Source organism: Triticum aestivum, chromosome 6A (genome assembly GCF_018294505.1).
Source record: "Triticum aestivum cultivar Chinese Spring chromosome 6A, IWGSC CS RefSeq v2.1, whole genome shotgun sequence".
NCBI lineage: Eukaryota > Viridiplantae > Streptophyta > Magnoliopsida > Poales > Poaceae > Triticum > Triticum aestivum.
The window spans coordinates 399807004-399879092 of record NC_057809.1 but is presented as its reverse complement, the minus strand read 5'-3'; the positions used below and the strand labels follow the sequence as shown (position 1 = coordinate 399879092).

The following is a 72089-nucleotide window of genomic DNA, read 5'->3' as shown; positions in this document are numbered from 1 at the left end:
TAAGGATAATTTTGACCAATGTCCAGTGATCTACTCCTAGATCACTATTGTACTCCTTTGCCAAACTCAGGGCAGGGTATACAATAGGTCTGGTACACACCATGGCATACTTTATAGAACCTATGGCTGAGGCATAGGGAATTACTTTCATTCTCTCTCTATCTTCTGCCGTGGTTGGGTTTTGAGTCTTACTCAACTTCACACCTTGTAACACAGGCAAGAACTCCTTCTTTGACTGTTCCATTTTGAACTACTTCAAAATCTTGTCAAGGTATGTACTCATTGAAAAACTTATCAAGCGTCTTGATCTATCTCTATAGATCTTGATGCTCAATATGTAAGCAGCTTCACCGAGGTCTTTCTTTGAAAAAACTCCTTTCAAACATTCCTTTATGCTTTGCAGAATAATTCTACATCATCTCTGATCAACAATATGTCATACATATACTTATCAGAAATGATGTAGTGCTCCCACTCACTTCCTTGTAAATGTTGGGGAACGTAGCAGAAATTCAAAATTTTCCTACGTGTCACCAAGATCTATCTATGGAGAAACCAGCTACGAGTAGAAGGAGAGTGCATCTACATACCCTTAGCAACCGAACCGGTATCTAATACCCTGGTGCTACTAGGAGTACTAGTAAAGTACACATTAACATAATGTATATCCAATATACTTCTATCGACCTTGCCAGCCTTCTCATCTACCAAGTATCTAGGGTAATTCTGCTCTAGTGGTTGTTCCCCTTATTACAGAAGCACTTAGTCTCGGGTTTGGGTTTTACCTTGGGTTTCTTCACTAGAGCAGCAGCTGATTTGCCGTTTCATGAAGTATCCCTTCATGCCCTTGCCCTTCTTGAAACTAGTGGTTTCACCAACCATCAACAATTGATGCTCCTTCTTGATTTCTACTTTCGCGGTGTCAAACATCGCGAATATCTCAAGGATCATCATATATGTCCCTGATATATTATAGTTCATCACGAAGCTCTAGCAGCTTGGTGGTAATGACTTTGGAGAAACATCACCATCTTATCTGGAAGATCAACTCCCACTCGATTCAAGTGATTGTTGCACTCAGACAATCTGAGCACAAGCTCAACGATTGAGCTTTTCTCCCTTAGTTTGCAGGCTAAGAAAATCGTCGGAGGTCTCATACCTCTTGACGTGGGCACGAGCCTGAAATCCCAATTTCAGCCCTCGAAACATCTCATATGTTCCGCGACGTTTCGAAAAACGTATTTGGTGCCTCTACTTAAACCATTTAACTGAACTATCACGTAGTTATCAAAACGTGTATGTTCGATGTTTGAAACATCCACAAACGACGTTTGGGGTTCAGCACACTAAGCAGTGCATTAAGGACATAAGCGTTCTAGTGTCCGCATAATCGCTACTGTCAACTTTCAACTATATTTTCTCTAGGAACATAACTAAACAGTAGAACTATAGCGTGAGCTACGACATAATTTGCAAAAACCTTTTGACTATGTTCAGGATAATTAAGTTCATCTTATGAACTCCCACTCAGATAGACATCCCTCTAGTCATCTAAGTGATTACATGATCCGAGTCAAACTAGGCCGTGTCCGATCATCACGTGAGACGGACTAGTCATCATCGGTGAACATCTTCATGTTGATCGTATCTTCTATACGACTCATGTTCGACCTTTCGGTCTCCGTGTTCCGAGGCCATGTCTGTACATGCTAGGCTCGTCAAGTTAACCCTAAGTGTTTTGCGTGTGTTCCGAGGCCATGTCTGTACATGCTAGGCTCGTCAACACCCGTTGTATTTGAACATCTGAATAAAACACCCGATCATCACGTGATGTTTTGAAACAGCGAACTGTCGCAACGGTGCACAGTTAGGGGAGAACACTTCTTGAAATTGTTGTAAGGGATCATCTTATTTACTACCGTCATTCTAAGCAAATAAGATGTATAAACATGATAAACATCACATGCAATCAAATAGTGACATGATATGGCCATCATCACTTTGCTCCTTTTGATCTCCATCTTCGGGGCTCCATGATCATCATCGTCACCGGCATGACACCATGATCTCCATCATCATGATCTCCATCATCGTGTCTTCATGAAGTTACCTCGCCAACTATTACTTCTACTACTATGTCTAACGGTTAGCAATAAAGTAAAGTAATTACATGACGTTTAAGTTGACACGCAGGTCACAAATAAATAAAGACAACTCCTATGGCTCCTGCCGGTTGTCATACTCATCGACATGCAAGTCGTGATTCCTATTACAAGAACATGATCAATCTCATACATCACATATATCATTCATCACATCCTTTTTGGCCATATCACATCACATAGCATACCCTGCAAAAACAAGTTAGACGTCCTCTAATTGTTGTTTGCATGTTTTACGTGGCTGCTATGGGTTTCTAGCAAGAACGTTTCTTACCTACGCATGAACCACAACGTGATATGCCAATTGCTATTTACCCTTCATAAGGACCCTTTTCATCGAATCCGATCCGACTAAAGTGGGAGAGACAGACACCCGCCAGCCACCTTATGCAACTAGTGCATGTTGTCGGTGGAACCGGTCTCACGTAAGCGTACGTGTAAGGTTGGTCCGGGCCGCTTCATCCCACGATGCCGCCGAATCAAGATAAGACTAGTAACGGCAAGCATATTGAACAATATCGACGCCCACAACTACTTTGTGTTCTACTCGTGCAAAGAATCTACGCAATAGACCTAGCTCATGATGCCACTGTTGGGGAACATAGCAGAAATTCAAAATTTTCCTACGTGTCACCAAGATCTATCTATGGAGAAACCAGCTACGAGTAGAAGGAGAGTGCATCTACATACCCTTGTAGATCGCTAAGCGGAAGCGTTCAAGTGAACGGGGTTGATGGAGTCGTACTCGTCGTGATTCAGATCACCGATGATCCTAGTGCCGAACGGACGGCACCTCCGCGTTCAACACACGTACAGCTCGACGATGTCTCCCACGCCTTGATCCAGCAAGGAGAGAGGGAGAGGTTGAGGAAGACTCCATCCAGCAGCAGCACAACGGCGTGGTGGTGATGGAGGAGCGTGGCAATCCTGCAGGGCTTCGCCAAGCACCTACGGGAGAGGAGGAGGTGTCACGGGAGGGAGGGAGGCACCAAGGGCTCAGCTGTGGATGCCCTCCCTCCCCTCCATTATATATAGGGGCAGGGGAGAGGGGGGAGGCGCAGCCTTGCCCCTTCCTCCAAGGTAGGGGTGCGGCTAAGAGGGGGGGAGGAGTCCATCCTCCCCAAGGCACCTCGGAGGTGCCTTCCCCCTTTAGGACTCTCCCCTTTTTCCTATATCTTGGCGCATGGGCCTCTAGGGGCTGGTGCCCTTGGCCCATGTAGGCCAAGGCGCACCCCCTACAGCCCATGTGGCCCCCCAGGGCAGGTGGCCCCACCCGGTGGGCCCCCGGGACCCTTCCGGTGGTCCCGGTACAATACCGATGACCCCGAAACTTGTCCCGATGGCCGAAACAGGACTTCCTATATATAAATCTTTACCTCCGGACCATTCCAGAACTCCTCGTGACGTCCGGGATCTCATCTGGGACTCCGAACAACATTCAGTAACCACATACAAACTTCCTTTATAACCCTAGCGTCATCGAACCTTAAGTGTGTAGACCCTACGGGTTCGGGAGACATGTAGACATGACCAAGACATTCTCCGGTCAATAACCAACAGCGGGATTTGGATACCCATGATGGCTCCCACATGTTCCACGATGATCTCATCGGATGAACCACGATGTCAAGGACTTAATCAATCCCGTATTCAATTCCCTTTGTCTATCGGCATGTTACTTGCCCGAGATTCGATCGTCGGTATCTAATACCTTGTTCAATATCGTTACCGGCAAGTCACTTTACTCGTTCCGTAACACATCATCCCGTGATCAACTCCTTGGTCACATTGCGCATATGATGATGTCCTACCGAGTGGGCCCAGAGATACCTCTCCGTTTACACGGTGTGACAAAATCCCAATCTCGATTCGTGCCAACCCAACAGACACTTTCAGAGATACCCGTAGTGTACCTTTATAGCCACCCAGTGACGTTGTGACGTTTGGCACACCCAAAGCACTCCTACGGTATCCGGGAGTTGCACAATCTCATGGTCTAAGGAAATGATACTTGACATTAGAAAAGCTTTAGCATACGAACTACATGATCTTGTGCTATGCTTAGGATTGGGTCTTGTCCATCTCATCATTCTCCTAATGATGTGATCCCGTTGTCAACGACATCCAATGTCCATAGCCAGGAAACCATGACTATCTGTTGATCACAACGAGCTAGTCAACTAGAGGCTTACTAGGGACATGGTGTTGTCTATGTATCCACACATGTATCTGAGTTTCCTATCAATACAATTCTAGCATGGATAATAAACGATTATCATGAACAAGGAAATATAATAATAATACTTTTATTATTGCCTCTAGGGCATATTTCCAACAGTCTCCCACTTGCACTAGAGTCAATAATCTAGTTCACATCGATATGTGATTAACACTCAAGGTCACATCCCCATGTGACTAACACCCAAAGAGTTTACTAGAGTCAATAATCAAGTTCACATTTACCATGTGATTAACACTCGATGAGTTCTGGGTTTGATCATGTTATGCTTGTGAGAGAGGTTATAGTCAACAGGTCTGAACCTTTCAGATCCGTGTGTGCTTTACAAATCTCTATGTCATCTCCTAGATGCAGCTACCACGTTCTATTTGGAGCTATTCCAAATAACTGTTCTACTTGGAGCTATTCTAAATTGTTGCTCCATTATACGTATCCGGTATCTCTACTCAGAGCTATCCGGATAGGTGTTAAGCTTGCATCGACGTAACCCTTTACGACGAACTCCTTTACCACCTCCATAATTGAGAAAATTCCTTAGTCCACTAGTTACTAAGGATAACTTTGACCGCTGTCCTGTGATCCATTATTGGATCACTCTTGTACCCCTTGACTGACTCATGGTAAAGCACACTTCAGGTGCGGTACACAGCATAGCATACTGTAGAGCCTATGTCTTAAGCATAGGGGACGACCTTCGTTCCTTTCTCTCTATTCTGCCATGGTCGAGCTTTAAGTCTTAACTTCATACCTTACAACTCAGGCAAGAACTCCTTCTTTGACTGATCCATCTTGAACACCTTCAAGATCACGTCAAGGCATGTGCTCATTTGAAAGTACTATTAAGCGTTTTGATCTATCCTTATAGATCTTGATGCTCAATGTTCAAGTAGCTTAATCCAGGCTTTCTATTGAAAAACACTTTTCAAATAACCCTATATGCTTTCTAGAAATTCTACATCATTTCCGATCCACAATATGTCAACAACATATATTCATCAGAAATTCTATAGTGCTCCCACTCACTTCTTTGGAAATACAAGTTTCTCATAAACTTTGTATACACCAAAAATCTTTGATCATCATCAAAGCATACATTCCAACTCCGAGATGCTCACTCCAGTCCTCAGAAGGATTGCTGGAGCTTTGCATACTTATTAGCATATTTTAGGATGGACAAAACCTTCCGGTTGTATCACATACAACCTTTCCTCAAAAAATCGTCGAGAAAACAATGTTTTGACATCCTATCTGCAAGATTTCATCAATCATGCAGTAATTGCTAATATAATTCCAACAGGCTCTTAGCATCGCTATGAGTGAGAAAGTCTCATCATAGTCAACTCTTTGAACTTGTCGAAAAACATCTTAACGACAAGTCGAGCTTTCTCAATGGTGACACTTACCATCATTGTCTGTCTTCCTTTCAAAATCCATATGTACCTAACAGCCTTACGACCATCAAGTAGTCCTTCCAAAAGTCATGGATCCGTTCTCGGATTTTATGGCCTCGAGCCATTTATCGGAATCCGGGCCCACCATCGCTTCTCCATAGCTCGTAGGTTCATTGTTGTCTAGCAACATGACCTTCAAGACAAGATTACGTACCACTCTAAAGTAGTATGTATCCTTGTCATCCCACGAGGTTTGGCAGTGACTTGATCCGAAGTTTCATGATCAATATCATAAGCTTCCACTTCAATTGGTGTAGGTGCCACGGGAACAACTTCCTGTGCCCTGCTACACACTGGTTGAAGTGATGGTTCAATAACCTCATCAAGTCTCCACCATCCTCCCACTCAACTCTTTTGAGAGAAACTTTTCCTCGAGAAAGGACCCGATTCTAGAAACAATCCATATTGCTTTCGGATCTGAATTAGGAGGTATACCCAACTGTTTTGGGTGTCCTATGAAGATGTATTTTATCCGCTTTGGGTTCGAGCTTATCAATCCTGAAACTTTTTCATATAAGCGTCGCAGCCCCAAACTTTTAAGAAACGACAACTTAGGTTTCTCTAAACCATAATTCATACGGTGTCATCTCAACGGAATTACGTGGTGCCCTATTTAAAGTGAATGTGGTTGTCTCTAATGCCTAACCCATGAACTATAGTGGTAATTCGATAAGAGACATCATGGTACGCACCATATCCAATAGGGTGCAACTATGATGTTCGGACACACCATTACACTATGGTGTTCCAGGCGGTATTAATTATGAAACAATTTCCACAATGTCTTAATTGTGTGCCAAAACTCGTAACTTAGATATTCATCTCTATGATCATATCATAGACATTTTATCCTCTTGTCACAATGATCTGCTACTTCACTCTGAAATTACTTGAACCATTCAATAATTCAGACTTGTGTTTCATCAAGTAAATATTCTCAACATCTACTCGAATCATCTGTGAAGTAAGAACATAACGATATTCACTGCATGCCTTAGCACTCATTGGACTGCACACATCAAAATGTGTTACTTCCTACAAGTTGCTATCTTGTTCCATCTTACTGAAAACGAGGCTTTTCAGTCATCTTGCCCATGTGGTATGATTTGCATATCTCAAGTGATTCAAAATCAAGTGAGTCCGAACGGTCCATTTGCATGGAGTTTCTTCATGCATATACACCAATAGACATGGTTCGCATGTCTCAAACTTTTCAAAACGAGTGAGTCCAAAGATCCATCAACATGGAGCTTCTTCATGCGTTTTATACCATTATGACTTACATGGCAGTGCCACAAGTAAGTGGTACTATCATTACTATCTTATATCTTTTGGCATGAAAATGTGTATCACTACGATCAAGATTCAATAAACCATCCAGGTTTAACACTAATCTTGATGGTAGAGGGAGCGTGCGATGTTTGATCATATCAAACTTGGAAACACTTCCAACACATATCGTCAGCTCACCTTTAGCTAGTCTCCGTTTCATTCCGTAGCTTTTATTTCGAGTTACTAACACTTAGCAACCGAACCGGTATCTAATACCCTGGTGCTACTAGGAGTACTAGTAAAGTACACATTAACATAATGTATATCCAATATACTTCTATCGACCTTGCCAGCCTTCTCATCTACCAAGTATCTAGGGTAATTCTGCTCTAGTGGTTGTTCCCCTTATTACAGAAGCACTTAGTCTCGGGTTTGGGTTTTACCTTGGGTTTCTTCACTAGAGCAGCAGCTGATTTGCCGTTTCATGAAGTATCCCTTCATGCCCTTGCCCTTCTTGAAACTAGTGGTTTCACCAACCATCAACAATTGATGCTCCTTCTTGATTTCTACTTTCGCGGTGTCAAACATCGCGAATATCTCAAGGATCATCATATATGTCCCTGATATATTATAGTTCATCACGAAGCTCTAGCAGCTTGGTGGTAATGACTTTGGAGAAACATCACCATCTTATCTGGAAGATCAACTCCCACTCGATTCAAGTGATTGTTGCACTCAGACAATCTGAGCACAAGCTCAACGATTGAGCTTTTCTCCCTTAGTTTGCAGGCTAAGAAAATCGTCGGAGGTCTCATACCTCTTGACGTGGGCACGAGCCTGAAATCCCAATTTCAGCCCTCGAAACATCTCATATGTTCCGCGACGTTTCGAAAAACGTATTTGGTGCCTCTACTTAAACCATTTAACTGAACTATCACGTAGTTATCAAAACGTGTATGTTCGATGTTTGAAACATCCACAAACGACGTTTGGGGTTCAGCACACTAAGCAGTGCATTAAGGACATAAGCGTTCTAGTGTCCGCATAATCGCTACTGTCAACTTTCAACTATATTTTCTCTAGGAACATAACTAAACAGTAGAACTATAGCGTGAGCTACGACATAATTTGCAAAAACCTTTTGACTATGTTCAGGATAATTAAGTTCATCTTATGAACTCCCACTCAGATAGACATCCCTCTAGTCATCTAAGTGATTACATGATCCGAGTCAAACTAGGCCGTGTCCGATCATCACGTGAGACGGACTAGTCATCATCGGTGAACATCTTCATGTTGATCGTATCTTCTATACGACTCATGTTCGACCTTTCGGTCTCCGTGTTCCGAGGCCATGTCTGTACATGCTAGGCTCGTCAAGTTAACCCTAAGTGTTTTGCGTGTGTTCCGAGGCCATGTCTGTACATGCTAGGCTCGTCAACACCCGTTGTATTTGAACATCTGAATAAAACACCCGATCATCACGTGATGTTTTGAAACAGCGAACTGTCGCAACGGTGCACAGTTAGGGGAGAACACTTCTTGAAATTGTTGTAAGGGATCATCTTATTTACTACCGTCATTCTAAGCAAATAAGATGTATAAACATGATAAACATCACATGCAATCAAATAGTGACATGATATGGCCATCATCACTTTGCTCCTTTTGATCTCCATCTTCGGGGCTCCATGATCATCATCGTCACCGGCATGACACCATGATCTCCATCATCATGATCTCCATCATCGTGTCTTCATGAAGTTGCCTCGCCAACTATTACTTCTACTACTATGTCTAACGGTTAGCAATAAAGTAAAGTAATTACATGACGTTTAAGTTGACACGCAGGTCACAAATAAATAAAGACAACTCCTATGGCTCCTGCCGGTTGTCATACTCATCGACATGCAAGTCGTGATTCCTATTACAAGAACATGATCAATCTCATACATCACATATATCATTCATCACATCCTTTTTGGCCATATCACATCACATAGCATACCCTGCAAAAACAAGTTAGACGTCCTCTAATTGTTGTTTGCATGTTTTACGTGGCTGCTATGGGTTTCTAGCAAGAACGTTTCTTACCTACGCATGAACCACAACGTGATATGCCAATTGCTATTTACCCTTCATAAGGACCCTTTTCATCGAATCCGATCCGACTAAAGTGGGAGAGACAGACACCCGCCAGCCACCTTATGCAACTAGTGCATGTTGTCGGTGGAACCGGTCTCACGTAAGCGTACGTGTAAGGTTGGTCCGGGCCGCTTCATCCCACGATGCCGCCGAATCAAGATAAGACTAGTAACGGCAAGCATATTGAACAATATCGACGCCCACAACTACTTTGTGTTCTACTCGTGCAAAGAATCTACGCAATAGACCTAGCTCATGATGCCACTGTTGGGGAACGTAGCAGAAATTCAAAATTTTCCTACGTGTCACCAAGATCTATCTATGGAGAAACCAGCTACGAGTAGAAGGAGAGTGCATCTACATACCCTTGTAGATCGCTAAGCGGAAGCGTTCAAGTGAACGGGGTTGATGGAGTCGTACTCGTCGTGATTCAGATCACCGATGATCCTAGTGCCGAACGGACGGCACCTCCGCGTTCAACACACGTACAGCTCGACGATGTCTCCCACGCCTTGATCCAGCAAGGAGAGAGGGAGAGGTTGAGGAAGACTCCATCCAGCAGCAGCACAACGGCGTGGTGGTGATGGAGGAGCGTGGCAATCCTGCAGGGCTTCGCCAAGCACCTACGGGAGAGGAGGAGGTGTCACGGGAGGGAGGGAGGCACCAAGGGCTCAGCTGTGGATGCCCTCCCTCCCCTCCATTATATATAGGGGCAGGGGAGAGGGGGGAGGCGCAGCCTTGCCCCTTCCTCCAAGGTAGGGGTGCGGCTAAGAGGGGGGAGGAGTCCATCCTCCCCAAGGCACCTCGGAGGTGCCTTCCCCCTTTAGGACTCTCCCCTTTTTCCTATATCTTGGCGCATGGGCCTCTAGGGGCTGGTGCCCTTGGCCCATGTAGGCCAAGGCGCACCCCCTACAGCCCATGTGGCCCCCCGGGGCAGGTGGCCCCACCCGGTGGGCCCCCGGGACCCTTCCGGTGGTCCCGGTACAATACCGATGACCCCGAAACTTGTCCCGATGGCCGAAACAGGACTTCCTATATATAAATCTTTACCTCCGGACCATTCCAGAACTCCTCGTGACGTCCGGGATCTCATCTGGGACTCCGAACAACATTCAGTAACCACATACAAACTTCCTTTATAACCCTAGCGTCATCGAACCTTAAGTGTGTAGACCCTACGGGTTCGGGAGACATGTAGACATGACCAAGACGTTCTCCGGTCAATAACCAACAGCGGGATTTGGATACCCATGATGGCTCCCACATGTTCCACGATGATCTCATCGGATGAACCACGATGTCAAGGACTTAATCAATCCCGTATTCAATTCCCTTTGTCTATCGGTATGTTACTTGCCCGAGATTCGATCGTCGGTATCTAATACCTTGTTCAATATCGTTACCGGCAAGTCACTTTACTCGTTCCGTAACACATCATCCCGTGATCAACTCCTTGGTCACATTGCGCATATGATGATGTCCTACCGAGTGGGCCCAGAGATACCTCTCCGTTTACACGGTGTGACAAAATCCCAATCTCGATTCGTGCCAACCCAACAGACACTTTCAGAGATACCCGTAGTGTACCTTTATAGCCACCCAGTTACGTTGTGACGTTTGGCACACCCAAAGCACTCCTACGGTATCCGGGAGTTGCACAATCTCATGGTCTAAGGAAATGATACTTGACATTAGAAAAGCTTTAGCATACGAACTACATGATCTTGTGCTATGCTTAGGATTGGGTCTTGTCCATCTCATCATTCTCCTAATGATGTGATCCCGTTATCAACGACATCCAATGTCCATAGCCAGGAAACCATGACTATCTGTTGATCACAACGAGCTAGTCAACTAGAGGCTTACTAGGGACATGGTGTTGTCTATGTATCCACACATGTATCTGAGTTTCCTATCAATACAATTCTAGCATGGATAATAAACGATTATCATGAACAAGGAAATATAATAATAATACTTTTATTATTGCCTCTAGGGCATATTTCCAACAGTCTCCCACTTGCACTAGAGTCAATAATCTAGTTCACATCGATATGTGATTAACACTCAAGGTCACATCCCCATGTGACTAACACCCAAAGAGTTTACTAGAGTCAATAATCAAGTTCACATTTACCATGTGATTAACACTCGATGAGTTCTGGGTTTGATCATGTTATGCTTGTGAGAGAGGTTATAGTCAACAGGTCTGAACCTTTCAGATCCGTGTGTGCTTTACAAATCTCTATGTCATCTCCTAGATGCAGCTACCACGTTCTATTTGGAGCTATTCCAAATAACTGTTCTACTTGGAGCTATTCTAAATTGTTGCTCCATTATACGTATCCGGTATCTCTACTCAGAGCTATCCGGATAGGTGTTAAGCTTGCATCGACGTAACCCTTTACGACGAACTCCTTTACCACCTCCATAATTGAGAAAATTCCTTAGTCCACTAGTTACTAAGGATAACTTTGACCGCTGTCCTGTGATCCATTCTTGGATCACTCTTGTACCCCTTGACTGACTCATGGTAAAGCACACTTCAGGTGCGGTACACAGCATAGCATACTGTAGAGCCTATGTCTTAAGCATAGGGGACGACCTTCGTTCCTTTCTCTCTATTCTGCCATGGTCGAGCTTTAAGTCTTAACTTCATACCTTACAACTCAGGCAAGAACTCCTTCTTTGACTGATCCATCTTGAACACCTTCAAGATCACGTCAAGGCATGTGCTCATTTGAAAGTACTATTAAGCGTTTTGATCTATCCTTATAGATCTTGATGCTCAATGTTCAAGTAGCTTAATCCAGGCTTTCTATTGAAAAACACTTTTCAAATAACCCTATATGCTTTCTAGAAATTCTACATCATTTCCGATCCACAATATGTCAACAACATATATTCATCAGAAATTCTATAGTGCTCCCACTCACTTCTTTGGAAATACAAGTTTCTCATAAACTTTGTATACACCAAAAATCTTTGATCATCATCAAAGCATACATTCCAACTCCGAGATGCTCACTCCAGTCCTCAGAAGGATTGCTGGAGCTTTGCATACTTATTAGCATATTTCAGGATGGACAAAACCTTCCGGTTGTATCACATACAACCTTTCCTCAAAAAATCGTCGAGAAAACAATGTTTTGACATCCTATCTGCAAGATTTCATCAATCATGCAGTAATTGCTAATATAATTCCAACAGGCTCTTAGCATCGCTACGAGTGAGAAAGTCTCATCGTAGTCAACTCTTTGAACTTGTCGAAAAACATCTTAACGACAAGTCGAGCTTTCTCAATGGTGACACTTACCATCATTGTCTGTCTTCCTTTCAAAATCCATATGTACCTAACAGCCTTACGACCATCAAGTAGTCCTTCCAAAAGTCATGGATCCGTTCTCGGATTTTATGGCCTCGAGCCATTTATCGGAATCCGGGCCCACCATCGCTTCTCCATAGCTCGTAGGTTCATTGTTGTCTAGCAACATGACCTTCAAGACAAGATTACGTACCACTCTAAAGTAGTATGTATCCTTGTCATCCCACGAGGTTTGGCAGTGACTTGATCCGAAGTTTCATGATCAATATCATAAGCTTCCACTTCAATTGGTGTAGGTGCCACGGGAACAACTTCCTGTGCCCTGCTACACACTGGTTGAAGTGATGGTTCAATAACCTCATCAAGTCTCCACCATCCTCCCACTCAACTCTTTTGAGAGAAACTTTTCCTCGAGAAAGGACCCGATTCTAGAAACAATCCATATTGCTTTCGGATCTGAATTAGGAGGTATACCCAACTGTTTTGGGTGTCCTATGAAGATGTATTTTATCCGCTTTGGGTTCGAGCTTATCAATCCTGAAACTTTTTCATATAAGCGTCGCAGCCCCAAACTTTTAAGAAACGACAACTTAGGTTTCTCTAAACCATAATTCATACGGTGTCATCTCAACGGAATTACGTGGTGCCCTATTTAAAGTGAATGTGGTTGTCTCTAATGCCTAACCCATGAACGATAGTGGTAATTCGATAAGAGACATCATGGTACGCACCATATCCAATAGGGTGCAACTATGATGTTCGGACACACCATTACACTATGGTGTTCCAGGCGGTATTAATTATGAAACAATTTCCACAATGTCTTAATTGTGTGCCAAAACTCGTAACTTAGATATTCATCTCTATGATCATATCATAGACATTTTATCCTCTTGTCACAATGATCTGCTACTTCACTCTGAAATTACTTGAACCATTCAATAATTCAGACTTGTGTTTCATCAAGTAAATATTCTCAACATCTACTCGAATCATCTGTGAAGTAAGAACATAACGATATTCACTGCATGCCTTAGCACTCATTGGACTGGACACATCAAAATGTGTTACTTCCTACAAGTTGCTATCTTGTTCCATCTTACTGAAAACGAGGCTTTTCAGTCATCTTGCCCATGTGGTATGATTTGCATATCTCAAGTGATTCAAAATCAAGTGAGTCCGAACGGTCCATTTGCATGGAGTTTCTTCATGCATATACACCAATAGACATGGTTCGCATGTCTCAAACTTTTCAAAACGAGTGAGTCCAAAGATCCATCAACATGGAGCTTCTTCATGCGTTTTATACCATTATGACTTACATGGCAGTGCCACAAGTAAGTGGTACTATCATTACTATCTTATATCTTTTGGCATGAAAATGTGTATCACTACGATCAAGATTCAATAAACCATTCCAGGTTTAACACTAATCTTGATGGTAGAGGGAGCGTGCGATGTTTGATCATATCAAACTTGGAAACACTTCCAACACATATCGTCAGCTCACCTTTAGCTAGTCTCCGTTTCATTCCGTAGCTTTTATTTCGAGTTACTAACACTTAGCAACCGAACCGGTATCTAATACCCTGGTGCTACTAGGAGTACTAGTAAAGTACACATTAACATAATGTATATCCAATATACTTCTATCGACCTTGCCAGCCTTCTCATCTACCAAGTATCTAGGGTAATTCTGCTCTAGTGGTTGTTCCCCTTATTACAGAAGCACTTAGTCTCGGGTTTGGGTTTAACCTTGGGTTTCTTCACTAGAGCAGCAGCTGATTTGCCGTTTCATGAAGTATCCCTTCATGCCCTTGCCCTTCTTGAAACTAGTGGTTTCACCAACCATCAACAATTGATGCTCCTTCTTGATTTCTACTTTCGCGGTGTCAAACATCGCGAATATCTCAAGGATCATCATATATGTCCCTGATATATTATAGTTCATCACGAAGCTCTAGCAGCTTGGTGGTAATGACTTTGGAGAAACATCACTATCTTATCTGGAAGATCAACTCCCACTCGATTCAAGTGATTGTTGCACTCAGACAATCTGAGCACAAGCTCAACGATTGAGCTTTTCTCCCTTAGTTTGCAGGCTAAGAAAATCGTCGGAGGTCTCATACCTCTTGACGTGGGCACGAGCCTGAAATCCCAATTTCAGCCCTCGAAACATCTCATATGTTCCGCGACGTTTCGAAAACGTATTTGGTGCCTCTACTTAAACCATTTAACTGAACTATCACGTAGTTATCAAAACGTGTATGTTCGATGTTCGAAACATCCACAAACGACGTTTGGGGTTCAGCACACTAAGCAGTGCATTAAGGACATAAGCGTTCTACTGTCCGCATAATCGCTACTGTCAACTTTCAACTATATTTTCTCTAGGAACATAACTAAACAGTAGAACTATAGCGTGAGCTACGACATAATTTGCAAAAACCTTTTGACTATGTTCAGGATAATTAAGTTCATCTTATGAACTCCCACTCAGATAGACATCCCTCTAGTCATCTAAGTGATTACATGATCCGAGTCAAACTAGGCCGTGTCCGATCATCACGTGAGACGGACTAGTCATCATCGGTGAACATCTTCATGTTGATCGTATCTTCTATACGACTCATGTTCGACCTTTCGGTCTCCGTGTTCCGAGGCCATGTCTGTACATGCTAGGCTCGTCAAGTTAACCCTAAGTGTTTTGCGTGTGTTCCGAGGCCATGTCTGTACATGCTAGGCTCGTCAACACCCGTTGTATTTGAACGTCTGAATAAAACACCCGATCATCACGTGATGTTTTGAAACAGCGAACTGTCGCAACGGTGCACAGTTAGGGGAGAACACTTCTTGAAATTGTTGTAAGGGATCATCTTATTTACTACCGTCATTCTAAGCAAATAAGATGTATAAACATGATAAACATCACATGCAATCAAATAGTGACATGATATGGCCATCATCACTTTGCTCCTTTTGATCTCCATCTTCGGGGCTCCATGATCATCATCGTCACCGGCATGACACCATGATCTCCATCATCATGATCTCCATCATCGTGTCTTCATGAAGTTGCCTCGCCAACTATTACTTCTACTACTATGTCTAACGGTTAGCAATAAAGTAAAGTAATTACATGACGTTTAAGTTGACACGCAGGTCACAAATAAATAAAGACAACTCCTATGGCTCCTGCCGGTTGTCATACTCATCGACATGCAAGTCGTGATTCCTATTACAAGAACATGATCAATCTCATACATCACATATATCATTCATCACATCCTTTTTGGCCATATCACATCACATAGCATACCCTGCAAAAACAAGTTAGACGTCCTCTAATTGTTGTTTGCATGTTTTACGTGGCTGCTATGGGTTTCTAGCAAGAACGTTTCTTACCTACGCATGAACCACAACGTGATATGCCAATTGCTATTTACCCTTCATAAGGACCCTTTTCATCGAATCCGATCCGACTAAAGTGGGAGAGACAGACACCCGCCAGCCACCTTATGCAACTAGTGCATGTTGTCGGTGGAACCGGTCTCACGTAAGCGTACGTGTAAGGTTGGTCCGGGCCGCTTCATCCCACGATGCCGCCGAATCAAGATAAGACTAGTAACGGCAAGCATATTGAACAATATCGACGCCCACAACTACTTTGTGTTCTACTCGTGCAAAGAATCTACGCAATAGACCTAGCTCATGATGCCACTGTTGGGGAACGTAGCAGAAATTCAAAATTTTCCTACGTGTCACCAAGATCTATCTATGGAGAGACCAGCAACGAGTAGAAGGAGAGTGCATCTACATACCCTTGTAGATCGCTAAGCGGAAGCGTTCAAGTGAACGGGGTTGATGGAGTCGTACTCGTCGTGATTCAGATCACCGATGATCCTAGTGCCGAACGGACGGCACCTCCGCGTTCAACACACGTACAGCTCGACGATGTCTCCCACGCCTTGATCCAGCAAGGAGAGAGGGAGAGGTTGAGGAAGACTCCATCCAGCAGCAGCACAACGGCGTGGTGGTGATGGAGGAGCGTGGCAATCCTGCAGGGCTTCGCCAAGCACCTACGGGAGAGGAGGAGGTGTCACGGGAGGGAGGGAGGCGCCAAGGGCTCAGGTATGGATGCCCTCCCTCCCCTCCACTATATATAGGGGCAGGGGAGAGGGGGGAGGCGCAGCCTTGCCCCTTCCTCCAAGGAAGGGGTGCGGCTAAGAGGGGGGAGGAGTCCATCCTCCCCAAGGCACCTCGGAGGTGCCTTCCCCCTTTAGGACTCTCCCCTTTTTCCTATATCTTGGCGCATGGGCCTCTAGGGGCTGGTGCCCTTGGCCCATGTAGGCCAAGGCGCACCCCCTACAGCCCATGTGGCCCCCCGGGGCAGGTGGCCCCACCCGGTGGGCCCCCGGGACCCTTCCGGTGGTCCCGGTACAATACCGATGACCCCGAAACTTGTCCCGATGGCCGAAACAGGACTTCCTATATATAAATCTTTACCTCCGGACCATTCCGGAACTCCTCGTGACGTCCGGGATCTCATCCGGGACTCCGAACAACATTCGGTAACCACATACAAACTTCCTTTATAACCCTAGCGTCATCGAACCTTAAGTGTGTAGACCCTACGGGTTCGGGAGACATGTAGACATGACCGAGACGTTCTCCGGTCAATAACCAACAGCGGGATCTGGATACCCATGTTGGCTCCCACATGTTCCACGATGATCTCATCGGATGAACCACGATGTCAAGGACTTAATCAATCCCGTATACAATTCCCTTTGTCTAGCGGTATGTTACTTGCCCGAGATTCGATCGTCGGTATCTAATACCTTGTTCAATCTCGTTACCGGCAAGTCTCTTTACTCGTTCCGTAACACATCATCCCGTGATCAACTCCTTGGTCACATTGCGCATATGATGATGTCCTACCGAGTGGGCCCAGAGATACCTCTCCGTTTACACGGAGTGACAAAATCCCAATCTCGATTCGTGCCAACCCAACAGACACTTTCAGAGATACCCGTAGTGTACCTTTATAGCCACCCAGTTACGTTGTGACGTTTGGCACACCCAAAGCACTCCTACGGTATCCGGGAGTTGCACAATCTCATGGTCTAAGGAAATGATACTTGACATTAGAAAAGCTTTAGCATACGAACTACATGATCTTGTGCTAGGCTTAGGATTGGGTCTTGTCCATCACATCATTCTCCTAATGATGTGATCCCGTTATCAACGACATCCAATGTCCATAGCCAGGAAACCATGACTATCTGTTGATCACAACGAGCTAGTCAACTAGAGGCTTACTAGGGACATGGTGTTGTCTATGTATCCACACATGTATCTGAGTTTCCTATCAATACAATTCTAGCATGGATAATAAACGATTATCATGAACAAGGAAATATAATAATAATACTTTTATTATTGCCTCTAGGGCATATTTCCAACAGTCTCCCACTTGCACTAGAGTCAATAATCTAGTTCACATCGATATGTGATTAACACTCAAGGTCACATCCCCATGTGACTAACACCCAAAGAGTTTACTAGAGTCAATAATCAAGTTCACATTTACCATGTGATTAACACTCGATGAGTTCTGGGTTTGATCATGTTATGCTTGTGAGAGAGGGTATAGTCAACGGGTCTGAACCTTTCAGATCCGTGTGTGCTTTACAAATCTCTATGTCATCTCCTAGATGCAGCTACCACGTTCTATTTGGAGCTATTCCAAATAACTGTTCTACTTGGAGCTATTCTAAATTGTTGCTCCATTATACGTATCCGGTATCTCTACTCAGAGCTATCCGGATAGGTGTTAAGCTTGCATCGACGTAACCCTTTACGACGAACTCCTTTACCACCTCCATAATTGAGAAAATTCCTTAGTCCACTAGTTACTAAGGATAACTTTGACCGCTGTCCTGTGATCCATTCTTGGATCACTCTTGTACCCCTTGACTGACTCATGGTAAAGCACACTTCAGGTGCGGTACACAGCATAGCATACTGTAGAGCCTATGTCTTAAGCATAGGGGACGACCTTCGTTCCTTTCTCTCTATTCTGCCATGGTCGAGCTTTAAGTCTTAACTTCATACCTTACAACTCAGGCAAGAACTCCTTCTTTGACTGATCCATCTTGAACACCTTCAAGATCACGTCAAGGCATGTGCTCATTTGAAAGTACTATTAAGCGTTTTGATCTATCCTTATAGATCTTGATGCTCAATGTTCAAGTAGCTTAATCCAGGCTTTCTATTGAAAAACACTTTTCAAATAACCCTATATGCTTTCTAGAAATTCTACATCATTTCCGATCCACAATATGTCAACAACATATATTCATCAGAAATTCTATAGTGCTCCCACTCACTTCTTTGGAAATACAAGTTTCTCATAAACTTTGTATACACCCAAAATCTTTGATCATCATCAAAGCATACATTCCAACTCCGAGATGCTCACTCCAGTCCTCAGAAGGATTGCTGGAGCTTTGCATACTTATTAGCATATTTCAGGATGGACAAAACCTTCCGGTTGTATCACATACAACCTTTCCTCAAAAAATCGTCGAGAAACAATGTTTTGACATCCTATCTGCAAGATTTCATCAATCATGCAGTAATTGCTAATATAATTCCAACAGGCTCTTAGCATCGCTACGAGTGAGAAAGTCTCATCGTAGTCAACTCTTTGAACTTGTCGAAAAACATCTTAACGACAAGTCGAGCTTTCTCAATGGTGACACTTACCATCATTGTCTGTCTTCCTTTCAAAATCCATATGTACCTAACAGCCTTACGACCATCAAGTAGTCCTTCCAAAAGTCATGGATCCGTTCTCGGATTTTATGGCCTCGAGCCATTTATCGGAATCCGGGCCCACCATCGCTTCTCCATAGCTCGTAGGTTCATTGTTGTCTAGCAACATGACCTTCAAGACAAGATTACGTACCACTCTAAAGTAGTATGTATCCTTGTCATCCCACGAGGTTTGGCAGTGACTTGATCCGAAGTTTCATGATCAATATCATAAGCTTCCACTTCAATTGGTGTAGGTGCCACGGGAACAACTTCCTGTGCCCTGCTACACACTGGTTGAAGTGATGGTTCAATAACCTCATCAAGTCTCCACCATCCTCCCACTCAACTCTTTTGAGAGAAACTTTTCCTCGAGAAAGGACCCGATTCTAGAAACAATCCATATTGCTTTCGGATCTGAATTAGGAGGTATACCCAACTGTTTTGGGTGTCCTATGAAGATGTATTTTATCCGCTTTGGGTTCGAGCTTATCAATCCTGAAACTTTTTCATATAAGCGTCGCAGCCCCAAACTTTTAAGAAACGACAACTTAGGTTTCTCTAAACCATAATTCATACGGTGTCATCTCAACGGAATTACGTGGTGCCCTATTTAAAGTGAATGTGGTTGTCTCTAATGCCTAACCCATGAACTATAGTGGTAATTCGATAAGAGACATCATGGTACGCACCATATCCAATAGGGTGCAACTATGATGTTCGGACACACCATTACACTATGGTGTTCCAGGCGGTATTAATTATGAAACAATTTCCACAATGTCTTAATTGTGTGCCAAAACTCGTAACTTAGATATTCATCTCTATGATCATATCATAGACATTTTATCCTCTTGTCACAATGATCTGCTACTTCACTCTGAAATTACTTGAACCATTCAATAATTCAGACTTGTGTTTCATCAAGTAAATATTCTCAACATCTACTCGAATCATCTGTGAAGTAAGAACATAACGATATTCACTGCATGCCTTAGCACTCATTGGACTGCACACATCAAAATGTGTTACTTCCTACAAGTTGCTATCTTGTTCCATCTTACTGAAAACGAGGCTTTTCAGTCATCTTGCCCATGTGGTATGATTTGCATATCTCAAGTGATTCAAAATCAAGTGAGTCCGAACGGTCCATTTGCATGGAGTTTCTTCATGCATATACACCAATAGACATGGTTCGCATGTCTCAAACTTTTCAAAACGAGTGAGTCCAAAGATCCATCAACATGGAGCTTCTTCATGCGTTTTATACCATTATGACTTACATGGCAGTGCCACAAGTAAGTGGTACTATCACTACTATCTTATATCTTTTGGCATGAAAATGTGTATCACTACGATCAAGATTCAATAAACCATCCAGGTTTAACACTAATCTTGATGGTAGAGGGAGCGTGCGATGTTTGATCATATCAAACTTGGAAACACTTCCAACACATATCGTCAGCTCACCTTTAGCTAGTCTCCGTTTCATTCCGTAGCTTTTATTTCGAGTTACTAACACTTAGCAACCGAACCGGTATCTAATACCCTGGTGCTACTAGGAGTACTAGTAAAGTACACATTAACATAATGTATATCCAATATACTTCTATCGACCTTGCCAGCCTTCTCATCTACCAAGTATCTAGGGTAATTCTGCTCTAGTGGTTGTTCCCCTTATTACAGAAGCACTTAGTCTCGGGTTTGGGTTTTACCTTGGGTTTCTTCACTAGAGCAGCAGCTGATTTGCCGTTTCATGAAGTATCCCTTCATGCCCTTGCCCTTCTTGAAACTAGTGGTTTCACCAACCATCAACAATTGATGCTCCTTCTTGATTTCTACTTTCGCGGTGTCAAACATCGCGAATATCTCAAGGATCATCATATATGTCCCTGATATATTATAGTTCATCACGAAGCTCTAGCAGCTTGGTGGTAATGACTTTGGAGAAACATCACCATCTTATCTGGAAGATCAACTCCCACTCGATTCAAGTGATTGTTGCACTCAGACAATCTGAGCACAAGCTCAACGATTGAGCTTTTCTCCCTTAGTTTGCAGGCTAAGAAAATCGTCGGAGGTCTCATACCTCTTGACGTGGGCACGAGCCTGAAATCCCAATTTCAGCCCTCGAAACATCTCATATGTTCCGCGACGTTTCGAAAAACGTATTTGGTGCCTCTACTTAAACCATTTAACTGAACTATCACGTAGTTATCAAAACGTGTATGTTCGATGTTTGAAACATCCACAAACGACGTTTGGGGTTCAGCACACTAAGTAGTGCATTAAGGACATAAGCGTTCTAGTGTCCGCATAATCGCTACTGTCAACTTTCAACTATATTTTCTCTAGGAACATAACTAAACAGTAGAACTATAGCGTGAGCTACGACATAATTTGCAAAAACCTTTTGACTATGTTCAGGATAATTAAGTTCATCTTATGAACTCCCACTCAGATAGACATCCCTCTAGTCATCTAAGTGATTACATGATCCGAGTCAAACTAGGCCGTGTCCGATCATCACGTGAGACGGACTAGTCATCATCGGTGAACATCTTCATGTTGATCGTATCTTCTATACGACTCATGTTCGACCTTTCGGTCTCCGTGTTCCAAGGCCATGTCTGTACATGCTAGGCTCGTCAAGTTAACCCTAAGTGTTTTGCGTGTGTTCCGAGGCCATGTCTGTACATGCTAGGCTCGTCAACACCCGTTGTATTTGAACGTCTGAATAAAACACCCGATCATCACGTGATGTTTTGAAACAGCGAACTGTCGCAACGGTGCACAGTTAGGGGAGAACACTTCTTGAAATTGTTTTAAGGGATCATCTTATTTACTACCGTCGTTCTAAGCAAATAAGATGTATAAACATGATAAACATCACATGCAATCAAATAGTGACATGATATGGCCATCATCACTTTGCTCCTTTTGATCTCCATCTTCGGGGCTCCATGATCATCATCGTCACCGGCATGACACCATGATCTCCATCATCATGATCTCCATCATCGTGTCTTCATGAAGTTGCCTCGCCAACTATTACTTCTACTACTATGTCTAACGGTTAGCAATAAAGTAAAGTAATTACATGACGTTTAAGTTGACACGCAGGTCACAAATAAATAAAGACAACTCCTATGGCTCCTGCCGGTTGTCATACTCATCGACATGCAAGTCGTGATTCCTATTACAAGAACATGATCAATCTCATACATCACATATATCATTCATCACATCCTTTTGGGCCATATCACATCACATAGCATACCCTGCAAAAACAAGTTAGACGTCCTCTAATTGTTGTTTGCATGTTTTACGTGGCTGCTATGGGTTTCTAGCAAGAACGTTTCTTACCTACGCATGAACCACAACGTGATATGCCAATTGCTATTTACCCTTCATAAGGACCCTTTTCATCGAATCCGATCCGACTAAAGTGGGAGAGACAGACACCCGCCAGCCACCTTATGCAACTAGTGCATGTTGTCGGTGGAACCGGTCTCACGTAAGCGTACGTGTAAGGTTGGTCCGGGCCGCTTCATCCCACGATGCCGCCGAATCAAGATAAGACTAGTAACGGCAAGAATATTGAACAATATCGACGCCCACAACTACTTTGTGTTCTACTCGTGCAAAGAATCTACGCAATAGACCTAGCTCATGATGCCACTGTTGGGGAACGTAGCAGAAATTCAAAATTTTCCTACGTGTCACCAAGATCTATCTATGGAGAAACCAGCTACGAGTAGAAGGAGAGTGCATCTACATACCCTTGTAGATCGCTAAGCGGAAGCGTTCAAGTGAACGGGGTTGATGGAGTCATACTCGTCGTGATTCAGATCACCGATGATCCTAGTGCCGAACGGACGGCACCTCCGCGTTCAACACACGTACAGCTCGACGATGTCTCCCACGCCTTGATCCAGCAAGGAGAGAGGGAGAGGTTGAGGAAGACTCCATCCAGCAGCAGCACAACGGCGTGGTGGTGATGGAGGAGCGTGGCAATCCTGCAGGGCTTCGCCAAGCACCTACGGGAGAGGAGGAGGTGTCACGGGAGGGAGGGAGGCACCAAGGGCTCAGCTGTGGATGCCCTCCCTCCCCTCCATTATATATAGGGGCAGGGGAGAGGGGGGAGGCGCAGCCTTTCCCCTTCCTCCAAGGAAGGGGTGCGGCTAAGAGGGGGGGAGGAGTCCATCCTCCCCAAGGCACCTCGGAGGTGCCTTCCCCCTTTAGGACTCTCCCCTTTTTCCTATATCTTGGCGCATGGGCCTCTAGGGGCTGGTGCCCTTGGCCCATGTAGGCCAAGGCGCACCCCCTACAGCCCATGTGGCCCCCCCGGGGCAGGTGGCCCCACCCGGTGGGCCCCCGGGACCCTTCCGGTGGTCCCGGTACAATACCGATGACCCCGAAACTTGTCCCGATGGCCGAAACAGGACTTCCTATATATAAATCTTTACCTCCGGACCATTCCGGAACTCCTCGTGACGTCCGGGATCTCATCCGGGACTCCGAACAACATTCAGTAACCACATACAAACTTCCTTTATAACCCTAGCATCATCGAACCTTAAGTGTGTAGACCCTACGGGTTCGGGAGACATGTAGACATGACCAAGACGTTCTCCGGTCAATAACCAACAGCGGGATCTGGATACCCATGATGGCTCCCACATGTTCCACGATGATCTCATCGGATGAACCACGATGTCAAGGGCTTAATCAATCCCGTATTCAATTCCCTTTGTCTATCGGTATGTTACTTGCCCGAGATTCGATCGTCGGTATCTAATACCTTGTTCAATCTCGTTACCGGCAAGTCACTTTACTCGTTCCGTAACACATCATCCCGTGATCAACTCCTTGGTCACATTGCGCATATGATGATGTCCTACCGAGTGGGCCCAGAGATACCTCTCCGTTTACACGGAGTGACAAAATCCCAATCTCGATTCGTGCCAACCCAACAGACACTTTCAGAGATACCCGTAGTGTACCTTTATAGCCACCCAGTTACGTTGTGACGTTTGGCACACCCAAAGCACTCCTACGGTATCCGGGAGTTGCACAATCTCATGGTCTAAGGAAATGATACTTGACATTAGAAAAGCTTTAGCATACGAACTACATGATCTTGTGCTATGCTTAGGATTGGGTCTTGTCCATCTCATCATTCTCCTAATGATGTGATCCCGTTATCAACGACATCCAATGTCCATAGCCAGGAAACCATGACTATCTGTTGATCACAACGAGCTAGTCAACTAGAGGCTTACTAGGGACATGGTGTTGTCTATGTATCCACACATGTATCTGAGTTTCCTATCAATACAATTCTAGCATGGATAATAAACGATTATCATGAACAAGGAAATATAATAATAATACTTTTATTATTGCCTCTAGGGCATATTTCCAACAGTAAATACAAGCTTCACCGCAAGTCTGTATAAAACGATATGCTTTGATCAACTTATCAAAGCGTATATTCCAACTCCGAGATGCTTGCACCAGTCCATAGATGGATCGCTGGAGCTTGCATATTTTGTTAGTACCTTTAGGATCGACAAAACCTTCTGGTTGCATCATATACAACTCTTCTTTAATAAATCCTATTAAGGAATGCATTTTTGTTTATCCATTTGCCAGATTTCATAAAATGTGGCAATAGCTAACATGATTCGGACAGACTTAAGCATAGATACGAGTGAGAAATTCTCATCATGGTCAACACCTTGAACTTGTCGAAAACCTTTTTGCGACAATTCTAGCTTTGTAGATAGTAACACTACTATCAGCGTCCGTCTTCCTCTTGAAGATCCATTTAATCTCAATGGCTTGCCGATCTTTGGGCAAGTCAATCAAAGTCCATACTTTGTTCTTATACATGGATCTCATCTTAGATTTCATGGCCTCAAGCCATTTCGCGGAATCTGGGCTCATCATCGCTTCCTCATAGTTCGTAGGTTCGTCATGGTCAAGTAACATGACCTCCAGAACAGGATTACCGTACCACTCTGGTGAGGATCTCACTCTGGTTTACATACGAGGTTTGGTAGTAACTTGATCTGAAGTTACATGATCATCATCATTAGTTTCCTCACTAATTGATGTAGTAGTCACAAGAACAGATTTCTGTGATGAACTACTTTCCAATAAGGGAGCAGGTATAGTTACCTCATCAAGTTCTACTTTTCTCCCACTCACTTCTTTCGAGAGAAACTCCTTCTCTAGAAAGGATCCATTCTCAGCAATGAATATCTTGCCTTCGGGTCTGTGATAGAAGGTGTACCCAACATTTTCTTTTGGGTATCCTATGAAGACACACTTCTCCGGTTTGGGTTTGAGCTTATGAGGTTGAAACTTTTTCACATAAGCATTGCATCCTCAAACTTTAAGAAATGACAACTTAGGTTTCTTGCCAAACCATAGTTCATACGGTGTCGTCTCAATGGATTTAGATGATGCCCTATTTAACGTGAATGTAGTTGTCTCTAATGCATAACCCCAAAACGATAGTGGTAAATCAGTAAGAGACGTCATAGATCGCACCATATCTAATAAAGCACGGTTACGACGTTCGGACACACCATTACACTGTGGTGTTCCAGGTGGCGTGAGTAGTGAAACTATTTCACATTGTTTTAACTGAAGGCCAAACTCATAACTCAAATATTTTACTTCTGCGATCATATCGTAGAAACTTTTATTTTTGTTACGATGATTCTCCACTTCACTCTGAAATTCTTTGAACTTTTCAAATGTTTCAGACTCGTGTTTCATCAAGTAGATATACTCATATCTTCTCAAATCATTTGTGAAGATTAGAAAATAATGATACCTGCCACGAGCTTCAATATTCATCGGACCACATACATCAGTATGCATGATTTGCAACAAATTTGTTGCTTGCTGCATTGTTCCGGAGAACGGAGTCTTAGTCATCTTGCCCATGAGGCATTGTTCGCAAGCATCAACTGATTCATAATCAGGTGATTCCAAAAGTCCATCAGCATGGAGTTTCTTCATGCGCTTTACACCAATATGATCTAAACGGCAGTGCCACAAATAAGTTGCACTATCATTATTAACCTTGCATCTTTTGGCTTCAATATTATGAGAATGTGTATCACCACAATTGAGATCCAACAAACCATTTTCATTGGGTGTATGACCATAGAAGGTTTTATTCATGTAAATAGAACAACAATTTATTCTCCTCATTAAATGAATAACCGTATTGCAATAAACATGATCAAATCATATTCATGCTCAACGCAAACACCAAATAACACTTATTTAGGTTCAACACTAATCCCGAAAGTATAGGGAGTGTGCGATGATGATCATATCAATCTTGGAACCACTTCCAACACACATCATCACTTCACCCTTAACTAGTCTCTGTTCATTCTGCAACTCCCGTTTCGAGTTACTGCTCTTAGCAACTGAACCAGTATCAAATACCGAGGGGTTGCTACGAACACTAGTAAAATATACATCAATAATCTGTATATCAAATATACCTTTGTTCACTTTGCCATCCTTCTTATCCGCCAAATACTTGGGGCAGTTCCGCTTCCAGTGACCAGTCCCTTTGCAGTAGAAGCACTTAGTCTCAGGCTTAGGACCAGACTTGGGCTTCTTCACTTGAGCAGCAACTTGCTTGCCGTTCTTCTTGAAGTTCCCTTTCTTTCCATTTGCCTTTTTCTTGAAACTAGTGGTCTTGTTAATCATCAACACTTGATGCTCTTTCTTGATTTCTACCTTCATCAATTTCATCATCATGAAAAGCTCGGGAATCGTTTTCATCATCCCTTGCATACTATAGTTCATCACGAAGTTCTACTAACTTGGTGATGGTGACTAGAGAATTCTGTCAATCACTATTTTATCTGGAAGATTAACTCCCACTTGATTCAAGCGATTGTAGTACCCAGACAATCTGAACACATGCTCACTGCTTGAGCTATTCTCCTCCATCTTTTAGCTATAGAACTTGTTGGAGACTTCATATCTCTCAACTCGGGTATTTGCTTGAAATATTAACTTCAACTCCTGGAACATCCATATGATCCATGACGTTCAAAACGTCTTTGAAGTCCCGATTCTAAGCTGTTAAGCATGGTGCACTAAACTATCAAGTAGTCATCATATTGAGCTAGCCAAACGTTCATGACGTCTGCATCTGCTCCTGCAATAGGTCTGTCACCTAGCGGTGCATTAAGGACATAATTCTTCTGTGCAGCAATGAGGATAAACCTCAGATCACGGATCCAATCCGCATCATTGCTACTAACATCTTTCAACTTAGTTTTCTCTAGGAACATATCAAAAATAAAATAGGGGAGCTAAACGCGAGCTATTGATCTACAACATAGATATGCTAATACTACCAGGACTAAGTTCATGATAAATTTAAGTTCAATTAATCATATTACTTAAGAACTCCCACTTAGAAAGACATCCCTCTAATCTTCTAAGTGATCACGTGATCCAAATCAACTAAACCATAACCGATCATCACGTGAAATGGAGTAGTTTTCAATGGTGAACATCACTATGTTGATCATATCTACTATATGATTCACGCTCGACCTTTCAGTCTCAGTGTTCCGAGGCCATATCTGCATATGCTAGGCTCGTCAAGTTTAACCTGAGTATTTTGCGTGTGCAAAACTGGCTTGCACCCGTTGTAGATGGACGTAGAGCTTATCACACCCGATCATCACGTGGTGCCTGGGCACGACGAACTTTGGCAATGGTGCATACTCAGGGAGAACACTTTTATCTTGAAATTTAGTGAGAGATCATCTTATAATGCTACCGCCGAACTAAGCAAAATAAGATGTATAAAAGATAAACATCACATGCAATCAAAATATGTGACATGATATGGCCATCATCATCTTGTGCCTTTGATTTCCATCTCCAAAGCATCGTCATGATTTTCATCGTCACTGGCATGACACCATGATCTCCATCATCTTGATCTATATCAATGTGTCGTCACATGGTCGTCTCGCCAACTATTGCTCTTGCAACTATTGCTATCGCATAGCGATAAAGTAAAGCAATTATTTGGCGCTTGCATCTTATGCAATAAAGTGACAAACATAAGGCTTCTGCTAGTTGCCGATAACTTCAACAAAACATGATCATCTTATACAACAACTTATATCTCATCACGTCTTGACCATATCACATCACAACATGCCCTGCAAAAACAAGTTAGACGTCCTCTACTTTGTTGTTGCAAGTTTTACGTGGCTGCTACGGGCTGAGCAAGAACCGTTCTTACATACGCATCAAAACCACAACGATAGTTTGTCAAGTTGGTGCTGTTTTAACCCTCTCAAGGACCGGGCGTAGCCACACTCAGTTCAACTAAAGTTGGAGAAACTGACACCCGCTAGTCACCTATGTGCATAGCACGGCAGTAAAACCAGTCTCGCGTAAGCGTAAGCGTAATGTCGGCCCGGGCCACTTCATCCAACAATACCGCCGAACCAAAGTGTGACATGCTGGTAAGCAGTATGACTTATATCGCCCCCAACTCACTCGTGTTCTACTCGTGCATATGACATCTACGCATAAAACCTGGCTCGGATGCCACTGTTGGGGAACATAGCAATTTCAAAAATTTCCTACACACACGCAAGATCATGGTGATGCATAGCAACGAGAGGGGAGAGTGTTGTCCACGTACCCTCGTAGACCGAAAGCGGAAGCGTTAGCACAACGCGGTTGATGTAGTCGTACGTCTTCACGATCCGACCGATCCAAGTACCAAACGCATAGCACCTCCGAGTTCAGCACACGTTCAGCTCGATGACGTCCCTCGAACTCCGATCCAGCAGAGCTTCACGGGAGAGTTCCGTCAGCACGACGGCATGGTGACGGTGATGATGTTGCTACCGACGCAGGGCTTCGCCTAAGCACCGCTACGATATGACCGAGGTGGAATATGGTGGAGGGGGGCACCGCACACGGCTGGGAAAGATCAACTGATCAACTTGTGTGTCTTTGGGGTTCCCCCTACCCCCGTATATAAAGGAGTGGAGGAGGGCGGGGGCAGCCCTCTCTATGGTGCGCCCTAGGGGAGTCCTACTCCCACCGGGAGTAGGATTCCCCCTTTCCTAGTAGAACTAGGAGCCCTTCCAAGTAGTAGGAGTAGGAGGGAAGGAAATGGAAGGGAAAAGGAGAAGGAAGGAAGGGGGCGCCCCCCTCCCTAGTCCAATTCGGACCAGCCCATGGGGAGGGGTGCGGCCACCCTTTGAGGCATTTCTCTCCTTTCCCGTATGGCCCATTAAGGCCCAATATGAATTCCCGTAACTCCCCGGTACTCCCGAAAATACCCTAATCACTCGAAACCTTTCCGATGTCCGAATATAGTCGTCCAATATATCGATCTTTACGTCTCGACCATTTAGAGACTCCTCGTCATGTCCCCGATCTCATCCGGGACTCCGAACTCCTTCGGTACATCAAAACACATAAACTCATAATATAACTGTCATCAAACTTTAAGCGTGCGGACCCTACGGGTTCAAGAACTATGTAGACATGACCGAGACACGTCTCCGGTCAATAACCAATAGCGGAACCTGGATGCTCATATTGGCTCCTACATATTCTACGAAGATCTTTATCGGTCAAACCGCATAACAACATACGTTGTTCCCTTTGTCATCGGTATGTTACTTGCCCGAGATTCGATCGTCGATATCTCAATACCTAGTTCAATCTCGTTACCGGCAAGTCTCTTTACTCGTTCCGTAATACATCATCCTGCAACTAACTCATTAGTTGCAATGCTTGCAAGGCTTATAGTGATGTGCATTACCGAGTGGGCCCAGAGATACCTCTCCGACAATCGGAGTGACAAATCATAATCTCGAAATACGCAACCCAACAAGTACCTTCGGAGACACCTGTAGAGCACCTTTATAATCACCCAGTTATGTTGTGACGTTTGGTAGCACACAAAGTGTTCCTCCGGTAAACGGGAGTTGCATAATCTCATAGTCATAGGAACATGTATAAGTCATGAAGAAAGCAATAGCAATAAACTAAACGATCAAGTGCTATGCTAACGGAATGGGTCAAGTCAATCACATCATTCTCCTAATGATGTGATCCCGTTAATCAAATGACAACTCTTTGTCTATGGCTAGGGAAACATAACCATCTTTGATCAACAAGCTAGTCAAGTAGAGGCATACAAGTGACACTCTGTTTGTCTATGTATTCACACATGTATCATGTTTCCGGTTAATACAATTCTAGCATGAATAATAAACATTTATCATGATATAAGGAAATAAATAACAACTTTATTATTGCCTCTAGGGCATATTTCCTTCAGTTTGACCGATAAAGATCTTCGTAGAATATGTAGGAACCAATATGAGCATCCAGGTTCCGCTATTGGTTACTGACCGGAGACGAGTCTCGGTCATGTCTACATAGTTCTCGAACCCGTAGGGTCCGCACGCTTAATGTTCGGTGACGATCGATATTATGAGTTTATGTGTTTTGATGTACCGAAGGTAGTTCGGAGTCCCGGATGTGATCACGGAAATGATGAGGAGTCTCGAAATGGTCGAGACATAAAGATTGATATATTGGACGGCTATGTTCGGACACCGGAAGTGTTCCGGGAGGTTTCGGATAAAACCGGAGTGCCGGAGGGTTACCAAAACCCCCCTGGGAAGTTATTGGGCCCTTAGTGGGCTTTAGAGGAGAAAGAGGGCAGCAGCCAGGAGCTGCCCCCCCCCAAGTGAGTCTGAATTGGACTAGGGGAGGGGGCGCGGCCCCTCTGTCCTTCTCCCCCCTCTCCTTCCTTTCCCCTCCTAGTAGGACTAGGAAAGGAGGAATCCTACTCCTACTAGGAGGAGGATTCCTCCCCCCTTGGCGCGCCCTCTAGGGTCGTCTGGCCTCCTCCTCTCCTCCTTTGTATACGGGGGAGGGGGCACCCCATAGACACACAAGTTGATTGTTTAGCCGTGTGCGGTGACCCCCTCCACATATTTCCACCTCGGTCATATCGTTGTAGTGCTTAGGCGAAGCCCTGCACCGGTAACTTCATCATCACCGTCATCACGCCATTGTGCTAACGAAACTCTCCCTCGACCTCAGCTGGATCTAGAGTTCGTGGGACGTCACCGAGCTGAATGTGTGCAGATCGCGGAGGTGTCGTACCTTCGGTGCTAGGATCGGTAGGATCATGAAGACGTACGACTACATCAACCGCGTTGTTATAACGCTTCCGCTTACGGTCTATGAGGGTACGTGGACAATACTCTTCCCTCTTGTTGCTATGCATCACCTAGATGGATCTTGCGTGTGCGTAGGATTTTTTTGGAAATTACTGCGTTCCCCAATAAAACCAACACTGAAAATTCTTATAAATAGGGAAACCCATCTAGAACTCCCATGCCGCCGCCGTAAGCCTCTGTACTGAAGTGATCTCATCTAGAGGGAGAAACCATCACCGGAGGCCATCTTCATCATCCCGGGAGTCTCCATGACGAGGAGGGAGTAGTTCACCATCAGGGCCGAGGGTATGTACCAATAGCTATGTGTTTGATCTCTCTCTCTCTCTCTCTCTCTATATATATATATATATATATATATATATATATATGGAAAATCCATCATACCACCTGGTGGTAGTTACCCCACATGTCTCATATACTATCATGTGGTACTACATATACTATTTTATTATTTCAAATATATTCATATACTATATCTAAGATATTTCAAAGCAAGTTCCATGAAAAAATTGCATATGAGTCCATAGTTTTTGTTATATTTGTGAAATACGTACATATTTGTACGTAAAAAAAGCATACTCAAAAAAGGTATATACTACCTTAAAATTAGTATATATACTACCTAATCATTGTTATATACTATATACTACACGTACATATTCTCGGTTTTGACAGATACTACATACAACATACACAATGCAAGTGGTGGTAACTACCACTGCTTGTAGGAAACATTTGTCCTATATATATATATATATATATATATATATATATATATATATATATATATATATATATATCGTGTTCTTGATTTGGCACGATCTTGATGTACCATGAGCTTTGTTAATATAGTTGGATCATATGGTGTTCTTCCTTCTCTATCTTGTTGTGATGTATTGAGTCTTTCCCTTTGAGGTTTCATTATTATCAGATTGAATATTGGTTTTGAGATCACTTGATGTATGTCCTACATGTGGATACCCTTGGTGACAATGGGGTATTCTACTGAGTCACTTGATACATGTTTTGTAATCAACTTGCGGATTTCCGTGGTGACATTGGGGTAATCTAGGCACGTAGGTTGACACACCTTTTCATCCTACTTTTTTTGATAGAAACTTTGGGGTACTCTTTAAAGTTCTTTTGTGTTGAATTGAATATTATGAATCAGAACTCATGTTCTCCGCTATTGATAAGAACTTTGGAGTGATTCTTTATCCATGTTGAGGGATTATTATATGATTCAATTATGTTAGCACTGTTAAGAGATTGCACCAGTGAAAGTATGAACCCTAGGCCTTGTTTCTAAGCATTGCAATACCATCTGTGCTCACTTTTGTTACTTGCTATCTTGTTGTTTTTATTATTTCAGGTTACAAAAACCTATATCTACTATCCATACTACACTTGTATCACTATCTCTTCGCCAAAATAGTGCATGCACCTATATAATTTACCATTGTATTGGGTGTGTCGAGGACACAAAAGATTTCTTGTATCTGATTGCAGGGCTATATAAGAGAGATCATCTTCATCCTACACCTTCCACGGATTGATAAATCATAGGTCATCCGCTTGAGGGAAATTTGTTGTTGTCCTACAAAACTCTGCGCTTGGAGGCCCAACAGAGTCTACAAGAAGAAAATTTGCGTGGTAGACATCATATGTATTCTCTCTGACATTTCATTCATTATCACACATTTATTACACTTGTCTGTGTTCATCATTTTCTTTGTATATCCATGTTTCGTGATTATTCGCTTTCTTATGTGAGTTTATAGAACTTTGAAAAATCCAAAAATATTTCTCGCTTTTGGTTTTCTCTCTTTTGTTTGCAAGTTTGTTAAAGAAAATCCAAAAATATTCTTGTTTCTTCTTTCGTCATTTGTTGGGAGTTTTCGATGTAAATATTTTCCCCGCTTTTCATTTTTCTTTCTTTATTTGCTTTCTTCATAAAAAACAAAAACTCCAAAAATATTTCACTGTGTTTTTCTATATTTCTTTTCTTGAGTCATAGTAAGGAGAAGACATTAAAAGAATTTTCGAATGGGTCTTATGTGCTTTATTGTTGTTCTAAAGACCAAATATTTCCTTGTCTTCTCCTTGTAGATAGTGTTTGCAGATTTCAGCGTAGTCCACGACACACTTGCACTATCTTATACTTTCCACATTATTCAGTTGTGTAAGTGAAAGACAATAATAACAATTATTTGATGAAGTGATTGTGGTTAAGAAAAGTTGGAATGGAATCTACTTGTTTTTGTTTATGGAAATTCGTTTACCTTAGTAGTCCCAATTCAACCTATTATGGATAAAATGTGTATGATGATAATTAGAGTTTGTAGTTGCTCATGCCATGCTTAAGTAGCTAGGAGTGGATAATATGTTATCTTGGGTGTCGATATGCATTAAATTGCAGACAAACTTTGGCATAACCTCAATCATCTCAAATATTCATTCCTCTAAACAACTCTATCAATAGGTACCATCAAGTCAATCAAATCCAATTATATGGATTTGAATTATATAAGTTTTATTTCTCTTGAAAAATCTGAACCCCCTGAGTTTCTTTCAAAACCTTTTATTTTCAAATCAAACCAAGCTTTACATCAAAGTTTCACTAGCAAGATTCGTGGGAATAATAGCCAAATGATATTCAATCTTGTGGGGAATGAACTTAAGTGCAACTAGCCAAATACAAGCATTAGCTTAATTAAACTTGCGAGAAAAGTGAGTATGTATATATTATACCTTCTCGCGCTGGCTTGCTCTTTTCCCAAGTCACTTCTCCATTTTGTTCTTTTTATTTCCAACTTTCTAGCGATATCCAAACTTGTAGGTTCATGAAAACAAAAACACCAACAAAGAGCATTCCAAGAAACAAAAACCAAAATCTTCTCTAAAAATTTTATTATGCAAAACTAGAAAATAAACATGATAACATAAGAAGAAAATAAACAAGAATAAGAAAACAAAATATGAATGCAAGGGTAACTCGGGGAATGAGATCCCCCAAGCTTAGGCCCTTGCCTAGCTCTATCTAGTCCATGTCCCCGTCATCGTGGTCACCAGGTGCGATTATAGGCCACTGAAAGTGTGCTGGACCACTAGAGGATGATGGTCCAACATTGGGCTGCTCGGTAGGAGGCTAGAGGGATATGCGGATCTTCATGTTTTGAGAGAGGAGCCATATGTTGTCATTGGTGAGTTGGAGGTCAGTCCGGATACCCCCCGCCACACTGGACGAGCTGCCGGTACTCACCCCTAGGTATATACTCACCACCATAGCCATAAGGCTGCTAAGGTGGATGCCCCACTCGGCCTCTCCTCCACGGGCACCCCAACCATGCCCGGGTCCTGCGCCAATACCAGTGTCGATGCCCTCTGCTACGGCATCCCACTCAGGAGCTGGATCGGCATGGGAATCGCCCCCGAAACCTTCCTTGTTCCTAAACGCGTTAATCTCAGCAAGGGTGACTACCCACTCATTACGAGTGCTCACCGAAAAATCTTGCACAAGGGGCAATCGAATTGTCCTAGCTGCACCCGGCAAAAGACACTTGTAAGAATGATCCCCTCCATGTCCAGGATCAGGCCCAATAAACTTACAGTTAATCACAATCTTTCTATTGAGTGTAGTAATTCTAGGAACTTTTTTGAGCTTTTCCAAATCGGTATGGAAACGCTTAGCGATACGAGTAACCAACCAACCAATATGAATAGCACCTGAGGACGGCCTAGTGATAACCCACAAGTGTAGGGGGTTAGTTGCAGCCTTTTTGATAAGTAAGAATGTCGAATCCAATGAGGAGTTAAAGGTAGATTAATATTCTCTCAAGGTCTATCAACCACTGATACAACTTTATGCACACTAAAAATTTGCTTTACCTAGAAACAAGAAATAATACCACTTTGCGGGTATAATGGGATAGGTTTGCAAGATACTCCCTCTGTTTTTCTTTTCTCTGCGCATAACTTGAAGCCCGCATACCAAGGGGCGTACCGCTGGTTGTTTCTTGGACCGTCTTACCCTTCCTCTCATGTTAATTGCATGTTGGGAACTGGCGCGCTTTAAGTAACTACATGCACCTAATTGGCCCGTGCGCCTTGGCTTCCCTGCATGCAGCTAGCCTGCTCATGCATGCGCACTGACTGCTCCACTAATTGCTCTGCCATGCAACGGATTGGCTAGCTGGAAGGGGCAAAGTTGGAAGGAAACGGAGAAATAGGCTAGCGCGCAGAACAATTAGGAAAAAAGAGAAAAACTTAGACGCAAAGTAATAAGAAACAAAGGGAGTAATAAAGAACGTGAAAATAAAATTTACGTGTTGTTTTAATAAAAGAATAATAAAGTAAATATAGCGAGTGTGGGAAAGTGGTGGTACGATGTGTGGAATTATCCCTATGCAATTGATAACTATACCGATAATCGTCATTGTAGTTTTATATGTGGGAGAGGCCTCTGCTAGCATGTCATCCCTTACTTGAAATTTTATGCACCTATGATTAGAACTATTAGCAAGCATCCGCAAATACTAGCAAGTTCATTAAGGTAAACTCAACCATAGCATTAAGACAAATTGCCCCCTTCATCCCATATGCACGACTCACAAACTAGGGTTTAGATTTATATCACTCCCGCAACCCGCCATAAGCAAATCATTACATATTGCAACACCCTATAGTGTAATCCATTTACGTGTGCGCTATGGCAACCAAATGATAACAATAAAATAAAACATACAACTTAAACCAATCATGATCACCAATTAACCTATATGACAAAAGTAAACTACTAAGACATAACAGCAATGAGACAAATCATTAGATAACAATTTATAGCATCAAAAAAACATGTTCAAGTAGGGGGTTACAGCGGGTTGCGGGAGAGTGGACCGCTGAATATAGAGGGAGGAAGGTGATGGACGTGTTGATGAAGACGATGAAGTTGATGGAGATGGGCGCTGTGACGATGGTTCCCTCGCTGACGCTCCGGCACCACTGGAGGAGAGGGGGGAGAGCCCCCTCCTTCTTCTTCCTTGGCCTCTTCCCTATATGGGGAGAGGATTCCCTCTTTGGTCCTTGGCTGCCATGGCTCCCAGAGGGAGGGAGCCCCTCCGAGACTGAATATCTCTCTCTCTCTCTCTCTCCCTCTCTCTCTTCGCTACTGTTTTCTGTCCGAACATTGTTTTTTAAATATCCAGAGATCCGTAACTCTGATCAGGTTGAAATTTTGAGGGCTTTTTCTTCCATAAAATTAGCTTTCTTGCCCCTTGCTTCTCCACTAAGTTGCTCTACCAGGCTATTGCCACCTCTCCTGGTCCGGAGCCCCTTGCGAAAATTTGGTCCATTAGACTCTCGCTTAAGATTAAGATATTTGTATGGCAACAGATTCGTGGTTGGGTACTTTCAGGGGTGGAGGTACTCAAACACAATGGTCCCGGGGATAGAATTTGTCCGTTGTGCAAGATCGTGGAAGATTCCAACCACATCTTCTTCGTTTGCATGACAACACAATTCCTTTGGAGATGTTTCAGAGAAGTGGTTGGTGGGAGATGGTGTAACACCAACTTCCCAGACCTTTTCGAGGAACTTCGTAAATCCGCACGTGGGACCCTCCACGTGGTTGGGCATTACGGTTCTTGTGTGGACTCTATGGTCGATTCATAATAAGCTTGTGATTAAGTGTGCCCCTCTTCGTCAACTGACTGATGCTATCTACAAAATGTGCGGCTACTTGCAGCTATGGAAGCCACTTAGCCGTGGTCCGGAGAGGGATGCCATCGGCATATTCACTGCAGATCTGCAGGCGTTGGCTCTTCGTTTGGCACCGCCGCTACCAGCACCACCTCATGAGCCGCATTAGTCCCTGGGACTCACAGCGGCCGCGGCCGCTGCTTATTTATTGTGTACTTTTCAGGGCTTGTTGAACTGTGCCCTCGGCAAAACCCTTTCATACTATGTCCGTGTGCTACTTTGTGTTGTGTGGTGTGGTGTTTCTATATGAACTTATTTGGCTCTAGTGGTTTGCTTTATATATAAAGCGGGTCAAAAGCCTTTTTTAGTAAGAATCCACCCGCCACATAGAGCTTGGAGGGAAAAATGACGACTTTGGTTTCGCTCATGAGTTAAAGGGGGTTAAATATGGTGACCGATTCGGCAAGAGGTGACCCAATTCCTCCCACCGCTTTTACGAAAACACACGCGAGTTTGCGCCATCCCTCTGCTAGCATGAGCTCGACGCCGCGTTTCCCTCCCCTACACACGACGAGCCTAACTGAGAGGAAACGGCTGATTCTACCGTTCCTCCTAACGAGCCTGCTTGGGAGATGTTGTAAAGGTTCATATCAGCCTAAATTTCAATGCAATTCAACAACCAAACAGACCCAAATTACATCACATGCACCATACACGCCACAATTCTCACACCTGGAACGGCACACGTACCACACCGCATCGCGCAGCACGACACGACATTCCCTCTGTGCCCCACCATAGGGAGTCCCAACTCCCAACCTCCACCTGCATCAATCATCGCTCGTCCATCACCACCGTGCCGCCTGTGCCTCTCCACTCCACTCCACTCTGCTCAGCTCACCTCCATAAGGTTTGGCATGGAACTGGGACTGGGAGCTCCAACTTCTCCGCCGCCATGGCGTGGCCATCTCCTCTTGCGCGCGCTCGTCATCTTCCTCTGCCTCTGGTCAGTGCGGCTCCCATCTCGTCCGGTAACCTGGATGCGTCAGAACGATGCGCTTTTCGTGGCGTTTCTTGCGTGTTTTACTAATTTATTTCGCCGCATCTGAGTGACACTCCCGCACAACTAGCATCTTTTTAGGCGGAATGCTTTCTCTTCTGTTTGGGTCCCAAATATTTCCAGAGCTCTCTAGTGTACGCCCCCTTCGGTTATTATTGGGTTGATTCGAGATTTCCTACTGCGCATCTGATTGTCGACAAGATTGTGTTGTTCTTAGATTATTATAGGCTTCAAATCTCTCTTCCTCCTTTTTAACGAAAAACAGTAGGGAAATACATCTCTCGGTTTTGTGTTGTGCCATGATATGGAATAATTTAGCACAACATGTGGGACACCAATTCCGGCTCAAAAACAAAATTGGGAAAAAGCAGATCCTAAATGATCCTAAGCCACATACCACTTTGGTTATAAAGCTCCTGCAGTTTTCTTTTAGGAGATTATGGAGAAAAGGAGGATGGCTGCATCACTGATATGTGAATGTTTCTTCTTCTCTGACACAGTCTGTTTGCTCCTGTTGATCAAGATTTCACCTCTGTTTATTTATGTCGCATTATTCCTCCTTGCATTTATTAATGACTTTCTAGAAGATTATTCAAATAAATTAACGCCATATACATTTCTCCGTTGTTGTCTACTCATTTCTGTTCCAGTCTAAAGTAACATAATTGTATGAATGTGAAACAAGTACTCCCTCTGTAAACTAATACTATAAGACCGTTTACAAGATAAGTGTTGAGAAGAAAATATTCTCTTTGGACAATACTTTTTAATCGTGTGACAGCCAAACAGACTATAAACTGAAGAGAAATGACTCCAGTTAGTTCATACTGAACATTTTCAGGGTTACATCTGAGGCAAATGAACAACATGTGGAACTACCACCAAGAGGATGGAATTCCTATGATTCTTTTTCTTGGACGGTTGATGAAAATGCATACTTGCAAAATGCAAAGATTTTGGCAGAAAAGTTACTACCACATGGATATCAGGTTGTCTACCAGTTTTTTTTTTTTTTTGCGAAACCAGAATTCTTTTACTTGGTACTTAATGGCATAAGAGAATATGAACACCGATAATTCTGATTAACTTTCTGTTTGTTATCTACTGGTAGTATGCAGTTATTGATTACCTGTGGTACCGGAGGTATGTTGATGGGGCATATACAGATTCGTATGGGTTTGACAACATTGATGAGTGGGGTCGACCGTTTCCTGACCTCCAAAGATTTCCATCATCCAAATATGATAAAGGGTTCAGTCAAATTGCCAATAAGGTTCATGAGATGGGCTTGAAATTCGGCATCCATTTAATGAAAGGAATAAGTACACAGGCTGTTAATGCGAACACACCCATCTTGGATATTGAGACGGTATGCCTCCTTTGAATTGCTATTATACTACAAATATTGTTGTTTCAGAATTATCTGTTACTGTAACAGAAGACAAATGACAATTCTTGACCATGCGTTGCAATCTACAAATTTATTTGTGAAATGAAATGAAGAGATATGATACCTCCATGGATTTCAAGGGTCTATCATACTGTATCTACCATACTGTTATAGACATATTATTAAAAGGAGGCACTAATGTGCTTTGTCAAATGATGCTGTCCTTAGGAGAGCATTTATTGTTGTCCATAAATCATTTTCTGCGTACTTCAAAGAATGCCATAGAACTTCATTTATTATTGTTAAGTGTCTTCTTATCCTTTTCAGGGAAAACCCTATGTAGAGAACGGTCGGCAATGGGCAGCTCGTGACATTGGCCTGACCCATAAAACATGTGCATGGATGCCACATGGATTTATGAGTGTAAATACGAATATTGGAGCTGGACGGGCCTTCTTAAGATCTCTTTACCGACAGTATGCGGATTGGGGTGTTGATTTTGGTATGCTATTTCTAAATCTGTACTTTTCGCTAGTTAGATTATCCTTGTGACAATATGGTATGGTAGAGAGCTCCCACCTTGGGAGTAGTTGACATTTCTTAAGCGTTGACATAACTTGAGTTTGACGAGATTATTCCATATGTACCATTCCTGCAGTGAAGGTTGATTGTATCTTCGGTACTGATTATAGCCCGGAAGAAGTAATAACTATTTCGCAGGTAAATAACTTCGCATCCTAGAGTTAATTACACAAGTCCCGTTGAAATTGGTGCACCTTCAGAATCAGTTGATTCTCCCATTGCAGCTCCTGCAAGAGCTTGACCGCCCAATAGTACTGTCCATCTCACCAGGAACTGAAGTCACTGTACCATTAGCTGAAAACATCAGTGAACATGTTAATATGTATAGGATAACAGGAGATGATTGGGACAACTGGAAAGATGTTAGTTCACATTTTACTGTGTCAAGGTAAATCAAAACAGATATTCTCTGTATATCCATTATATACTCCTTATTTCTGTATTCAGTTTTTTTTAATATTCTCTGGTAAATAAGAACTTATTTGTTTGCATATTGCGCACAGTGCCTTCGCTGCTGCGAATAAGATCGGGGCCACTGGATTACGAGGAAAATCTTGGCCAGATTTAGACATGCTTCCATTTGGCTGGCTAACTGATCCGGGTAACGATTTGTATCTTTACTTTACTATCATAATAATTGTGATTCCCCTTGCCCCCTGTGGCTGCTAATCAAGATGCTAAGTCACTTACCTTGCCAAAAGAAGAAGCTGTAAATAATTGTCTTAGTACGCTAGATAAGAACTGTACAATGCAGCATTACTCATGCTGCTTTTTTGTTCTACACCAACTCAATATTTAGTTGCGTCTATTGGATCGGTACTGTAGATTATGTGTATCTCTGCTTGCTAGTTTTCATCGATTGGGACCAGGATGACAAATCATGTCTTAAAACTTCATAAATATACCTGGAATATGACATGTCTCATTCAATATACTTAGTTTTGAAAAATTTCAACTAACTTTATCTTAATTCCTGAACTATAACTTATAACTTATGCACTAGTTTTCGTTGAAAAAGGAAAATTAGCTTGTAGCATCACAAAATTGTGTAAACTCGAAAATATCCAGTGTGAGGCTTATATGTAGGGCCTGATGCCACATCTCAGTGACACATCGATGCTGTTTTCCAACTCATGTGATGTTCTGATATTTTCTGTGGTACTGAACAAATTGCTGGTTCCATGAAGTGGTTTTATAACTATTAACATACCTTTTTTCCCTTTAATAAGACAGGTGTCAATCAGGGCCCTCATAGGCCGTGTAACCTTACATTTGATGAACAGAAAGCACAGGTTTGCACTTGGTGATTTTCATGCCTGTTTTTCATTTTGTTTTATCCACTGAAATCTTTTTTTCATATGACCTTGCAGATGACACTTTGGTCAATGGCTAAGTCGCCTCTCATATATGGAGGAGATCTGAGACATCTCGACAATAGTACATTCAGCATTATGACGAATCCTACTCTATTGAAGATAAATTACTACAGTAAAAATAACATGGAGGTACCTGCATTTTAGGATTCTTATTACAACAATATGTACACTTACATGGTCAATAAGCCGAGCTGTTTTTTTTTCAGTTCCATTATGTGTATGGTGAGACGACTTCTAATACCAGACATTCTGGTCACTTGAGTCCTCAATATACTGTAAACCCGACAAAACATGATGGCATGGTCGTGGGTCTCACTTCCTGCACCAATGACCAAGCTAATGGATGGTTTGTATTTCCACAAGATGGGAAGTCAGATCATATATGCAGGATCTATGAAACAGAGAATGGCAAAAATGTCTCATTTTGCTTGGGGAAAACAAAACCTCTTCTTGCCTCGTAAGTGCAACCCAATTATGAATGGAGAAGTAATCGTGTTTTAATTTGTATGATCACACACTATATGTTCTAGGGATGATGATATCAATGAAAAGGAAGAAGACCAAACAAAGTTCCATCTGGCAGTTGCAGACATTAATGATTCTTGTTTGGATGCATCTGCTAGTCGGCGGCGGACTGCCTCAGAGGTTAAGCTTCTCATGTTCTCCAGGTGCAAATGGCATGCAAGGCAGGTACACATCAAATAGATTTGCCCCAATACTAACTAGTCCTGTTCTCATTAGGACTGATGAAATTCTTTTTAGATTTTCAGAGGTTCTTATAGTACTTGAACAAACTACTCACGAAACCCCATTTTCTGTTGGCTGATGTGTTAAATACGTAATGTTCCTTAGTATATTATGCTGTCATGGCAGCTTTGGTAACATATTGGTTTCACAACGCCAACACATAACCATGCAACTATGTAAATTAGCACTAAATGTTGTATTGAAACAAGTTCATGGAGATCAATACACTTTTCAGCTTTCTTTTTCTATAGTTAATATTGTGTCCTGGTTACACTACTAAATGAATGGCAACTAGCTCATCATGTCTTGCGTCAAATTTCTCTAGATGTGGGAGCTGAATGACAAGGGTAACCTTGTGAGCAGCTATTCAAGATTATGTGCCACGGTGGAATCCAGCAAGGAAGCAGGTAATCATGACATCATTCTTTTTTGTGAGTTGGTTAGTAAAAATATTACATGGTTGGCACAATTCTCTATGCAGTAGGTATTACTGGAGCTCGTGCATGGATTGCAACTGGAAGTAAAGGTTAGTGATCATGTACATCCTACAGTCTCAGAAGATCCTGAATCCAATCCTTTAAAATTGTGATAGGAGTGAACGTTTTTGCTAGATCTGTTTCTAGAAGACTAAGCTTCATTGATACACAGTGTCTTGTTTATGCACTAAAAATAATGAAATTGAGTTATTTTTCCCAGGAAATATAAATTAGTGAAAAACTGAAGAGAACTGAAATGTTTGCAGAAATTTTATGTTATAAGATTCATGTTCTGTAATCTTTTGTAAGCTGAAAACAGAACAAAATAACCGAATAATTGTGTTGTAATATTAATAGTGGTAACTCATTCTCGTAACATTTATATGCGGAATTTAAGAAAAAGAGTAGAGTGGAATTTTATGTGGGCTCAGAGAGCAGTGATGCAAAAACATGGACATATTACCTTCCCTAAGCTGGCGTTTACGAAAATGGCACTCCCTCCGATCCATAATACTATTTTCGTTAACGAATATGCAACCCGTCTCACTGATTATGTGATATTCTAGTTATTCTAGTACTATGTTAGGAGTGTTCCAGTCTCCAAATGTTTATTTGCACATTTCTTTGCGTTGAGACCTGATTGGGGTGCTGGTACTTCTGGCTTCTTCGTTACGCGCGCGTCTTTCAGAATGAACCTCCATGATAATACACAAGTAGTTCATGATGTTTAATATTTTATTTATGTCGCAGGGGAAATCTACCTCGCATTCTTCAACCTTGACTCAGTAAGCCGGAAGATAACCGCGAGAATATCGGACCTGGAAAAGGTTCTTGGGACAGCCTTCGTACGAAAACACTCGTGCAGCTGCAGTGATGTTTGGAGTGGGAGGAATCTTGGTCTCGTCGAGGAAGAGATCTCAGCGGCGGTGAATCCACACGGTTGCGTGGTGTTCGAACTCATGTGTTGAGGACTTGAGGTTTGCCAGACTAGTCACGGTGGGAATAATTTTGGGAGCCTACCGCAATCCCATGATATGATATGATGTAAGCCTACCCTGAACAGCGTGAACCTTGAACAATATTGGGTAGTTCGTTTCCAGGTCAGTGCTTGAAGCATCGCCCAGAGGCCGGGGGTACATCCTCCTTTTCAAAAGAAAAAGGTCGGTGCTTGAAAGCGGTCGAGTTGACCTTCGTCAAACCGTACCCGTGCTAGAACGGGATGGGTTTGAGTAATTATGCATCAACTCAGGATGATGAAACACTCAAATGCGCTGATATAGAAGGGCCGCAGAAAATGAGGAGAGGGCAACAGAGGAGCCGGACTGTCTGGTCTCTTCTGGTGCATCTCGCAAACATAATTCAAAAAATCCTGAATTTTTTGTTGTGCAAACTTCAACAAATGTTTTGAGTGCCTGCAAATTTTCATAATGAAAATGACATTCGTGGAAGTCATAAAAAAATCAGTACTCCAAAATGCTTTTGTAAATAGCATTTTTGCAACATCGATTTTGTTTTCTTGCCACGATTTCCATGAATGTTACTTCATAATAAACTTTGCAAGTACAAAAATCATTTGTCAAAGTTTGGCAAAAAAATCAGAATTCTTTGAATTTATTTACCCTTTTTTCCTTTTGATTTTACTGTTCATCAAGGGCATTTGAGCTCCGGAGTAGATACAAATTCTCTAATATAGAAGGGACGCATAAAATGGCTCACATGAGCCCCGAACACTTCGGTATGCCATTTACTAGAAAGGTTGGGCGTGTTTTGTTGTTTCTCTGATATAGAGGGCCGCATAAAATGGCTCACGTGAGCCCCGCACACTTCGGCAGCCCATTTACTAGAAGGATTGGACGTGTTTTGCTGAGCTACTATTGTTGTTCAAAATTTCTAGATACCGCAGTAGATTAAAAAAAATTCTTCAGCAAATTTTTTAGGGGTAAATCTTCAGCAGGTAGATAGATAAGAAAAGCGAAATCACTAATTGAGTAATACTTCTTTCAAAGCTCACTCTCCTTTTCAGGTTGTAACAAATGGCGTGCTGCATGTGCGTCACTTGTCGCAACCTATGAATTTTTCTTTTTTCCTAAATCCGTTTATTCAAAACGTTTTATTGTAAATTGTGCGTTCAAATCTCGAACCGTTTTCACCGTTGGATTCCTCGCGTCGAGTTCTTCAAAACTAGATCCCATGTTGATAGGTTTTGATGAACATATTTTCAGGAAAAAACCGAACTAGGAGCATGTATTTTTCCTTTTTGGTAGCCATTTCCGAGAGGCACGGGCTAGCGAAAGTAAATTCATGCCTCCCGGAAGCAAAATCGCACCTCTTACAAAAAAAAAGAGAAATGTGATTTTTTTTTTCCATTTCCGAGTGGCATCATCATGCCTCTCGCGGAAACAAAACCATGTCTCTCGCGGAAGCAAAATCGTGCCTTTCACAAAAAAAAAAGAAAAAACGTGTTTTTTCATTTCCAAGCTAGCGGAAGCAAAACTGTGCCTCTCGTGAAAAAAAACCCACATTTTTTTCGTTTTCGAGAGTTACATCGCAGAACCAAAACCGTGCCTCTCGCGAAAACAAAACCGTGCCTCTCACAAAAAAAAACTTTTTTCTGATTTTTTTTGTCAAAAAGCTAAGAAAGACAGGTAGAAAACCGAAAAGTCAAAAAAACCCCCAAAACCATTAAAAAGCCGAAAACACATGCGAAAAAATAAAATAAAAAACAAAATTCGAAGGAAGACACGTGGCGGCGGTTGGGCACGCGCTAATTGGCATGCTCTAAGCCCATCCATGTAATCGTTGGAAGGCTCTCGAAGGAACGCTACTCAACTTGCTATCGAAGAAAACTAGTTGCTCTAGAAGAAAAGAAATAAACATATGTGCTAATGGGCCGCGCCAGTGGCTGGCCCATGTAGAGAAGCTTCACGGCCCAAGCCCAAGAAAGCCCCGTGCCGGTCCGGCTCTCCAACCCGTCGCTCTCGCTCACGCCGCCGGTCGCGGCAGCCGTCAGGCAGGCAACCCAACTCGCCGGTCTCTGGATTCTCTCGAGGGCACCTGGCTGGCGGCTCCAACTACCGGAGCTCCCTCGCCGTCCGTTAGGCTCTCCAGCCGTTACTACCCACCACCACCATCTCTCTCCCTGCTTTGGTTCCCTCCTCTTACCATCTCCACAATCGTCCCGACCAAGCGGACAGCCCTGTGATGGACTTCTCCGTCGAGGATGGCAAAAGGCTATGGTCGCTTGTTCGGAAGCAGGTGGTCCTGGTCGACAAGAAACGAAGGTGGTTGGAGTCGATGACTCCCAAATCGGATGGCTGCAACATACGACTGAAGCGACCAAAGTTCTTGGCTGATGCGTAGGTTTGCGGCACTTCCTTATTTCTTCTGATAGTACTGTGATTCGGTTTTCCTTTTGTTTCTGGATGTTGCTCATAGCGACAACGGTTGTTGCAGTTTATCACACTGCCATGCTGGTCGTGGCAATCTAAATGGAAATTCTATTTGCTGCCGCTATGGTTTAGGGAAAGTGATTCATCTCTACAATCTTTTATGTTCGATGCTTAAACGTATGTTGCATATAATGTCGTTTCCGTCTCCGGGTGGTTTAGCTTTCTCCCTGCTTAATATATTTACATGTATGCTGTCCTGCATGTTATTGAAAAATACTCCCTCGGTCCCATAATCATATTGGTTGTAATAAGATCTTGGATTTTTTCTATATTGGTTGTAATAACGTCTTAGATTATGGGGCGGAGGGAGTAATAACCAATGTCGGTTTTCAGATGATATAGACCCTAGTCTTTTGAAAGAAAAAAAAAATCCCCAGATGGCAAGATGCCTGCATTTCTTTGGCCAACAGTTGCAACCGGTTGTATGTAGTAACAAGAAAGTCTAATTGCTAGCCTTCTGTGGTTATATACAGGTTCTTGGCTGAATCAGATATACGGAGTGACGAAGTAAGTTCTTGCTGTTGTAAGAATAACTACAGGTTATACCTTATATAGCTTGTATCTATTTCCGTTCGGGCTAACATGTACTCATGTTAATAAAAAAAGGGGCAGCCCGGTGCATGTAGCTCCCGCTTGCGCAGGGTCGGGGAAGGGTCCGACCACTTTGGGTCTATAGTACGCAGCCTTTCCCTACATTTCTGTAAGAGGCTGTTTCCAGGATTTGAACCCGTGACCTCATGGTCACAAGGCAGCAGCTTTACCACTGCGCCAAGGCTCCCCTTCAACATGTACTCATGTTAATGTAAAAGAAAAATATGTAATGGATATACAATTTGTACAGCTACAAGTTACTAGACAACATTTCTATGTAAGTGATCAAACGAGACACTTGGCTTCGTATAAATGTTACTACTTACCTCTGTTCCTAAATATAAGACGTATTTAGGAACAGAGGTAGCATTAAACAACTCAGATGTATATTCAGTAATTTGATTTTTATAATGTGGAATGATTAGAACTATTGTAAATAATGCCCTATGGGGTGTTGTCTAGCTGGGATCTTCTGTATATGGCATATCATGTGAACTTTACCATACTATTCTTGATTTATGGGCATGGTTACATTCTAGTCACATTGACAAAATTTCCTAGCGTTGTAATTTTATTTACTTACTATGATATTACAACAAATACAAAACATGTTTGACATGTGGTTTCTGACAAGCCACCTCAATAGCAACTTCGGCTGCATTAGTTCCATTGTTCAGTTCATGCTTCCCTAAATATGCTATTTTTTAGAGATATATACGTATGACTTAAGGACTTTTCTTTCAGGTGTCTTGCGAAAAAGTGACAGCCAATGTTGCAAAAAGTTATGGTCTGCAGCGCGGTGGCCACAACCATCACTTGGTTCAGGATGGTCTCAGGCTTCTTAACTTACCAAGAGGGGAAGATGGCTCATTGAGTCCAGAAAGTCTGAACATTATGCATAGCACAATCAATAAGTTAAGCAATGGAGCACTTCAATCAGTGGCTAAAATCATCAGCCGCACCAACTGTAGTTTTAATAAGACTAGACCACTGTTAAGAGAAATTGTAACATACCATCTTCCGTGTTACTTAGCCAAGCTGGATCATGAAGATGTCATCATGTTTGAGTTGTCTGAAATTTTGAGAAATCCTGGCAGCTACCAATCTGATTCGTTGAGCCTTGTCACACCTGTGTCACCACTGCTTCTGTCATCTATCAACCAAGCTTTGGATAGACTTGATGGGATTCCTGACCAAGCTCTTGTTGCAGTGAACAGGAAGCTCATAGGAAAAACATGTATGCCGAAATTCTGGCATGTGCCTCGGTCTTCCAGTAGAGGGCATCTTATTGAAATAGTGAGGAAAAGATGCAAAATGATTATAGCGCGTATTGAGGAAGGTTACATGCCAAAGAGATTAGCAAAGGCCATGTCAGTGGTGAACCTATACTGGAAGCAGAAGTTGAGATCCATGGATATTTCTCAGTTAGAGTACTTCCCCTTTTCAAAAGAAACAGTGTCTTTGCAAAATGATATCCTGAATGCTCTTTGGTTGCTTCCAAAACTCCAGCATGATGACCTAAAATTGCTGCGTCCCATATTGGACCCAGATCCTAAATTTCGAAAGATGCAATTTAGAGTATCTTTGAGGAAGTACTTGTTAGAATGCTTGTTTGAATCTGATGAAGGTGATTTGCCAGATGAGGCCCATCAAGCCATAGCCTTTATAAATCGGATTTCTCAATGTAAAAGTGCCTGTCTGACAGAACGAAGGAAGAATGCTGAAGTAGATTCTGTATTGAATGTAAACAGTCAACTCAGAGCTTTGGCATATTATGATACCGATGACTGTTCAGACGCGGACAAGTTGATGAGCTTAGGGAGTGTCAACTGCACTGGGGATAATGATTTCATACTCCCTGAGACCAACTATTTCCACTATAAATTTGAGCAGCATATGGATGAGCCTTGTTCTTCGAATAGTACACCCAAAGTTGTTGATATGGACGAGTGTTGTTCGGCTGAATCTACCAGAGCTGCACATCATGTTCAAGAAGCTGAACATCTAGGTTCCAAATTAGAGGAGGTTTTCAGGAAACCATGTGAAGGAACTGAAAACTCTGGAGCCACTCCACATTACAGAGACAACCTTGCTTTGTAGGAGGCTGTTGATACCAATCATTTGAAGACGCCAGTGCACTCTAAGGATCTCTCCGAGATCTGTGATGAAACTTCAACAGCAGCCCACATGCTCATTGGACAAATTTTGGATAAATGGCTACTTGTAGAGAACGGCGAAGTGGAAGAGCTCACCAGACATTATCTTGGAGGGGGCTTGGTTTCTGAAGGTCCACAAGGTACGTTGCGGGGTATCATTGTAGCTTCTCTGTTGTCCTACTCTTCTCAGGTATATGTTGCATGTGTGAAGTCGAGAGTAAGCTGATTGGCTTCTTGTTCCTTTGCTAGACACTAGAGAATTGCTGAATGTAACAGATAATAAGAACCTGAAGGGTGACATTCTAGTGCATGCCGTGGAACGCATCTTGCCCAATTTGCCGAGAAGGTTGTCTACTTTCCTGCCCTCCCGTCCTTGCATGTACAGTATGATTCTCTTTGAGTTGCACATAATAATATATTTAATTCCTTGCATTCCGCAGTTGCATTGACCAAGTTAAGAGGCTAATGACCTAGCAGGTGCATTGCGACAACGCTCTGCAGGTGCATTACAGATAGGGACTTGGTGACTTGTTTCTGCATTTTTTTTCTACCGGGAATCCTGCCTACGCTAATCTGCGAGTTTGTGATTAGTTCGTCTCCAAATACTTGTATCTCGTGATATACTGGCCATCGATTTTTTTTTTCTTTCTGAAATGTGCTGATTTAAATAGAAACTATTAATACATTGTGAAAGCGTATCTCATGAGATCTATCAGTATCAGTTTGGTGTTATCAGTATTCTTTATACATTGATAGTGAACCTAAAAATGTTTGACGGGCCTAAATTTAGAAAACACGTATTTGCCATGGGTTGCATGTCAGCCCCAGTACATATTGTTAAGATATACATTTTGGTATGGAGGGAGTAGTAAATAAGTGCAGGCCACCGGACAGGCAGCGTTGTTGTTCTTTTCAGTGCTCTCCGCTGTGTCCGTGAGTAGATTTGTGTGCATAAAGAAGTGCATTAACCTATAACATGTGTTAATCACGTAAGATCATCATAACAACCTTCCTTTTGGCAGGAGAGGGGCTATTTTAGTTGCAACCTGAGGGAGAACAAGCAGGAGGAATTGGTTAACTGGAGTGCTAGATTCAGGGCAAGTTTGCCGAAGCACTTTCATTAGTTCCATCGATAATACCAGGACTGGAGAACTAAAAGCCCTTGTAGATGCAAGTTGTGTGCTATTAAACCAAAAAATTTAACTGCACAACATTATAGTTGATGATTTTTCAAGATTTACGTGGGTGTTCTTTCTTAATGACAAGTCGCAGGTCCAGAAGATCTTCACAAACTTCGCTAGGAAGGCCCAAAATTAGTTTGATGTGAAGATCAAGAAGGTTCGGAGTGACAACGGAACGGAGTTCAAGAACGCAAATGTGGACACCTTTCTTGACGAAGAAGGGATTTCACACGAGTTCTCGGCTACGTACACACCTCAACAAAATGGAGTTGTTGAGAGGAAGAACTGGACGCTCATCGAAATGGCAAGAACGATGCTTGATGAATACAAGACGCCAAAGCACTTTTGGGCAGAAGCGGTTGAGACAGCTTGTCACGCAACAAATCACTTATATCTTCACAAGCTACTCGGAAGACGGCATACGAGCTTCTCACCGGTAACAAACCCCAAGTTGGATACTTTCGAGTATTCAGCTCAAAGTGCTACATTCTTGATAAGCATCGTCATTCAAAGTTTGCTCCTAAATCTCATGAAGGTTTTCTACTTGGTTATGGCTCAAACTCTCACACTTACCGTGTCTACAACAATTTCACCCGAAAGGTTGAAGAGACGGTAGATGTGAAGTTTGATGAATCTAATGGCTCGCAAGTAGAGCAATTGCCAATTGATGTAGGAGACAAAGACTCTTCAGAAGCAATTCAAGACTTGTCCATTGGCAAAATTCGTCCAACGGAGGTAAAGGAGAGTACTTCATCCGTCCAAGTGGAAGCTTCTACTTCACGACAAGGTGAACCAAGAATCGACACGGAAGCATCCACAAGTGGGACACACCAAGATGAAGAAAACGAGGAAGTACGTCAAGATGAACATCAACAACCTCCTTCTTCACCACGACAAGAGAACGACGACGTCAACAATGAAGAAGGCCAAGAAGAAGAACAAGATGAAGAAGATGTTCAACGAAGACCCAAGCAAAAGCTCTAACGAGTTCGAGCAAGAATTGCCAAAGATCATCCCGTCGAGCAAATCCTCAATGATATACAAACCGGGAGAATCACTCGCTCAAAGACTCGTTTAACTAACTTTTGTGAAAACTATTCATTCATCTCTAGCATTGAACCTATGAAGGTTGAAGAAGCATTGGAAGATCCAGATTGGATAAATGCTATGCATGAAGAGCTACATAATTTTGAGAGAAACCAAGTTTGGACATTGGTCGAGAAGCCCGACAACAACCACAACATCATTGGTACCAAATGGGTGTTTCGCAACAAGCAAGATGAAGATGGACAAGTGGTTCGCAACAAAGCACGTCTCGTCGCCCAAGGGTACACACAAGTCGAAGGTATGGACTATGGTGAGACGTATGCTCCTGTTGCTAGACTTGAGTCCATTCGCATCTTACTTGCCTATGCTAATCACCATAATATCACCTTGTACCAAATGGACATTAAAAGTGCTTTTCTAAATGGTGAAATAGAGGAGGAAGTTTATGTCAAACAACCTCCCGGCTTTATCAATCCTAAGAAACCAAATCATGTTTACAAACTTCACAAAGCTCTTTATGGTCTTAAACAAGCTCCTAGAGCATGGTATAAATGCTTGACCAAGTTCCTTACTACAAGCGGTTTTGAAATTGGTAAAATTAATTCTACTCTTTTTACTAAAAGGGTTAATGGAGAACTATTTGTATGCCAAATTTATGTTGATGATATCATATTTGGTTCAACTAACCCTCTCTTTAGTGAAAAATTTGGAAAGCTAATGTCAGAGAAGTTTGAGATGTCTATGATGAGTGAACTCAAATTCTTTCTCGGGTTGCAAATCAAGCAAACTAAGGAAGGTACATTTGTCTCTCAAACAAAGTACACCAAGGACTTATTCAAGAAGTTCAATATGCAAGAATGCAAAGGTATGTCTACACCCATGCCTACTAGTGGACATAATGATTTAACCAAAGATGGTGAACCGGTTGATCAAAAGGTTTATCGCTCTATGATTGGTTCATTGTTATACCTATGTGCTTCACGTCCCGATATTATGCTAAGTGTGTGCATGTGTGCACGATATCAAGCTGCTCCTAAAGATTGTCATCTTAAGGCTGTGAAAAGGATAGTGAGATATTTAATCCATACACCAAATTTTGGCATTTGGTATCCTAAGAGGTCTTCTTTTGATCTTGTTGGCTATTCTGACTCGGATTATGCCGGAGACAAGGTTGACAGAAAGTCCACTTCGGGTACTTGTCAATTTCTTGGTAGATCTCTTGTGTCTTGGTCTTCCAAGAAACAAAACTCGGTATCCTTATCCACCACCGAAGCGGAATACATTGCCGCTGGTTCATGTTGTGCTCAATTACTTTGGATGACCCAAACTCTTAAAGATTATGGGATTTATGTGAAACATGTTCCACTGCTTTGTGACAATGAAAGTGCTATTAAAATTGGTCATAATCCTGTACAACATTCTCGAACTAAGCATATTGAAGTTCGTCATCATTTCATTCGAGATCATGTTGCTAAGGGTGACATCAATCTCAAGCATGTTTGCACTGACAAGCAATTAGCGGATATATTCACTAAACCACTTGATGAGAAAGTGTTTTGCAGGTTGAGAGGAGAATTGAACATCATTGATGCTTCGAACTTGGAGTAGAAACTCCATTGGATACATGCAAGACATGAGCTTATGACTAATCCATGATATATCTCTTATGATAACTATCTTATGTCTTGGATATATTTGCACCTTGCATGTTGCCTAACCCATGTAGGTGCTTGGTTGAATCTAATTCCATGAGATTGCGACTCACTCACATTTTGAGCAATCTCTACAAGACCAAGACTCTACACAATAGTGGTTGAAGACAAGGAAGCACAAAACCACTCAAACATATCCTTTGACAAATTCTATGTTAAGCTTCATGATTGTCATTTTTGGATACACAAGTGCTCCTCCTTGCAAGAACTAACCCATGTAGGTAGAACCACCCAAATGTTGATTCCATACCTTTTCCAAATGGTGTTCTCATATTGCTATGTGAATACTAATCCTTCTTGATCATCGAGTCTGTCTTGTCAATCCTTTTTTTTAACCGGTGTGTCTCTCCTCAAGTGGATCCGTTCACGTCAACATTTGCAAGATCATTTATCCCTTCTTCTCAACGGTGTTTGTTTCATCCGTCTCCAAGTTGCCTTTGTTTTTCCCACCCTCCCTCCCTTTTGTTTTTCTTCAAGGACTAAGATTTCTTCTTCAAGTATCCATTTTATTGATGGGAAGTTTCTCCATTCTTTTCCGTCAATGTTCTTATCCGGTGATTCTCAAGAAGATACTAACGGAGCTCCAAGTTCATCACTCTTCATTCTCGTTTTCTTCTCCGGTGGATTTACCTTAAGCTTTCGGTGTTGATCATATCCTTATCCTTGTTCAAATGCTATCCCATGCCGGTGCCTCTCATAATTGTTCATCTCTCTCTATTCTTATTCGGAGTGCTCAAGATATCTCAGAAGATTCGTGTTTCCATTCTCAATCCGTTCAAGCTATTTGGAGATTATTATCTCATTCAAGTCATTTAATTCAACCGGTGCAACATCTCTTTTAAATCTTTTCAACGGTGTTCTTTTGAGTGGGCCCTAACCCACAGGTCTTTTCCCAGGATCTTACCTGACTCTTCTATTTTCCCAGAGCTATCCTAAATTCTTCTCCAAGTTTGACGTAAGATGAGCTATCATCAGTCAAATGCTTTTCTCCAAGATCTTTCAAATTCTTTTCATAGTTGGCTCAACCTCTTCGCTTTTGATTCTTCCGGTGTGCCTCAATAATTCTTGGTGGTGTTTCTCATTGTCATTCTCATCATTTGAAGACCGAAGTAGAGTTTCTCTTTAATCTTGCTCTATTCTCTTCAAGATTAGTTCTAGCGTTATGCCATCCTCTCATAGTTGTTTTCGATTGTCAGAATTCTTTTCACTCATCCGGAGTAATTCAGAGTATTTTTCTGTCAGATTATCCGGAGCCCATCGTCTAAGATTGATTCAGTCCAGCTTTCAACTCGCATACTCTAAATCATACTGGTGCTCCGTTCAAGTGATCTTTAATCGGCTCGTGATCTCGTCGTTCTCATGTATCTAAATCCTCTCAAGCACCTTCGTTCATTTGCTAATACTTACCGGTGATGCACCCCTACTTCGATCATTTTCAATTCTTACGGTGGTTCTTTCAAGATCTCTCTTCCTTGTTCATCATATCAATTCATTTGTTGTTCCAATCCTACCGGTGGTTCGTTGAAGACCTTCTCAAGTTTTGATATATCTCTTTTAATCCTTTCTACGAGAATGAGTAGTATGCCAAATCCATTTTTTGTCATCAATTTAATTGGTGAAGGATAGGCATAATGTAATTCTTATTCTTGTTGCATCGACTGAACTCAATTCCCTATTCCGGAGGCTCATCAAATTCTTGATTTCTTTTGTTCATCTTTCTTTTCCCGGAGTTTCAAGTTCTCTCAATTATTTCACCATGGAGATTCATCTAAATCATTACAAGGTTTTACCTTGTGTTCTCAACTTCTCTTTCTTTTCGTTACCTTTTCTTTACCGGAGTTCTCATGAAGATTCTACATGAGGGTTCATCAAGGATTTATATTCCTTCTTGAAGTGTTCATCAAGATTCTTTTCCGAGGAGCTCAAGTTTTCTTCATCTTGCTATCCAGAGTGCAATTCTTTCAACTGTATCATTGGAGCTGGTATTATGTCATTCTTGATAATTTGAGTTCATGTTTCATGATTCACAAATTATCAAGAATGAGGTAGTTTAAATCCATTAATCTCGTCATTGGAGTTATCTTGGATTATATTTCACCTTAAGCCTTCCCTAAGGATGGTTGTTATTATGGTGCTTATAAATGATCCAAGTTTCTTCATTTATCCTCCCGGTGAAATAAGTTTCTCGTCTTCTTGTTCATATCAATCCAATCTTGTTTTTCGTAAGTGGCAGGTTGTCACCTCATTATTTGAGATGTACTCCACAAGACCATATCAAGATTATTCTTTTCGTTGTTGGTTTTCAACAACTCCATTCTAGCATTTGTTGTATCCGTGATCTCTCAAGATCTTGTTTCCCTTCGTTCCGGAGTCATTGTGATGTTGCTCTTTTCAACCCATCATCTCGTTTGTCAAAGATCATGTTCTTTTCGTGCTTATCCATTTAACCAAAGTGTCGTGTCCTCTGCTCAAGTTCTTTTCATCTTATCTAGGCTTGTATCACTTTTCAACCGGAGTGCTGTTCGAATTTGGTCTTCCTTGGTCCCCTTCCTTAACCGGCGTGTTTTCAATATATATCTTCCCTTCAACCTCAAGGTTTTTCGCAAATGCTCTTTGTCCCTCGTTTCTAACGTAGTGTTTTCGACCTAGTTCACCTTCGTGGTATTCTTTTCTCGAATTTGTTCAACCTCGCAAGGTTCTTTGGTTTCACTCATTTGTAAAAGAAGCAACTTAGTTTTACCTATTCTCTTTCTCCTCCGTTTTCCCTCCGGTGCCATTCTAGATCTCGGGACGAGATCCTCTCATAGTGGTGGAGTGTTGTAACGCCCCGAGACCGACGCTCCAGAAGACTTCCAGCTACTCCGAGTTTCGTCGTGTGATTTGTTTTATTTGTTGCATTCATCCTTGCATCATGTGCATTGCATCATGTCATCATGCCATCATATCATTAATTTTTAAAACCTCAACTAAATAAATTGTATGGATTTTTCGATCCATTTAAATCAAGGGACTCACATGGTGACTTCTCTTTATAACATATCCTCCAATATTAGGGAGCTATATTAAATATTCCATTTTTGGAATTCACCATAACCCACGTGCAAAATATTCCAATGCCTTTGTTATCTTAATTCTTGGTCTCCAACTCTGCCCATAAATTATTTCATCATTTTCCGGAGCTCCACCAAAAATCCGAACATTTTTGGACCTTCCTTTTATCAAGTCCTAGTTCAAACCCATTTGAATTAAATTCAAATGTGTTTGAATTTAAATCTTTCAATCATGCCTCTTTCTATTTTTCTTGGAACGAGCATATTTTTGCGAGTCCGGGAAAATTATCCCCATGCGCAAATCTTTCCCCTAACCTCTCTTTCTTTTCTTCCCTTTCCTTTCTTTTTCTCTGTTTTAAGGAAATAAGGGATTAGCCAGAGAGAGGGATGCAGCCAGCCCAACAGCCTTGCAGCCCAGCAACCAGGCCGGCCCATTTGCATCATGGCCCAGCCGCGCCCCTCCTAACCCTAGCCCGACCGGTCCAAACATCCCCTGCCCGATCCCATCTCCTCCTCGTCCTCCCTCAGCGCCGCACTCGATCCCCATCGCGCGCATGCTCGCATCGCCAGGGAGAGCCCCGCTCCTCCCGATCCACCTCGCGTGATCCCCTCTCCGTTTCCCCTCGCCGCCTCCTCCCTCCACCGGCGCCATCCGTCCCCATCGCCCGAGCGCTCAAGGGGAGCCGCTCCTTGAGCTCGTCGCCACTGCCTCCTCCCTCCGCTGAGCTCCGTCGCCTCTGCGCGCGAGCGCCGTGCTCGACCTCCTCCTCGCCGCCCCTGGAACCGCACCGCCTCGGCCTCGCCGCCGGCAGCAGCTTCTGCTGCTGCATCCTCTCGCCGCCGCCGCTTCGTGCACCTCGTGCTCCGTCGTCCGCCTCCCCTGCGACCTGGGCGTTCATCCCCGTCTTCCCGGCCTCGTCTGTGCCCCCTAGTTGCCTCTGTCCGCTTCGAGCAGCAGCAGCTCGTCACTCAGCGCCATGGCCACTCGCGCCCTCAAGCTCCTGCGGCAGCCTCACCTTCCTGCGCCACTTTGCCTTGGTCTTTTGACCCCAAGCCACCTCCTCGCATCGCGGTCTTCATCCTCGCTTGGACGCCGAGATCCCCTTCGTTTTGCCAAGACTCGGCAACCAGGGAAGCCCAAGGACGCCTTCGCGGATTTCGCCAAGTACATCTACGGACGCACCGGACGTCTACAAAACGTGTACGACTACGTGGGCTTAAAAGTACCCTTCGGATGCGCCAAGTTCGTCTACACGGTGACGCGTCAAGTACCCCTACCGCGTCTACAGGATCTCCAAGAACGCGTACCTCGACGACCCGCCAAGTACCCCTTCGGATCGCCAAGTTCATCTACCACGTGTACCACTACCGTCGCAAGAATCGAGACCGACAAGTCCGAAGACCCCAAGTACCACGACGACCGACGAATAGTATCACTACTTCCACTACCGTCGGCACGAGTACAACTACTTCCACGACGTCCCGTGAATGACTACTTCCCCTACAAACGCGTTCCGCCCCGAATGCACGCTTCGAAGGTATAACCGCCGAGAACGACCGCCGTGGAACGAATGCTTTGTTGTATGAGATGCTTATGTTTGCACCGTGTCCGAATTGTCATTGCAAGTTCCTCCTCGTTTGCCATGCCGTCGACCCATGGGAACCCGGTAATCCGGGATCACCCCACCGTCTTGCATGACTCGCTCACGCCCACTTCTCGTTTGCATCGGTATCTCCTCAAGCTACCGGAACCGATATGATGCCGTGGCATCATTTTCGGATATGTTGCCGTGGCACCATTTTGTTTCGCCGCCGTGGTACCTTTTTCCTTCCGCCATGGCGACTAATGCTTCTTATCATGCTCTATGTCAACATTTTCATAAAATTGCATAAAACTTGTTCATGTCATCCGCATCATGATAACAACAATTAAAATGTTTAAACTTGTTGTTGCATTAAATTGCTAAATGCATATGGGGATTTACCGGATTTGTTGTTTTTATATCCGGCCCCATTTAAATTGTTTAGATGGTATAGTTTATTATGCTTCCCCTCTTGCCATGTTTAACAACACTTAATATTGTTGGGTACATAACGAGAGATAACTAAATAATTGATGTGGTGTTCCGTCAACATGCACCTCGTTGCATATTGAGCTCCACTAATTTGTAGGATTGTTTGTGCCCTTTGCCATGCCATGCTTCATTAAACCGGACATGCATCATACTCGTTTGTGCATCATGCCATGTTGATGTATTGGTTATTTACTATGTTGTGTGCCTCTTTTCCGGTGATTGCTTCTTCGGGTTGGTTCCGATAACGTCGCGTTTGTGAGGATCCGTTCAACTACGTCCGTTTGTCTTCTTCATGTACTCGTTCTTCTTCCTTGCAGGATTTCAGGCAAGATGATCATACCCTCGAAATCACTACTATCTTTGCTATGCTAGTTTGCTCGCTCTTTTGCCATGCCAATGCTACGATGCCTACCACTTGCTTGTCAGCCACCCAAATTGCCATGTTCAACCTCTAACCCACCAATGTCCTAGCAAACCGTTGATTGGCTATGTTACCGCTTTGCTCAACCCCTCTTATAGCGTTGTTAGTTGCAGGTGAAGATTGAAGTTTGTTCCTTGTTGGAACATGGAGATGTTGTTCCTTGTTGGAACATGTTTACTTGTTGGGATATCACAATATATCTTATTTAATTAATGCATCTATATACTGGTAAAGGGTGGAAGGCTCGGCCTTATGCCTGGTGTTTTGTTCCACTCTTGCCGCCCTAGTTTCCGTCATATCGGTGTTATGTTCCCGGATTTTGCGTCCCTTACGCGGTTGGGCTATAATGGGAACCCCTTGACAGTTCGCCTTAAGTAAAGCTCTTCCAGCAATGCCCAACATTGGTTTTACCATTCGCCACCTAGCCTCTTTTTCCCTTGGGTTTCGCGGACTCAAGGGTCATCATTATTTTAACCCCCCCGGGCCAGTGCTCCTCTGAGTGTTGGTCCGAACTGGGCAGCCTGCGGGGCCACCTCGGGGAAACTTGAGGGTTGGTTTTACTCGTAGCTTGACCTATCTGAGTGTGCCCTGAGAAAGAGATATGTGCAGCTCCTATCGGGATTTGTCGGCACATTCGGGCGGTGTTGCTGGTTTAGTTTTACCCTGTCGAAATGTCTTGTTGTACCGGGATACCGAGTCTGATCGGAACGTCTCGGGTGGAGGTCTATTCCTTCGTTGACCGTGAGAGCTTGTCATGGGCTAAGTTGGGACACCCCTGCAGGGATTTGAACTTTCGAAAGCCGTGCCCGCGGTTATGGGCAGATGGGAATTTGTTAACGTCCGGTTGTAGAAAACCCGAAGTTGACCTTAATTAAAATACATCAACCGCGTGTGTAACCGTGATGGTCTCTTTCCGGCGGGGCCCGGGAAGTGAACATGGTTGTTGGAGTTATGCTTGACGTAGGTTGTTATAGGATCACTTCTTGATCATACTTTATCGACCGTGCTTTGCCTTCTCTTCTCGCTCTCATTTGCGTTTGTTAGCCACCATATATGCTAGCCGCTTGCTGCAGCTCCACCTCATTACTCCATCCTTCCTATAAGCTTAAATAGTCTTGATCTCGCGGGTGCGAGATTGCTGAGTCCCCGTGGCTCACAGATACTTCCAAAACCAGTTTGCAGGTGCCGATGAGTTTGTGCAGGTGACGCAACCAAGTTCAGGAGGAGCTCGATGAAGATCTTGTGCTTTGTGTTGTTTTCCGTTCTAGTTGATCAGTAGTGGAGCCCAGTTGGGGTCGATCAGGGACCTTTGTCGCATTTGGGGTTCTTCTTTTATTTTGGTTCCATAGTCGGACCTTGATTGTATCTGGATGATGTATGCTTTATTCATGTAATTGTGTGAAGTGGCGATTGTAAGCCAACTATGTATCTCTTTCCCATATGTATTACATGGGTTGTGTGAAGATTACCTCACTTGCGACATTGCTTTCAATGCGGTTATGCCTCTAAGTCGTGCTTCGACACGTGGGAGATATAGCCGCATCGAGGGCGTTACAATGTCATCCCAGTCTTGGTATTCTTGTGGTTTCTTTTGTTTGCTCTGGCTAGTGGATGTACCTGTGTTATCTAACTTTGTTTGTGCAGGTTCATTCCATCCTAAGCCAACTCAAGACCACAAGGTAAGTATATGCATCAAAATCATGAGTATGATGAGTTCTTGCTTATGTACATACTGTTTGCAAGAAGGACTCACGAGCATGAAGGTATTTTCCTTGATAATCTTTTGCTCTGATGCATATGGCCAAGATACATGTAACACATTGCCTACTCTGTCATGGTTATGCTCTCACATGCCTCTATATTTCATATTTACATGAGTGCATACATGTAGGGGGAGCCTATGCTTGTTACATGTCCTTCCAAAGCTTTACTTGCTGTTCTTTATATCTTTATCTAAAGCTTTGATGTATGTTGCCATCAATTACCAAAAAGGGGGAGATTGAAAGCACAAGTGCTCCCTAGGTGGTTTTGATAATTGATGACAACATATCTCTTGTTGGACTAACATTTCGATCTAGCATGTTTCAGATAAGTTCAACAATGGAGTGACATGGATGTGAAAGTGGAACCCTTAAAATGCTAAGGAAAAAGGATTGGCTCAAGCTCAAAAGCTCAAGACTCTTCATTTTATATTTTAGTGATCCAAGATCACATTGAGTCTTTATGAAAAGCCAATACTATCAAGGAGGGATGAGGTGTTGCTTAATGAGCCTCTTGCTTCATGTGCTTAGTGATATGCTCCAAAAACCCTCAACTACTTTCCCATATCCACATATGACCTAAACCCTAAGCCAAACTCGGTCCTACCGATTCTTCCTATCCGGCGCCACCGAGTTTCACTTGTCATTAGCTACTGCCAAACCCTAGCAATTCGGTTCTACCGATAGGGATCTCAGTCTCACCGAGATGGGATTGCAAACTCTCTGTTTCCCTTTCGTAACTTTTTGGTCTCACCGAAAGAGCGAATCGGTCCCACCGAGATTGCAATGTAAATTCAGTGTTTCCCCTTTGTAACTTTTCGGTCTCACCGAAAGAGCAAATTGGTCCCACCGAGTTTGCCTGACCAACTCTCTGGTTAGCTAATTACCAAATTCGGTCTCACCGAGTTTGTGTAATCGGTCTCACCGATATTACGTTATGCCCAAACCCTAAACATATTGGTCCTACCGAGTTGCATGTCAGTCCCACCGAAAATCTCTAACGGTCACTAGGTTTACATTTTCGGTCCGACCGAGTTTGTTGATTTGGTCCCACCGAGATTGGAAAACTGTGTGTAACGGTTGGATTTTGTGTGGAGGCTATATATACCCCTCCACCTCCTCTTCATTCGAAGAGAGAGCCATCAGAACGCATACACCATTCCAACTCATATGTTCTAAGAGAGAACCACCTACTCATGTGTTGAGACCAAGATATTTCATTCCTACCATATGAATCTTGATCTCTAGCCTTCCCAAGTTGCTTTCCACTCAAATCTTCTTTCCACCAAATCCAAATCCTATGAGAGAGAGTTGAGTGTTGGGGAGACTATCATTTGAAGCACAAGAGCAAGAAGTTCATTACCTACACACCATTTGTTACTTCTTAGAGAGTGGTGTCTCCTAGATTGGCTAGGTGTCACTTGGGAGCCTCCGACAAGATTGTGGAGTTGAACCAAGGAGTTTGTAAGGGCAAGGAGATCGCCTACTTCGTGAAGATCTACCGCTAGTGAGGCAAGTCCTGTGTGGGCGATGGCCATGGTGGGATAGACAAGGTTGCTTCTTCGTGGACCCTTTGTGGGTGGTTGCTTCTTCGTGGACCCTTCGTGGGTGGAGCCCTGTGTGGACTCGCGCAACCATTACCCTTTGTGGGTGGAGCCCTGTGTGGACTCTCGCAACCGTTACCCTTTGTGGGTTGAAGTCTCCATCAACGTGGATGTAGGATAGCACCACCTATCCGAACCACGGGAAAAACATCCGTGTCACAAATTGCGTTTGATCTCTCCAAACCCTTCCCTTTACATTCTTGCAAGTTGCATGCTTTACATTCCGCTGCTCATATACTCTTTGCATGCTTGCTTGATATGTATTGTGTGTGTTGAAATTGTGCCTAAACTCCACTTAAACCGAAAAAGCTTAAAAATTGCAACTTTAGCATTAAGTGTCTAATCACCCCCCCTCTAGACACATCTACTTCTTGATCCTACACGAGGGCCTGGCCTAGCGGGATCGGAACCGGGCCGAGGCAGAGCTGGAGGCGGCGTCAACCCAGGCCTGGGTCAGTGCCGTGGTGGCGTGGGTGCAAGCCGGCGAGGAGTCGGCGTGGCCGGAGATGCCAGCGGGGACGATGGTGGCGACGATGGTCTTCGTGCCGGCGTCGGCAAGGGAGCACGACCAAGGCGGTCGTGCGAACGCGATGGACCTCGACCGGGAGGTCGTGGTTGTCGAGGACGGCACCCCGCCGTGGACCAACGTGGTCGAGCGGGAGGGGACTGATGGAGGCAGCGGCGATGCCGTCTTGGTGGAGGCGGCGCGGGCGGCGCCAGAGGGGGCGTCCTGGACGCCAACGAGCGAGGCGCCGCCGATGGTGGGGCATCAAGCCACTCCGCCCACCGAGCCGGCATCGGTGCCGGGGAGGGCGCTGGAGAAGGCACCGGCTTCAGGGGAGGCGGCCAGTGGAGGGCACGCCCTGGCGATCAGGGCCAGAGGACGCCGGGTTGCCGAGCCGTGGCCGTCACGGAGCGGCACCAGCGAGGTTCCCTTCGGACCTCTGACCCAGGAGGAGGCGGCGATGGCCGCCGTGACACGTCGCCTGCGAGGGCGGATGGACCGGATCCAGACCTTCGCCCAAGCCGAGGTCGAGGCGACGTAGGAGCTGGAGCGCGCTCTCTTTGTAAGTTTTCGTTTGCGCTCTGCCTTTTCTTTTCCATCGTTTTCTTCTTTGTGGGGGCGCGTCAGCGCACCCACTGGGTGTATCCCCGATATTCAGGCCAACTGCATGGCAGTTGGGTCGAATCTTATCTTGCTGTCTTGCGCTGATTGTTTCCTCTTGTAGCAACTTGACTCCTATCGAGTCAACGTCTTCAACCGGCTCCTTGAGACGCATCGGCATCTCAAGGAGAGGCTCGCCGCCAAGGAGGAGGAGCTCCGCGTCGCGACAAGTATTTCTCCTTCATGCTCTTTTCTAATGGGGGCGCGCTAGTGCACCCACTGGGTGTAGCCCCCGAGATTCGGGCCAACTGCGTAGCAGTTGAGTCGAATCTTAAAACAGTACTTTGTCGCTGAGTTTTTTCTTCTGCAGCCGAGGTGCTGTCTTGGAGGACCCGTCTGATTTGGGCTGGTTTTCGCTATGACCGTCTCGTCGCAGACGTCGGCCGGCTCGGGGCCGAGGTGGAGATGGCGAAGGCGGAGGCGACGGGAGCCCGGCAGGCGCTTGATGAAGCCAACCGGCTACGGGAGCAACCGACGGGCGACAAGAGCCTTCTCGAGGCCGAGGTGGAGCGCCTCAAGGCGGAGGCCGCCAAGGTCGTGGAGGCACAGCATGCCCTTGCCGAGGCGGACCAGCAGCGCGGCAAGCTGGCCGACGATAAGGGGCAGCTCCAGGCCGAGGTGGAGCACCTGAAGGTGGTGGTGGCCACGACGGAGGAGACCCGACAGAGGGAGACCCGACTCCGCGAGCAAGACGTTAAGGTGGCCGAGGTCAAGGACGCCGAGCAGAAGGCGGCCCTTGCCAAGGTCGCCGACCTGGAGAAGGCGCTGGAGGAGCTTGACCGCACCATTGCCCGGGAGCGGCGCGGTACGTTGCTCTAAGTGCAACACCTGGAAGAGTCCTTCTCCAGTAAGTGCTTTCCTTTGGTCCCACCATGTCGAGTCTTGAAGGGCCCCACCATGTCGAGTCCCCAGACCGCGAAGGGCCAGGCGATCGGGATGGTCCGGAGTGTCGACGCTGACTGGTGGTTGCGCTTGCTGAAGCGTTGGCATCCCTCGCACTTGAGGACAAGCGACTCTGCATCCTCGAGGGACGTGGGCCAGTAGAAACCGTGGAGGAAAGCCTTGGCCACCAGGGACTGCGAGGCGGCGTGGTCCCCGTACTCGCCCTAGTGTATGTCAAAGAGGATCTCAATGCCCTTGTCATGCTCGACGCAGTGCTGGAACACGCCGGTGGAGCTGCGCTTGACGAGCTCGTTGTTCATGATGCTGAAGGCGGATGCTCGGTGCTGTACTTGCCGAGCTTCGGTCTCGTCCATGGGGAGGACCCTGTTTTCTAGGAACTCTGAAATGGGTAGGGCCCAGGATGGTGCCGCGACCCTGGTGAGGGTGGCCATTGCGACGGGTTCTGGGGTGTCAGCCCCGAGCCGGGTTCAGCGGCCCCAGGGCTGGGTTGGGGTGTGGTCGGGTTGGCTGGAGCAGTCTCGGGCTGGGTTAAGGCGCGGCCGGGTCGGTCGGAGCAGTCCCCGGGCCGGGTTGAGGCATGGCCGGGTCGGTCGGAGTAGTCCCCGGGCCGGGTTGAGGCGCGGCCGGGTCATCTGGGAGATGGATGTACTCGGAGTCCGGAGACGGCTTGACGGATGGCTTGTGTAGGTGCTCGAGGGAGACGCCAGACAGAATGGACTGCTAGGACGAGGCGATTTTGGCTAGCGTGTCAGCCGCTTCATTCTCTGCGCGCGGGATGTGGAGGAACTCGCAGCCCGCGAAAATCTGGACAGCTTCTGGATGAGGAAACGGTAGCTCGCCATGTTGGAGTCGTGCGCATCCCACTCTCCTGAGCACTGCTGCACCACTAGGTCCGAGTCGCCGAAGCACAGGATGCGCCGGATGCCGAGTTCCTTGGCCAGCCGGAGGCCGTGCACAAGGGCTTCGTACTCGGGACGTTGTTGGAGGCGGCGAAGTGGATCTGGAGCGCGTACTTGAGCCGGTCGCCCTTGGGGGAGGACAGCACGATGCCGGCCCCCCAGGCCGAGTCTCATCTTTGAGTCGTCGAAGTGCATGTGCCAGTGCGTCGAGTCCGGCGGCGGCGGCAGGTACTGGGTCTCGGTCCAGTCAACGAGGAAGTCGGCCAAAGCCTGGGACTTGATCGTGGTGCGGGGCTCGTAGAAGATGGTGTGGCCGGCTAGCTCGAGCGCCCACTTGGCGACCCGGCCAGAGGCATCCCGACACCCGATGATCTCACCAAGAGGGGCCATGCTGACCACGGTGATGACGTGCTCTTGGAAGTACTGCTTCAGCTTCTTGGCGGTGAAGTACACGCCGTAACACATTTTCTAGTAGTGCGGGTAGTTCTGCTTCGAGGTGGAGAGCACCTCGCTCAGGTAGTAGACGGGACGCTGGATGGCTTGGACCTTGTCCTTCTCTGGTTGCTCGACCACCATCACCGTGCTGACCGACCGCGAGGTCGCGGCGACATAGAGCAACATCGGCTCCTTCTCGGCCGGTGTGGCCAGGACCGGTGCGGTGGAGAGCATGCGTTTGAGATCCCGGAAGGCTTCGTCCGCCTGGTCGTTCCACTCGAACGGCATCATCTTCTTCATCAGCTGATACAGGGGCAAGGCCCTCTCGCCCAGCCGGCTGAGAAACCAGCTGACCGAGGCCAAGTAGCCGGTGAACTTCTGGACCTCGCGCAGCCGAGCCGGCTTGCGCATGTGCTCGATGGCCTTGATCTTCTTCGGGTTCGCCTCAATGCCGCGCTCCGAGACGAGGAAGCCGAGTAGCTTTCCGGTCGGGATGCCGAAAACGTATTTTTTGAGTTGAGCTTGACCTTGTATTCACGCAGGTTGGCGAAGGTTTCCTTCAAATCGTCGAGGAGCGTGAGGTGCTGCTTGGTCTTCACCATGATGTCGTCCATGTAGGCGTGGATGTTGCGGCCGAGTTGCGGCAACAGGCATTTCTGCATGCAGCGCTGGAAGGTGGCGCCGCTGTTCTTCAAGTCGAACGACATGGTGATGTAGCAATACGCCCCGAAGGGCATGATGAAGGACGTCTTCAGGGCGTCGGCCGGGTCCAGCTTGATCTGATGATAGCCGAAGTAAGCATCCAGGAAGGATAGGAGCTTGCACCCGATGGTGGAGTCGATGACTTGGTCGATCCGCGGGAGGGCGAACGGGTCTTTGGGGCAGGCCTTGTTCAGGCTGGTGTAATCGATACACATGTGCCAGGTCTTGTTCTTCTTCAGGACGAGGACTGGGTTGGCCAGCCACTCGGGGTGAAATACTTCCATGATGAAGCCGGCCACCAAGAGCTTGGCGACCTCTTCACCAATGGTCCTTCTCTTCTCTTCGGAAAAGCATCGTAGGGGTTGACGAATAGGCTTGGCGTCCTTGCGGACGTGGAGTTTGTGCTCGGCGTACTTCCTTAGGATACCCGGCATGTCCTTGGGGGTCCATGCAAAAATATCCCGATTCTCACGGAGGAAGTCGACGAGCTCACCTTCCTATTTGCTGTCGAGGCAGGTGCCCACGACAATGTACTTGCTGCAGCTGGAGTCTTCTGGGTTCAGCTTCACCTTCTTGGTCTCCTTGGAGGGCTTGAACGCGGCCTCATCAGCCGTCTCCTCGGTCGGGATCTGACTGGCTGATGCCTCCTGGACCAAGGCGACGATCCGGTCGAGTTGGCGCCGCTCCTCAGCTATCACCAGTGACTCGGCTAGCTTGACGCCGTCTCGGGCGCAGTCCAGGGACTTTCGGTAGTCGCCGGTGATGGTGATGAGGCCCTTTGGACCCGGCAGCTTCATCTTCAGGTAGGCGTAGTGGGGGATCGCCATGAACTTGGTGAGTGCGGGCCTACCCAGTAGCGCGTGGTACGCGCTGGACAGGTCCACCACCTTGAACCAGACCGGCTCGCGTCGGAAGTGGCTGCTGTCGCCAAACAGGACGTCGAGCCAGATCCGGCCGATCAGGGAGCAGGAGAGGCCGGAAACGACGTGGAAGATCGTCTGGGTCGGCTCCAGGTCCTTGGCCTGGAGGCCAAGTTTGGTCATGGTGTCGCGGTAGAGAATGTTGATGCTGCTGCCGCCGTTGACGAGAACCCGGGAGAACTTGCATGTGCACCGGGGCGCGACGATGGTGGGGTCGAGGACGAGAGGGTAACCACCTGGGTTTGGCATAACGACCCGGGTGGTCTTCCCGGGTCCAGGTGACCAGGCGCTCCGACCAATGCATGTACTCCGTCTTGGCCGGGATGACGGTGTTCACCTCCTGCCAAAGGAGGCGCTCGCTGCGCTTGTCATCGCCGAGGCTAGTGAAGACGACGTAGGTCGCGTTCTGGGCCGGGTAGGGGTCTTCGCGCATCGCGCCGTCGGCTGGAGGTGGTGGCGGAGGCGGCTGCCCTGCTCCTGGAGCCGAAGCCGGAGGCGGTGGGATGTCGCCCCTGGTGATGCGCTTGGTGATGGCGCACTGTCGGAGCGTGTGCGTAGACGGCCTTGCGCCGCTGTGGTGCTTGCAGGGAGCGTCGAGCATCTCCTCGAAAGTCATGGCGGGTTGCCATGTCATTTTGCCGGTGTTTCGGTGTTTGGCGGCCGGGTCGGCCGCGGGCGCCTGCTCGGCGGCCGTGATGAGCCCGTTGTCATAGCGCTGAGCCGGTTGATCGGCTTTGCGCTTGTTGTTCTGCTGGTTGTGCTGCTGCCAGCTTCCCTCGCCGGCAGGCTTCAGAGGTGGCACCGGCTTTGCCTTGCCGGCTTCGTCCAGCGCCACCTGGATCTTCATGGCGGAGTCGGCGTTGGCGTACTTTTCCATCGTTACCATGAGCGCAGCCATGGTGGCCGGCTCGGAGCGCAAGAGCTTGTGCTTGAGGAGGGTGCCGTCTTGGCACGTTGACGAAGTACTGGATGGCTTGGACTTCGTGGACGCCCTCGCAGCTGTTCCGGAGCTTGGTCCAGCGCGCGAGGTACTCGCGGCCAGTTTCCGCCGGCCCCTGCACGCACATGGCGAGCTGACTGGGGCGGCCGGGTCGCTTGTAGGAGCCGGTGAAGTTGTGCACGAAAGCCTGCTCGAAGTCGACCCACGTGTTGATGTTGCTGGCCGACAGACTGTTCAACGAGGTGCGGGCCGATCCCAGGAGCATGATAGGCGCGTAGCACACGGCGATGCAGTGGTTGCCTCCAGCGGTCGTGTAGTCGGTGAGCCAGTCCTCCGGCTTCACAGTGCCATTGTACTTGGGGGTGTCGCGAGGGAGCGTGAACCCTTTGGTGAAGGGCTCGCCCCGGATGCGTGGCCCGAAGTACACTGGTCTGATGGGGCCGATCTCCTCTAGCTCCTGGGAGAGGGCGAGTCGGTCGAGGTAGTGACGAGCGTCGGCGTTGTCGATGGCACGCGGGCCCAGTCAGTCGGTGACCGCGCCACGGGGGGCCGGGTCGCCTGCAGCCGGACGTCGGCCGGGTTGGAGCAAGGGGTCGAGGCGGCGCCGGTCCTCGGAGGCCGGCTCGTCCGCCAAGCCGCCAACGACAATTGGGGCGGGGATGCGCTGGGTCCGGGTGCAGCTGGAGTGTGCCTCACCGGGTGGTAAAGACGTCGTGTGTTGGTTGTCGCTGGATCCAGCGACTCGGACGGAGCCGGAGCTGGCCGGTGAGGCGAGCTGGTTGAGACGGTCCTGCTGCGCGTTAGCCGCAACGAGGAGGTCGTTCACCCTCTTGAGGCGGTCCTGCAGCTCTTCGCCCGCGAGCTGGTCCAGGCCAACCGCGACCACCTAGGCAGCGCGCATGTTCTTCACGGGAGTCTCATAGACGGGAGGGAGGGCGCCGAAAGCACGCCCGATCGCGCCACCCCGGGCTCGCACGTCGGCGACCCGGCTTGGCTCAAGGGTGGTAGGCGTGAAGCCGTAGGCGGCGTCACGCTCCAGTTGGGCGGAGTAGAGGCGACACTGCGTGGCGGCGAGTGTCTCGGTGAGGTCTAGCAGGCACTGGTGATCGTCGTTGAGGCGAGTCCAAACCTCGGCGATGTTGGAGGCGTCGATGTCGGTGCCGATGAGAACGTGGAGGCTCTGAATCATGGCTCGCAGCGAGTTGGGCGAGCCGGCCCTATCCGCCGCGGCCTTAGCTTCGGCGGCCTTCCTTGCTGCGCTCGACAATGAGGAGGCATCGATGTCGGTAACGAAAACCTCCACGCAAAGGTCCATCGCACCGGTGGGAGCGTCGTCGTTGATGGGGAGCGGGGAGTCGGAAAAGCTAAGTACCTCGCGGGGGTACTCGTCGTCCGTAGGCGCGTCAGAGATGTGCAACGTGGCGAAGGAGGCGGCGAGCGCGTCGATGACGTCGTCCGCCAGCGTGACGGGCTCGTCGGAGTCGAAGAAGATCCCCGTCTGAAGCATGCTCCCGGCCAGGACCTCGAGCTGCCCCACGGTGGGCGCCAATTGTCGTGGTGGGCGCACGGCAAATGCCAAGGGATGGCTAAAGATAGGAGGAGGCTCGAGGGCACATGTGGGCTCCAGAGGTGAGGTCGGCATGAGCGAGCCCGGGACGCAAGACATACCCAGGTTCGGGGCTCTCCGGAGAGATTACACCCCTTGTCCTGCCGAGTGTGGTTTATATGTAACAGTACAGAGCTGCTCCTAGAGCTGTATGGAGGAAGAAGGAGGTCTGGCCAAGGCTTAGGCTGCTCCCTCTCCTCAGGTGTTGCTTGCTAGGTGTGTGTGTGTGTGTGTGTGTGTGTGTGATCGCCTGTGTGAATGAGGTGGTTGCCCGCATGTATGGGGCTCCTGGGGGGTTTTATGTCAACCCCCAGGGATACAAGGGTAATGTTATAAGGACATAGGGCCGGGTTGTCAGTTTCCGGGAACCTGGCGCTGGGACCCGCCGGGTACCAGGGCTCGCCGGGTTCTCCGGGCGCGGGCCCCATGCGCCTAGGGGGCACTGTGCACCACCTTGTCGATCGTAAGGGCGTGGCCGAGTTGAGTCGGCTACAGTGCCGTTCCATTAGCTCGCCGCTTGTTGGCGTCATGGGTCACGTCGGGTGCACTGTTGCTACGCTAGCCTTGGTCAACGGGTAGGTGAGAGGCACTTTTGCTTCGTTCGGCTGACCAGAGGCATGGGCGGGGTACTGTGGCTTCGGTCATCAGTTGGTGGAGACTCGTCCCATCATACGGCTGGGTTGGGACGGCCGCTGACCCTCGAACGGGTTTGGAGAACACGCCAAGGGTGGCGCTGGCTTGCTCGGGAAGTCTTGAACCTGGTTGTTGGGGCCGAGTTGAGGAGTCTGGCCGGGTTGCAGAGCTCGGTCGGGTCACAGGGCTTGGCCGGGTTGAGCGACCCGGTCAAGCGCGAGCCGGGTTAAGGGGCGATGCTGGCCCCGTTGTTTTTGAAAACAATCCGGATTCCGTTGCCTGCCTGGGGTCCATCCTCCCGCCGCCCCTATTGCAAGCATCTGCAACTACAACAGAAGTATTAAGGTAAACCTAACCATAGCATGAAACATATGGATCCAAATCAGCCCCTTATGAAGCAACGCATAAACTAGGGTTTAAGATTCTTTCACTCTAGCAACCCATCATCTACTTATTACTTCCCAATGCCTTCCTCTAGGCCCAAACAATGGTGAAGTGTCATGTAGTCGACGTTCACATGACACCACTAGAGGAAAGACAACATACATCTCATCAAAATATCGAACGAATACCAAATTCACATGACTACTTATAGAAAGACTTCTCCCATGTCCTCAGGAACAAACGTAACTACTCACAAAGCATATTCATGTTCATAATAAGAGGGGTATTAATATGCATAATGGATCTGAACATATGATCTTCCACCAAGTAAACCAACTAGCATCAACTACAAGGAGTAATCAACACTACTAGCAACCCACAGGTACCAATCTGAGGTTTTGATACAAAGATTGGATGCAAGAGATGAACTAGGGTTTGAGATGTGATGGTGCTGATGAAGATGTTGATGGAGATTGACCCCCTCCCGATGAGAGGATCGTTGGTGATGACGATGGTGATGATTTCCCCCTCCCAGAGGGAAGTTTCCCCGGCAGAACAGCACCGCCGGAGCCCTAGATTGGTTCCGCCAAGGTTCCACCTTGTGGCGACGGAGTTCCGTCGCGTGAGCTTGCTTCTGATTTTTTCCTCGACGAAAGACTCCATATAGCCAAAGATGGGCATCAGAGGGCCACCAGGGGGCCCACGAGGCAGGGGGCGTGCCCAGGGGGGTAGGGCGCGCCCCCCACCCTCGTGGACGGTGGGTGGCCCCCCTCTGGTACTTTTTTCTCCCAATATTTTTCATATATTCTGAAATGTGCTCCCGTGAAGTTTCAGGACTTTTGGAGTTGTGCAGAATAGGTCTCTAATATTTGCTCCTTTTCCAGCCCAGAATCCCAGCTGCCAGCATTCCCCCTCTTCATGTAAACCTTGTAAAATAAGAGAGAATAGTCTTAAGTATTGTGACATAATGTGTAATAATAGCCCATAATGCAATAAATATCGATATAAAAGCATGATGCAAAATGGACGCATCAACTCCCCCAAGCTTAGACCTCGCTTGTCCTCAAGCGAAAGCCGAAATCGAAAAATATGTCCACATGTTTAGAGATAGAGGTGTCGATAAAATAAAATACGGACATGAGGGCATCATGATCATTCTTAGAACAACAACATATATATATTGTCATATGATCTCTTATGCTAAAGTAACAATTCATTCACATACTCAAGTATGAATCAGAAACTTCATTGAAAACTAACAAACTATAATCTTAGTCATTGAAGCAATTGCAATTTATCATAACATAGAAAAGAGTCAATATAAGAGCATCTCAGCAAGTCCACATACTCAACCATCATTTAGTCTTTCACAATTGCTAACACTCACGCGATATTTATGGTTATGAAGTTTTAATCGGACACAGA

The 72089-nt window shown here is 45.2% G+C and overlaps 2 protein-coding genes across 3 annotated transcripts; both read left to right on the top strand.

Annotated features, from left to right (window-relative positions):
- Positions 1 to 38153: 38153 nt before the first annotated feature.
- LOC123127645 (probable alpha-galactosidase B) lies at positions 38154 to 44135 on the top strand. Of its 2 annotated transcripts, none has more exons than XM_044547409.1 (14): positions 38154 to 38406; positions 39302 to 39449; positions 39572 to 39829; positions 40178 to 40352; positions 40509 to 40570; positions 40657 to 40820; positions 40936 to 41033; positions 41666 to 41724; positions 41803 to 41937; positions 42015 to 42265; positions 42339 to 42498; positions 42881 to 42962; positions 43040 to 43081; positions 43782 to 44135. In XM_044547409.1, exons 1-14 carry the CDS (start codon positions 38318 to 38320, stop codon positions 43997 to 43999), a joined length of 1941 nt encoding a protein of 646 aa, XP_044403344.1. In that variant the 5' UTR covers positions 38154 to 38317; the 3' UTR covers positions 44000 to 44135. The 2 variants fall into 2 exon arrangements, with proteins under 2 accessions (XP_044403344.1, XP_044403343.1); XM_044547408.1 differs by having other exon boundaries at positions 38155 to 38406; positions 43037 to 43081.
- Positions 44136 to 46034: 1899 nt separating this feature from the next.
- LOC123130665 (uncharacterized) lies at positions 46035 to 50581 on the top strand. Its single transcript, XM_044550496.1, has 5 exons — positions 46035 to 46387; positions 46954 to 46987; positions 47816 to 49367; positions 49477 to 49573; positions 49668 to 50581. Exons 1-3 carry the CDS (start codon positions 46233 to 46235, stop codon positions 49169 to 49171), a joined length of 1545 nt encoding a protein of 514 aa, XP_044406431.1. The 5' UTR covers positions 46035 to 46232; the 3' UTR covers positions 49172 to 49367; positions 49477 to 49573; positions 49668 to 50581.
- The last annotated feature ends 21508 nt before the right edge of the window (positions 50582 to 72089 follow it).

What these genes read in the sequence shown, in the direction of transcription:
- LOC123130665 (XM_044550496.1), top strand. Translation starts at nt 46,233, where the DNA reads ATGGACTTCTCCGTCGAGGATGGCAAAAGGCTATGGTCGCTTGTTCGG. An exon ending in CCAAAGTTCTTGGCTGATGC is followed by an intron (nt 46,388 to 46,953) that starts GTAGGTTTGCGG and finishes GGTTATATACAG; the next exon opens with GTTCTTGGCTGAATCAGATA. An exon ending in CAGATATACGGAGTGACGAA is followed by an intron (nt 46,988 to 47,815) that starts GTAAGTTCTTGC and finishes CTTTTCTTTCAG; the next exon opens with GTGTCTTGCGAAAAAGTGAC.
- LOC123127645 (XM_044547408.1), top strand. Translation starts at nt 38,318, where the DNA reads ATGGAACTGGGACTGGGAGCTCCAACTTCTCCGCCGCCATGGCGTGGC. An exon ending in ACAGTAAAAATAACATGGAG is followed by an intron (nt 41,938 to 42,014) that starts GTACCTGCATTT and finishes TTTTTTTTTCAG; the next exon opens with TTCCATTATGTGTATGGTGA. An exon ending in GCAAATGGCATGCAAGGCAG is followed by an intron (nt 42,499 to 42,880) that starts GTACACATCAAA and finishes AAATTTCTCTAG; the next exon opens with ATGTGGGAGCTGAATGACAA.